Source organism: Cucurbita pepo, chromosome LG12 (genome assembly GCF_002806865.2).
Source record: "Cucurbita pepo subsp. pepo cultivar mu-cu-16 chromosome LG12, ASM280686v2, whole genome shotgun sequence".
Taxonomy (NCBI): domain Eukaryota; kingdom Viridiplantae; phylum Streptophyta; class Magnoliopsida; order Cucurbitales; family Cucurbitaceae; genus Cucurbita; species Cucurbita pepo.
In genome coordinates, this window is record NC_036649.1 from 559,840 (window position 1) to 628,657 (window position 68,818).

General features: G+C 36.3%; 10 protein-coding genes and 1 long non-coding RNA gene across 12 annotated transcripts in view; 3 read left to right on the forward strand and 8 right to left on the reverse strand.

Annotated features, from left to right (window-relative positions):
- Positions 1-16, reverse strand: part of LOC111806379 (60S ribosomal protein L13a-4-like) — a 1,549-nt gene extending 1,533 nt beyond the window's left edge. The window contains exon 1 of the mRNA XM_023691670.1: positions 1-16. This exon is cut by the window's left edge and continues 327 nt beyond it. The gene's annotated coding sequence lies outside the window, so the exon portion shown is untranslated.
- Positions 17-1,715: 1,699 nt separating this feature from the next.
- LOC111806764 (26S proteasome non-ATPase regulatory subunit 1 homolog A) lies at positions 1,716-8,065 on the reverse strand. The gene is made up of 13 exons (XM_023692211.1): positions 7,658-8,065; positions 6,243-6,312; positions 6,008-6,113; positions 5,634-5,745; positions 5,392-5,560; positions 4,809-5,278; positions 4,559-4,694; positions 4,212-4,460; positions 3,901-4,121; positions 3,551-3,809; positions 3,212-3,444; positions 2,617-3,136; positions 1,716-2,466 (listed from the first exon to the last, which is right to left on the reverse strand). The coding sequence occupies exons 1-13, from the start codon at positions 7,798-7,800 to the stop codon at positions 2,146-2,148; spliced, it is 3,009 nt and encodes a 1,002-aa protein (XP_023547979.1). The 5' UTR covers positions 7,801-8,065; the 3' UTR covers positions 1,716-2,145.
- Positions 8,066-9,535: 1,470 nt separating this feature from the next.
- On the forward strand, positions 9,536-12,159 carry LOC111806640 (cytochrome b5-like). Its single transcript, XM_023692016.1, has 3 exons — positions 9,536-9,685; positions 11,606-11,672; positions 11,758-12,159. The coding sequence occupies exons 1-3, from the start codon at positions 9,599-9,601 to the stop codon at positions 12,006-12,008; spliced, it is 405 nt and encodes a 134-aa protein (XP_023547784.1). The 5' UTR covers positions 9,536-9,598; the 3' UTR covers positions 12,009-12,159.
- LOC111806641 lies at positions 12,013-14,125 on the reverse strand. Its single transcript, XR_002816850.1, has 3 exons — positions 14,085-14,125; positions 13,800-13,842; positions 12,013-12,100 (listed from the first exon to the last, which is right to left on the reverse strand). It is a non-coding gene; the product is annotated as an uncharacterized LOC111806641 (long non-coding RNA).
- Positions 14,126-14,806: 681 nt separating this feature from the next.
- On the reverse strand, positions 14,807-17,428 carry LOC111807577 (cyclin-dependent kinase inhibitor 5). The gene is made up of 3 exons (XM_023693358.1): positions 16,679-17,428; positions 15,457-15,663; positions 14,807-15,366 (listed from the first exon to the last, which is right to left on the reverse strand). The coding sequence occupies exons 1-3, from the start codon at positions 17,191-17,193 to the stop codon at positions 15,297-15,299; spliced, it is 792 nt and encodes a 263-aa protein (XP_023549126.1). The 5' UTR covers positions 17,194-17,428; the 3' UTR covers positions 14,807-15,296.
- Positions 17,429-26,149: 8,721 nt separating this feature from the next.
- Positions 26,150-34,529, reverse strand: LOC111807218 (non-lysosomal glucosylceramidase-like). 2 transcript variants are annotated; one of them, XM_023692835.1, is made up of 18 exons: positions 33,807-34,529; positions 33,561-33,671; positions 33,397-33,453; positions 33,164-33,240; positions 32,966-33,065; positions 32,703-32,776; positions 32,388-32,488; positions 32,040-32,143; positions 31,447-31,500; positions 31,312-31,367; positions 31,192-31,230; positions 30,617-30,758; positions 30,292-30,476; positions 29,797-29,864; positions 29,573-29,645; positions 29,012-29,073; positions 27,620-28,916; positions 26,150-26,753 (listed from the first exon to the last, which is right to left on the reverse strand). In XM_023692835.1, exons 1-18 carry the CDS (start codon positions 33,885-33,887, stop codon positions 26,492-26,494), a joined length of 2,943 nt encoding a protein of 980 aa, XP_023548603.1. In that variant the 5' UTR covers positions 33,888-34,529; the 3' UTR covers positions 26,150-26,491. The 2 variants fall into 2 exon arrangements, with proteins under 2 accessions (XP_023548603.1, XP_023548604.1); XM_023692836.1 differs by lacking the exon at positions 33,807-34,529 and having other exon boundaries at positions 33,007-33,065; positions 33,561-33,595.
- A 1,247-nt stretch (positions 34,530-35,776) lies between these two features.
- On the forward strand, positions 35,777-38,015 carry LOC111806972 (vesicle-associated membrane protein 722-like). The gene is made up of 5 exons (XM_023692527.1): positions 35,777-36,205; positions 36,979-37,120; positions 37,191-37,311; positions 37,400-37,462; positions 37,866-38,015. Exons 1-5 carry the CDS (start codon positions 36,016-36,018, stop codon positions 38,013-38,015), a joined length of 666 nt encoding a protein of 221 aa, XP_023548295.1. The 5' UTR covers positions 35,777-36,015.
- Positions 38,016-39,047: 1,032 nt separating this feature from the next.
- Positions 39,048-40,651, reverse strand: LOC111806631 (chalcone synthase J-like). Its single transcript, XM_023692008.1, has 2 exons — positions 40,401-40,651; positions 39,048-40,131 (listed from the first exon to the last, which is right to left on the reverse strand). The coding sequence occupies exons 1-2, from the start codon at positions 40,576-40,578 to the stop codon at positions 39,140-39,142; spliced, it is 1,170 nt and encodes a 389-aa protein (XP_023547776.1). The 5' UTR covers positions 40,579-40,651; the 3' UTR covers positions 39,048-39,139.
- A 339-nt stretch (positions 40,652-40,990) lies between these two features.
- LOC111807516 (3-ketoacyl-CoA thiolase 2, peroxisomal-like) lies at positions 40,991-44,838 on the reverse strand. The gene is made up of 14 exons (XM_023693263.1): positions 44,674-44,838; positions 44,256-44,332; positions 43,869-43,953; positions 43,605-43,731; positions 43,422-43,520; positions 43,237-43,304; positions 43,005-43,112; positions 42,849-42,926; positions 42,611-42,743; positions 42,431-42,527; positions 42,008-42,131; positions 41,819-41,927; positions 41,361-41,444; positions 40,991-41,271 (listed from the first exon to the last, which is right to left on the reverse strand). Exons 1-14 carry the CDS (start codon positions 44,758-44,760, stop codon positions 41,162-41,164), a joined length of 1,386 nt encoding a protein of 461 aa, XP_023549031.1. The 5' UTR covers positions 44,761-44,838; the 3' UTR covers positions 40,991-41,161.
- A 6,273-nt stretch (positions 44,839-51,111) lies between these two features.
- Positions 51,112-52,900, reverse strand: LOC111807437 (9-cis-epoxycarotenoid dioxygenase NCED6, chloroplastic). Its single transcript, XM_023693170.1, has one exon. It carries the CDS (start codon positions 52,875-52,877, stop codon positions 51,168-51,170), a length of 1,710 nt encoding a protein of 569 aa, XP_023548938.1. The 5' UTR covers positions 52,878-52,900; the 3' UTR covers positions 51,112-51,167.
- Positions 52,901-59,812: 6,912 nt separating this feature from the next.
- LOC111807826 (probable pectate lyase 1) lies at positions 59,813-63,985 on the forward strand. Its single transcript, XM_023693707.1, has 5 exons — positions 59,813-60,044; positions 61,284-61,367; positions 61,740-62,382; positions 62,458-62,700; positions 63,193-63,985. Exons 1-5 carry the CDS (start codon positions 59,941-59,943, stop codon positions 63,412-63,414), a joined length of 1,296 nt encoding a protein of 431 aa, XP_023549475.1. The 5' UTR covers positions 59,813-59,940; the 3' UTR covers positions 63,415-63,985.
- The last annotated feature ends 4,833 nt before the right edge of the window (positions 63,986-68,818 follow it).

Consider the following 68,818-nt stretch of genomic DNA (forward strand, 5'->3'; position numbering starts at 1 on the left):
AATGCTTGGGGTTGTTAGGGTTTTTCAATTAATATGTGAGGGATGCATGAATCTCATTGGGTCACTCATTTTGAGCCTACTTTTCGTGGGCCTCTCATTTTGGGCCTACTTTTTCAAGGGTCCCTCATTTCGGGCGTACTTATATGGGCCTCCAATTTTTGACCTACTTTTCAAAGGCCTCTGGTTGTGGGCGTACTTTTCGTGGGCCTCTCATTATGGGCGTACTTTTCCTGGGCCTCTCATTTTCGGCCTACTTTTAATGGGCCTCACATTTTAAGCCTAATTTTCATGGGTTTCTCATTTTGGGCCTACTTTTCATGGGCCTTTCGTATTGGGCCAATTCTTCATGGGCCTTCCATTTTGAGGCTACTCTTCATGGGCCTTTCATTTTGGGCTACTTTCGTGGGTCTCATTCGGACGTACCTTTACGGGCCTCCAATTTCTGGGCCTACTTTTCATGGGCCTCGGATTGTGGGCCTACTTTTCATGGGCCTCGCATTTTGGGCCTACTTTTCGTGGGCCTCTCATTTTGGGCCTACTTTTCATGGGTATCGGATTGTGGCCTACTTTTCGTGGGCCTCTCATTTTAGGCCTAATTTCCATGGGCCTCTCATTCGTGCTTACTTTTGTTGGGCCAGTCATTTTGGGCCTACTGTTCGTGGGTCCACATTTGGGCCTGGTTTTCGTGGGCCTATAATTTTGGGCCTATTTTTTGTGGGCCTTTTGTTCCTGGGACTGCTTTTCGTGGGCCTCTTAATGTGGGCCTTGTTTCGTGGGCCTCTCATTTTGAGCCTGCTTTTTGTGGCCCCTCATTTTGGGCCTACTGTTCTCGGGCCTCTTTTTGGGCCTGCTTTTCGTGGGCCTGTTTTTCGAGGGCCTATCATTTTTGGGCCTCTCATTTAGGCCTACTGTTCGTGGGCCTCTCAGTTTGGGCCTCGTTTTCGTGGGCAAGTCATTTTGCGCTTAGTGTTGTGGGCCTCTTATTTCGGCTTACTTTTGGTGGGCCTTCTTTCGTGGGCTTCTCATTTTGGGCCAACTGTTCGTGGGTGCCTCATTTTGGGCCAACTGTCCGTGGGGCCCTCATTTTGGGCCTGGTTTTCATGGGCCTCTGGGTTTGGGCCTACTTTTCGTGAGCCTCAGGTTGGGCCTACTTTCGTGGGCCTCTCAATTTGGGCCTACTTTTTGTGAGCCTCTCTGTTTGGGCCTAGTTTTCGTGGGCCTATCATTTTGGGCTTACTTCATGTGCCTCTTATTTTGGGGCTACTTTCGTGGGCCTCTCATTTTGGGCCTACTTTTCGTGGGCCCCTCCCTTTCGGCCTTCTTTTCGTGGGCCTCGCAGTTTGGGCCTACTTTCGTGGGCCTCTCATTTTGGGCTTAATTTCATGTGCCTCTCATTTTGGTCGTACTTTTGTGGGCCTCTGAGTTTGGGCCTACTTTTAGTGGGCCTCTCATTTTGGGCTTAATTTCATGTGCCTCTCATTTTGGTCGTACTTTTGTGGGCCTCTGAGTTTGGGCCTACTTTTCGTGAACCTCTCAGTTTGGGCCTACTTTTCGTGGGCCTCTCATTTTGGGCCTGCTTTTTTATGGGTTTCTCGTTTTGGGCCTTCTTTGTCATGGGCCTCTCTTTGGGCTTTTTTGAACTCATTTTAATTTCTAGAATTTATAATATTTTTGTGTTTGTCACCAACTTTCAATTATCTAAAATTAACAAAAACTTTCAACAGGTCAATAACTTATATAACATAAAACCATCAATGGAAAGCGGATGGGGAGGGGGAAGAAGAGCAAACTAAACCGGAGGAGGAAAAGAAGTACCACTGAGCTTCCTCGGTCGCCGAAACGCTCGGCGACAAACGTCTCGACTACAAAAAGCATCACACTTTTAAGAATGGAGTGGCTTCAGGCTTCAGCTTTCCATACACAATTCCATTCCTATCTTCCTAGAAATTGAAACATTGATACAAGGAAAAGAAAGAAATCCAGTTCATACATCAGGAGTCCCCAAGATCGTCGGTAGCATGTCTGAGGTAATCTAACTCATAATAATATCTTGTACTTTACCTGTGCCTGGATTGCTCTGCAATGTCCTCTGGAGAAGATGACATGAGTACCAACCAAGTCATGAACAAATCAACAAGTGGATGATCACGAGGAGTATTCGAAAGGCTGGGGTGGTTGAGGCTCCTCGTCTACAGCCATGGCTGATCCCAAACCTTGCTGCCCGATTGCAGAGCCACTGGCAGGTGATGCTGTCGATGATGGTGTGTCCGTTAGAGAGAGAACCTCGGGTTCAGAAGGACGCAAGTCTCTCAGTAGAACGAAACCTGAAGGTGCCAACTTCACTGGTACATATCTGCTTTCCTCTAAAAATTTGATGAATTTTTCCTGAGCAGGAACCACTCTAGCTGGGTTGGTCAGAATTTCAAAAGACGGCTCTGGTTCTGTTTTCTTAGGCGGGTTGTCGACCTGCCACATAGTAAGCCAAAGAACACGTTACGCCGATCTGTCATAGTTCCTTAACAATAAAAACTTACGAAGATATGCAGAGTTATAAGCAAAGTGAACGTAATGCAACATAGACTCGAACTGATAACGGACCGAAACAATGAAATTTACCTGCATAGAGTCACCATCCTTCACAGCGGATGATTTCCCTTTAGCAGGATTAGAACCTGTGGATGAAGATTCAGCTGCAGATGACTTTTCAGCATTGTTCTTCTGTTCAGCTTCTTTCTTAGCCCTCGCTTTAGCCTTTGCTGAAGTCGACAAAACTGCGGTTGGAAGTTTTACAGCAGACGTAGCAGCGGGAACGGTGGTTGGTTTGGGATACTCGAATAGTGAAGGTTTTGCATGCGACAAGAATTCAAACTTCGGAACTTTCAAGTCGTAATTCAGTCCAATAAATGCCGTGGGCGAGAAGGATAAGCTGATAAAATAGATAAGGGGATACCAATACCAAAACTGGCTGAAAACAGCAAGACCGACAACTGCAGTCATTTTGTCGTGTTTGGTCTTGGACGACAATCTTATAGTAACATTCCTACCGCCAGCATCTAAAATTCCCGATGCCAAGATTGCTCCCATCTTGCTCATGGTGTCTTCATGCTTGTCCAAAATTATTTTCTCCAATTGTCGCCTAAATTAGAAATTTATTAGGTGAAAAAACTTCAGAGAATAGAGATGGAAGAATATAAAAGAAAAGAGATAATACCTGAATGCTCCGACACGGGAATCGCTGGCTTCACTAATCTGGACCATGACCATAGCCATTGCAATAAGTGCACCTTGCCGAACAAAATCAACGACATCTGATGTGAGGGGCTCCAGCAAGGATATAGCCTCACTCAGCCCAGTGCCTGCACACGATATGCCCACTGCAAGAGCAGCCCCGTATCGAACATGTGGGTTGTAAGATTCAGACAGCAAGGAGACAATTCGAGGCGTCTGTGATTTATAAACAACATGAGATCAAATTTTCAAATATAAGAGATGAAAGAAGGAGACTGTTAAGGTGGGGTAACTCGTTCTTATGAATTGATATGCCACTAACCTGCTCAGGCTCCGAGTAGAGGACAAACCCCAGGGCAAGAACAGCTGTTCTCCTAACATCATCACTCACATCGGATACAGCAAAATGAAGCAACTGACGTATTGCCTTGTTGTTTGCTGTACCTCGGTATGCCAATGCTAATGCGTACATACCACCATAACGAATTATAGGATCTTGATCTCGAGTCATCTGCTCGATTAAGGTATCAGCTTCTTCTTCTCTTCCATAAACGGTGAGGGCTATCCCCAACGATAGGCCACTGAATAAGAGTATAAAAATTAAGAAAACAACATAATAGATGTATAGAACACTTCATCAAGTTCTAATCCAGAGAACAAAACGCTAATTACCGGATGATCTTTTCATGCTGTGTCTCATGCGCATAGGCAAGCATCTCGCTAGCCTTCTCACTCGCTGTACCAACCATAAGTAAGCCCATACTGATGCCAGCAGCTTCACCAGCAACAGCACTGTCTGTGTATAGCACAGTCTTGATGTCATCATAAATCTCTTCATCAGCAGTCCCGAGGGTTGCCAAACCAAGACCCAAGCAAGCACCATGTTGTATAACCTGAATCCATCAAAATAACCAAAATTGATCTATACTCCCCAAACATCAAGTCATCGACTACCAGTACAGGAAATTTAAAAGAATGTGTACCTCTACATTAGTACTTCGTAGGCTATCTCGAAGAAACTGTTTTATGCCTTCACCATGGTTGGCATGAATAAGACCTAGAGCATAAAGGGCACCGCCCTCCGAGTAAGGACTGCCACCACCACCAGACCCACCTTGTGGCAAGTATGGTGCCATAAGAGATCTTCCCTGCTGCAAATGCCCTCTGTGAATAACACCAAGCCCTGCTGTAGCACTAAACTTAGCCCAGTTGGTTGCCCTGCTCAACCAGTCCTAGATAAATAAAAGAAGAGCAAGACATCATAAATGTCAACGAACAATAAATTAATTACAAAATGAAGGAAAATGTTGCAGTCCGAGATCAGGCTCACCAAGTTCTCACGGAGAAATGTATCGACAGTGGTTCCAGCATGCATGATTGCATTAGCATAAATTGTAGCACTATGGCAGACACTATTTCTCATCTCTACAGATTGCTTTATTGTCTTCAGAATGAGAAGATCCGATCTATCGACAATTAAGGTAAAATAAAAAAAAATAAAAATAAAAAAAGTTACAATCTCTGTATACTTAAAACCGGGAACGACAATGTAAGAAAGGCTTAAGAAGAAAATTTCTTACTTGTTGTGACTGTATAAGAACTGTAGGGTCAAGTGTATTGATGTTTCTCCTGATAGAATTCCCTTGATTTTTGTATACCTCTCAGCATACGCTGCCTCCTTTGGATCTGCTTGTTGTACATTCAGATTGGGGGCAGAACTTTCATCGGTCATTTGAGCATCCACAGGAGCAGGAGAACTCTCACTTTGAGCAGACTCATTTGAACTGGGCTGTGCTGCTGCTGGAGGTTCAGGCTTGGGATTTGGGAGCCGATCCCTCACATTTAATAAAAAAGCCTGGTGCTCGTTCTCTATGAGATCAAAGGCAATTTGAAACGCCAGAAGAGTGTCGTCCTTGTTTTCGGATTGAAGAAGCTTTTCCAATATGCTTGCAACACCTTCAGGTTCATCCAAGAACATAAGACACTGACAAATGCTCAAATAATCTGGAGAGGGCAGCTTCTGATATACTTTGACAAGAAGACGAAGAACCTACAGGATTAATGAAACAAGAAAGATGAGAATCAACCCTCAACATTCTCATCCAAGAAAACAATGTAATACTTTTAAGGCTGGCAAATGAGCAAGTTGATTAAATCACTCACCTCGTGTCTATATTCTCTAAGGTTAACAAATGAGTGTGAAACGTTTATGCAGTAGGATAGAGTTCCTTGAACATTATCACTTTTCGTGATTGCTTCCTCTAATTTGTCCAATCTTCGGCACTCAATCGCAATTCCCATAGCTTGTTGGTATTTCCCATCCGTGATACACCTAAATGAACACAATGAGTAACTAATGGGTAGTAAAGAGTGGCATCATGCTAGAGACAGAGAGACCCACATACTTATTAAGCATTCTCTCCACGATTGCCTCCAGCCTTGGGTCAACATTCGTCCCTGCTGCATTTGACTCTGCTGCCTTAGACTTAAGACTAGCATATTCATCGATAGCTTTAGCTGAGATTTCAAATAAAGAAACATCAATATCAAATTATCGAGTCTCACTTTATCTAAGCATCCTAAGATCCCTCTATTAATGTCAAATGTCTCTTGTACAATCATAAGTTATTAACAAAACCAGAAAATATCATTATTCGACATGCTTAAGATTCATCTTCAGCCACAAACAGAAAATTTGAAGAAAATCTATATATATGAGTTTAATAATAACTTTTACAGACTAATATCTATAATTGATGAAGATAGTGATTATTCTTACCTAGAAGGGTATGAATATAATCAGAATCCTCAGAAACATCGAAGAGCGAACCAGCTCCAAGTGCATAAGATAGGGAGTCATTAAGTTCACCCAAGTAATAGAAGACCTGTGAGTTAAACGTGGGTAATTGGTTATCAATGAATGGAAAACAAAACAATTTATAGGAAGTGAAGAAAGTAAAGAGAAACAAACAATCTGTATCCAAGAGAAACCGAAAGAGAAAGGCCATGTTTACCTTTGATACAAGTAACGCTGCTAGTTGTCTCTGATGCTGATCGAATTCTTCATCTTCATACAAGCTTTCACTGAAAAGAAGTGAAACATATATTACATATAGAGCAACAATATGCACTATCATATCAATGATATCACCACCCACAACACAAGTCATAGAGCATACTTCTACGATATCCAACGCCAACAAGTAATTTATCCCCTTATTTTGTTACAACACAGGCCCATATACTTTTTTTCCTTTTTATAAGTAAGAACCGAGCTTCCATCGAGGAAATGAAAGAAAAATACGAAAAACAAGCCCAACATAAAGGAACCTAAACCCTAATCACAAAATTACAAATAAATGACACCAATCCAACAGAATTACACCAAGCTCATAACTGCACAAAAGTTGTTGATTGACGCCCATAAGAAACGTTACCTAAGAACCTTCCAAACATCCTCACACAATCTCTCCACCTCTTCCCAGATCCGTTTACATCATATTTGACTGCTGGTCATAAATCACAGTTGGATGAACCACCCACTTGTTAAAAAATGATTTAACAATAAGTCAGCATTAAACAACACCCCTTGTAATCAATCATGAATAATGAAACACTCATGAGCTATGAGTTATCCCCGTCACTTTTCCATATAACTTGTACAGTTCACCCTCTATGGCTCTACCCATGAATTAGCTTCCCAGGTTTGTACCGAGAGCAAGAGAACAGAACTTGCTCACGCTTTCCAAGCCGGAGTGATTCCTTACAACAGGGTTGAGTTTAGATTTGACTGTTTGCAGCATGGGAGCAGATTACCCCGAATGCTAACCTAGTCACCTTAACTAAGAACTCCTGTATATATGAATGATCCATGGAGGATGTAAACGACCAGGCCCATAAAAACCCAACAACAACTGGAATATCATAACTCAAACACCATCTATTTTACCAAGAAACCTCGATAAATTTCGGGTTCGCAATGTTGTCAAAAGAAAAATTAACTAAACTAGCAACCTACATTAGAAGGCACGGTTGTTTATTACTAATCCAAATTCCAGAATCAGAGTGCAGGTCGACATAAAGCATGATTCAACTTAACTTCAACCCAATGTCTACCCAGCAGTCGCTAATTTTACAAATGTCAACTTGAATTTATCCAAAATAACACTTCGGCAGTCCAGACTCCAATTTCTCAGACCCAACCAAAGAAAGTGTCAAAACATCAAGTAACACCCGCTAGAATTTGTTAGTTTAGACATTATCCACGACGAATCCACACCGAAAAGAAATAATCCATTTCTCCCTCGTATATTAACAGCCCCATAACCCAAGAAAACTAAAAAGAACAATATCCAAGTAAAGAATCGAAGAACTCAACAAATTAAAACGCAAACTTTCATCAAGAAAAAAGGAGAAACCAAATACATACATGACAGGGACGCTAGTTGAGATCTCGGGCCAAAAGTTGTCGACCAAATTGTTGAGATTCGATAGAGCGTGAAGCTTGAGCAAAGGATGGGTCTCATTAAGCATCGCCAAAAGCCCACCAGCCGAGCTCACCAAGGTCGCCATAGCTTTGACGATTCGAACACTGAAACGGAGCTCGGATCTGTGGGAAACAGAGAAATGAATCCAAAAATCAAAACTAGGGTTTTACAAACCCTATTGGGGGAAGCAAGATTCTTGGAACAGAGAGCGAGGAAGGAGATGAGAAAAAAGAAGGAATTGAGTGAGAATTGGGGGATTCGCTACTGAAATGGTTTGCTTTTTTGTTTCGATTCCATCGATCTACCAAAACCTGACTTAGCCAACAAGTCAGTTCCTTTTCCTCACTATCTAAAATTTGGATTAAAATGTAAACTTACAGAGTCTTTCATTTTCATAAACTTCAAGAATTTCAAATTAACCTTTGATTCCTTATTAAAAAAAATTAGGGTTAAAATTAAAAAAAATCATTTAATTGTGCTTTTTTCAGAAATTTTAATATTATTCTTGACGTTTTTTTTCTTGAACCGAATCTCATTTAGAATTTCAAAGAAAATTTGAGATATAAAAAAGTGTGACCGTGATATGGAACACTGTGGCGTTCTAATTTTTTGTTCTAAATCACCACTATACATTTTCAAGTCCTGATTCTCGATCAAATTTTTAAATAATTTATACGATGCTCGTATTCGCCATGTAAAAGACCTTTTATGATCACGTTAACGTATATGTATAACAGTTATTGACAAACGAATATTTTTTGTTTTAAAAATTACTTGCTAGTTTTATCTCGAAGATTAAAAAATGTCTGGTTGGTCTCAAAATTATATTTTTCGTGTGTAAATCAAAAGTTTAAGAGTTTATCAAATACAAAATTAGAAGTTTGGAATGAGTTCGCTTCTTCTCGATGCCACCAATATAGTTTCAATAGCTAAAAAAAACATACCTTTTTATGTTTTTTTAGGACCTCAGTTGATAGCATATAGAAGAGGTTTAACTAGAAAGTTGAGTAAAGCGGGCTACTGTACATATGGAACAGCCCAAACTCACCGCCAACAGATATTGTCTTCTTTGAGCTTTTCCTGATGGGCTTCAACTCTTTTAACACGTATATGTTAGAGACAGGTTTCCACAACCTTATAAAGAATCTACCCCTTTGGGGACCAGCGTCCTCGCTCGCATGATGTTCGCCTCCCTTCGGGGTTCAGCCTCTTTGCTGGCACATCATCCCGTGTCTGACTTTGATATCATTGTAACCGTTAAAGTCCACTACTACTAGATATTGTCATATTTGAATTCTCCCTTCCAGGCTCTCCCTCAAAATTTTAAAACTCATATGTTAAGCAGAGGTTTCCATAATCTTATAAGAAAAAATGTTTTGTTCCCTTCTCCAACATAGGTGAGATCTCACAAGAAAGGCTTTTGAACAGCTAGATACCATTACGAGCACAATATAAATGAATGTTATTCCGTGTCTCGACACCCTCTTTTTGAGTGATCCTTTCTTTCGGTCGAGCCTCAAATGGATCCCTTTTTCGAGACTCGACGCAAGGGCTGTCCTTCTTCTCCCACAACGTTACAAATGGGCGAGAATTGCATACTCAAATTTAAAAATTTTCTTAGCTTAAAAGTTGGAACATTTCTCCATCATTTCTGAATCATTCAATCCAAGTGTCGGCTATTTTGGACACGAATCAAGAAATCACTGCTGACCAATAACTCACCCACCACCAAATTTCAATTCAATTCAATTCAATGCTTCCCCTTCCCCTACATTCACGCATTTACTCGCACCCCATCTCTATTTCTGCCCCGTCCGCCCGCCCTTGTTGCTGCAGCCTCCTTTTTCTTCACATTCAGCCTTGTTTGCCTGGAAGATCGGCAAATGGGTGGCCACGGAAAGGTCTTCACATTGGCTGAAGTCTCTCAGCACAATACCCGCCAGGACTGTTGGTTGATCATCAATGGCAAGGTTTTTCTTCAATACCCTTTTCTTTGTTTTTGGATGCCTGGAGGAGTTTGATTCTGTGCTTGTTCTGTTTTTGTTTGCTCTTGAAATCTCACATGCATTGTGGACAGACCCATTCTTCTCCATAGTTGAATCAATATGTTGGTTGGGTTTTCGCTTTCGAGCTTTGGTTTTAAAATATATTTAGGAGAGGTTTCCACGCACTTATAAAGAATGTTTTGTCTTCCTCCCCAACCGATGCGGGATCTCACAATCCACCCCCTTTGTGGCACTCGTTTCCTCTCTCGAATCAGCGTGGGATCTCATGATCCACCCCCTTCGTGGTCCAGCGTCCTCGTTGGTACACCGCCCCATGTCTACCTCCTTTAGGTCTCACCCTCCTTGCTAGCACACTGCCCTGCATACTCTTATAAAGAATGCTTAGTTCTCCTTCCTAACTGATGTGAGATTTCACAATCCACACCTGTCCAGCATCCTCGTTGGCACTCATTCCTCTCTTCAATCGATGTGGGATCTCACGATCCACCCCCCGTGGCCCAACATCCTTTCTGGCACCGCCTAATGTCCATCTGCTTCAGGGCTAACCCTCCTCGTTGACATACCACCTGGTGTCTAGTTCTGATATTATTTGTAACCGCCCAAGCGGGAGAGGTTTACACACCCTTATAAAGAATGTTTAGTTTTCCTCCCCAACCAACGTGGGATCTCACAATCCACCCCCTTCAAGGTCCAGCATCCTTGTTGGCACTCATTCCTCTCTTTAATCGATGTGGGATCTCATGATCCACCCCCCTCGTGGCCCAACATCCGTGCTGACACACCGCTCAGTGTCCACCACCCCCTTCGCTAACACACCCCCTTCGCTAACACACCCCCTGGTGTTTGGTTCTGATACCATTTTAACAGCCCAAGCGGGAGAGGTTTCTACACCCTTACAAAGAATGCTTCGTTCTCCTCCTCAACTGATGTGGCCTTCTTCAGGGCCCAGCGTCCTCGCTGACACTCATTTCTCTATGTGGGATCTCACACTAATGACAATTAAGATTCCCTCCTAATCACTTTCATCCTCACCAAGGTTTAGACGATCGATTCTTTAGTTGAGCGTTTCTCGTTATAGAAATTGCTAGACACTGAGTAGTAAGGCTTTAGAAGATTGGTTCTTTAGCTTTGTGGTTCTCATGGTAAAAATTTCCTGAATAAGGCTCAAATGCCTCAATCACTTGGTTTGTTCAAGTTGGAAAGCATGAGTTTGTGTAATATGTGTCAATAGGTTATGGAAGGAAATGATTGGATTCATTCGTGTATGCTTGGTTTATGGGCTTGTGTTCTGTAAAACTTTACATACAGTGGATTTAAAGCTTGTGAATGTACCTTGGATCACGCAGCCCATGGATTCATTCACGTTTAGTGTTTTGACTCATTTAATTTTAGTGTGTGCAAATGCTCTTGTTCACTAAGGGTGCTCTTATGCATACCTTGTGAGAATAGAACCTAATGGGTGTCTGCCAGATCCCACATCGGTTGAAAAGGGTAACAAAACATTCCTTAAGTGTGAAAATCTCTCCCTAACCGACGCATTTTAAAACTTTGAAGGATAGTCCAAATACGACAATATCAGCTAGCGATGAGCTTGAGCTGTTATAGTATAAGGAAAGCCTAAAGAGGACAATATCTACGGGCGGTGGACTTGGGCTGTTACAAAAACTTAACCGATAAAAAATCAGGTGTCCGATCAATGGTGAACACACCATTGCTATGTTGTATGATGGGTTGATGTCAGTCGCTGCAGCCCTTATTTAGATCTTGTTCATTCTTGATTATACTGCTCCTATATGATAATTTTGTTAGACCCCAAATGTGAATACTCATTCCAGGAGAGGCCATTTGAGATTATCATCTTGACCATTTTGATTATCCTAACAGGTTTACAATGTAACCGAGTTCTTGGAAGACCATCCCGGTGGCGACGAGGTGTTGTTGTCTGGCACAGGTTTCGGCATATAGCTTTAGTTCTTTACAATGCACGTCGAGTATCGATGCACCATTTACGTATAACGAGTTTTTCATTGCAACAGGTAAGGATGCAACAGATGATTTCGAAGATGTGGGTCATAGTGAGAGTGCAAGAGAAACAATGAACAAATACTATGTTGGAGACATCGACATCTCGACAATCCCTGAACGTTTGACATACACAGCTTCCAAGCAGCCTCACGACATTCAGGATAAGACGACCGAGTTCATCGTCAAGCTTCTCCAGTTCCTGGTCCCTCTCGCAATCTTGGGTCTGGCAGTCGGTATCCGCTTTTATAGCAAATCAACCTGAGTTTCTTGTTCTGATATTCGGTGGTCGATGGTTGATGGTCGATGTCGAGTCTTATGGTCAATTACAAACTGCTGCATTGTGCTTGTGAAACTCTGATTAAAGAAAAGTGTTCTAATCATGAAGCTGGTGGCTTTAATCAGTATTTTACTAACAAAATCTCTTATCTTTTCCTCTAACAATCATTTAACACATGACTAAACTAATCCCCAATGATTAACAGCACAAACATGGGGAAGATATTAAAATAATGATGTGACGGTTTTACCCTCTCAAAAGGAAATTAACTAAAGTGTATTGTGTCCACCCCATCACTTTTGTCTTACTTTTAAGTAATTAACCAATTGAAGCGCAAATTCATAGACAAACTTTAGGTAACTTAATCATTACAAAGTTAAATGAATGGGAAGGACTAAAATGAAAATATGGAAGAAATGAAGGACGAAAATGCAAGGAAGGAAGACTAAAATGGTAAAGTTTAGAAAGTAAAAGGTAAAAAGTTAAGAGTGAATCACAAATTACAAAGCAAATGGCTCGAAGTTCGAGAGGGAAGAGTTGAAAGGACTGAAGTTGCAATAAATGAATAGTAAGTACCTTTGATGTCATCATTGGGTGAAGTGATTTCAAAGCCTTAATCCATTTCTATAATCATCTCTATCTACCAACCAAGTTTTTATTAATTATTATTTTAGGGATACCATTCTTTTAAGCTCACTTAAAGAGAGTAAGGATAAAATTCAGTGTGATTCTATAACAGTCCAAGCTTATCGCTAATCGATATTGTCCTCTTGAAACTTTCTCTTTTAGGCTTCTTCCCTTCAAGGTTTTTAAAACGTATATTTAGAGAGAGGTTTCACACACTTATAAAACATGTTTCATTCCCCTCTCCAACCGAGGTGTGATCTCACAATCCATCCCCTTTGGGACCTAGCGTCCTCGCTGGCACTCGTTCCTCTATCCAATTGATACAGGATCTCACAATCCACCTCCCTTCAGGGCTCAGTGTCCTCACTGGCCCGGTGTATGGCTCTAATACCATTTAGAACATCTCAAGCTCACTGCAAACGAATATTGTCCTATTTGGACTTTTTCTTTCGGACTTTCCTTCCAAATTTTTAAAACGTGTATGCTAGAGAGAAGTTTACACACTAAGATCGAAAGAAAGAACAAAAACCTTGAAAATCACAGCACAAAGATGTAACATCATATCATTAAAAGGGAGAAAAATGGGAGGAAAAGGTAGAGAGATCTTCCTAATATTTTGTAACCTAAAAAGTGTTATCAGAGATGAATGAAGAGGGAGTAATCATCAAAGTAGAGACTGAAATAAAGGGCCACCTGTGAGATATGCAGCTCTCAAACACATGCAAACTCTTATCTCTATCTCTCTCTCTCTCATGTGAAAGTTAAGAGAATGAGGTGCAAATCCTTGTGCCTTGCTTTTTCAGCTATAATACTTGAGATTTGCAGATAGCAGGAATCATCACCATGAAAGCAACACACAAGTCAGACAGAAAAAGAAGACTACAAAACCCCAAAAAAGACACCATTCTGTGCTCTCTATCTCACAGGACAAACTTTGCAGTTTACAGTTATGTACAATCTATACAGTGACTTGTCAGCCTCTCCAAATTTACACAAACCCCATTTCATTTTTCAACCCAACAACCCTCACCTGGCTATTTTGTTTCATTCATTTTGGTCTATGAACTATTATAAACGCAAGATTTATCTAAGATGCATAAGAGAAGTTACTAAAATGAAACTTCTGAGTTAGTTTAGTAAATTGCGTACCTAGTTAAGCTCGCAATTACTTCGCCCTTTGACTCATCCTCTCCTGCAAACATGAGATTTTAGCATTGCATAGGAGAAAGCAAATAAAAGGTAAGTCATAAATTTACTCGAGAGTGGGACTCATGCAGGAGGTGAAAAAGCTACTTAGTCTATCATTTAATGACACCTCCATGAATGCTCTGTTTGAATTCAGCATTCTAATCTTTAGGGTAAAGACTTCTCTAAACAGATGTATTATTCCACACTTTTATAAAGAATGTGTCAGGTAGGGAGAGGTTTTCATACCTTTATCAGCAATACTTTGTTCTTCTCTCCAACCGATATAGGATCTCACAATTCACCCTCTTGTGGGCCCAACGTCTTCGCTGACACACTGTCCAATGTCTGACTCCGATACCATTTGTAACAGCTAGAAGATCAGCCCAAAGAAGACAATATCTGTTAGCGGTAGGCTTAAGCTGTTATAAATGATATCACAGCCATACACCGAGTACTCAGAAATTGTCTTGAAGAAAAGTTCGAAAGAAAAAATCTAAATAAGACAATATCTACTAAAAATAGGCTTATAAAATCACACACGGGAGCCAGAATCTTCTGGTGGATTTTACTTTTTTAAAGAGCATCTTGGAGATATACTTTTTTTTTACTCTTAAGCTGGCCCTGATTGATTGAGGTGTTAATCCCTGTCTCCTAATCTTTCTATCTCTCTCCTTATGAATTCCTACTTGTCTGTCACCACCACCACCGACCAAGCGGCAGCAAATCACATTTAACAAGTGCCACCATACACGCTAATAAACTAATGGTGGACACAAGATTCCGCTCACCGTTCATCATAAAGCTTTTCCACTACCACCCACCTCAAACAACCAATCACCAACCATCTATCTCAGCCAAATAATACTTTAATCTCTCATCATTCAACGGCATCACAAGCGGCACATGGTTTATCATCACAATGCCTAATTTTGCAGCAATATACAGATAATACAAACGACAGTAGAGAATGATGAAGAGAGACAACGGGTTAGCTTTTATTACAAGTATAGACAAAGAGGAGTGGAGGAGAGTGCAGTACACTACACAGTGGGGAAGATAAAAGAAAAATATCCTAAGTAAATTTATCTGTACCACAGAGTTTCCTAGCTGCCTAAACTATCTACTAACCCTACAACTAAACTACAGACCCTCTTACCTTCCCCTCTCAGTAACATGGCTAGACAATGGACTCTAATGGGTATTTAGTGTGTAAATCATAACCTCTGTTATGTTACAGAACATTAGTCTACACTTCTATGGAGTTTCATTTTTTGGGGGGGTTTTGAGAGGGGTCTTACGACTCCTTTACAAGTTAACAAGGATGATGGAAAAAGGAAATACCACCATCACCCTTTGAAGTTAGACTAATTCCTTCCTGCTACTTTTGAAAACCCGAACCCGAGATATACTGAAAATAAGCAGGAAAGAAGTCCTGATGGAACGACACGCTATAATCTTCTATGGTTGCAACTTCTCCCATTCGTAGCGGCCTGGAAGCGGCGTATCATTCACGGGATCGAAGTTGTACCTGCAAACATCATAGCATCGAGACTGTTACTAGTGCGAACAAAGGTCCTTTTACAGCTTTGGAAGAAATGTAGTACATGTTATAACATACTTCTCAATGAAGTGTCGCTGCTGCTTTTCTTCAGCAAGAGCAAAAAACTCGTCCATTTCACTAGCTGTCGGTATGTGTCGATTAGATGAGTACAGATTTCTACGGTTAGTTTCGATCATGCTGGACGTTGGCCTGGTTGTAGAACTGGGTGTTCTGATGATATCAGGATTCCTTATCAAACTTGAAGGAGTAGATTCCCTAGTACTCCTGGTACAATCCAAAGCATCCTCCGTTAGACATAGCAAACTGAGAAACAATGTAGTAATCATATGACACAAACGTTGAGAAACACCGAGCTGCTTTCAAGTGGATATTACCTACCTCAAGTAACATTTCAGTAACTGAATACCCTTTTTACCTCCATTTAACATTTGAAGAACATAATTACCATTCAAATTTTCAATAATCATGGTAACAAAAAAACAGAAGGAAAAAAAATTCGTTAAGATGGTCTATCCATGGTAAGTAAACATTGCGACTGTGCCTCCAGTTCCAACCAAGGAAAAGAGGAAAAGGGTAAAAAAAAAAAAAAGTCATTTCAAAATCCTTCTCTTCCAGAACAAGACAAACAGAAAAAATTACAAGCAAATACATGGGCGAAAAAGCAGAGTAAACAAAAGAACAAACACATGATATACAAACAAGAAAATGATAGTCTTGAATGACCATTTCAACTGGGGAAGAGAATCCCAGGACAATGTGCTAGAGAAAAGTTAAAAAAAATAACCACTAAAAGTCATCTGCGTAATAAAATAGCTCTCTATAGGAAAGGTAGTCTAACAGGAGCATAAAAAAGTATTGAACATATAAACAAGGTGCGCATAAAAGTTTGACAAAAACCATCCATGAAATTTTCAATTAATAAAAAAAGAAGAGTGATAGCGGAAACATTATATCTGGATGCTAAATTTCAAGTTTGATTCCAAAATACAAAGTTAATGAAGAGAAAAAACGAGGGCCACAGACAGAAAATTCAACACCAGAAGATGAACAACAACAAATTGAAGCTTAATTTCGAACTTAACGCATTCATAGCCAACAATATCATGGAAATGAAAATTTCAGACTAAAACCTCTTGCATGTTTTTCACCAGACACCGCTAACTCTGTAAATGGACAATTTCAGTCTCCAAAATGTCGAAAATCTTAGGTATGGAAATCATGAAGAATAACAAAATTCAGCCAATGTTAATTAAAAATGGGGAAACAGAAGAAATCCCACCTCTCTCTGCTCTCAAAATCCAAATTATTTTCACCAAACGAGGCCTCTTCAATTACCAAATCAATATTCTCATTCTTACTTCCACTCGCATGAGTTTCATCAAATTTCCCGACGGATTCCTCTGCCGCCGCCGCCGCCTCCTCCTCCGCCGTGTGATCCCCCTCTTCATTAACACGGCCAAGCGAGACCGACTTTTCCGGCATGGCCGGCCTCAAACTAGAACTGACCCTAGGGCTAGGGTTTCTCGTGCAGCCCTCTTTAGGGCTTTGCTTCTGCCTCTTCGATTCATGGCCAGAAAATACAACCGGTGGCTTCTCAAGCCTACGGCTCCTAAGCTGAAGATAAGAACCAGAAGCAACCGGAGACGGTGACGGCGACGGCGACGGCGTCGGAGATTGTTGGAGACGACGCAAGGCTAGAGTCTTAGCCCTAGTCAAAACCCCAAGAGAGGACTGTGAAACCTCCATGACTGCAACTTCGCCTAATGACTTGGTTTTCCTCATGTACTTCCCCATTAATTCCACCTAACGCAAGCTTTCATGAAGTTAGCGAACCAGACACAGACCGAAGGAAATGGCCCCAACACAGAAGGGATTGAAGAAGAAAGTTGCAGAGCCCAAGAAGGGAAAATGGAGGAAGAAGAAGAAGCAGAGATCGGGGGAGCTTCGTTGTTGAGTTTAGAGAGAGAAAGAAGAGAGAGAGAGAGAGAGAGAGAGAGAGAGAGCGAAGAGATTCAGGGGAAGAGGGAGAAAGGTATATGTAATGTTAAAAGATAGAGCCCCTGGTTGAAGAAGAAAAGGTAGGGTTGGAGGATTCCAGCCCCCAGGTCCACCGTACTTTCAATTTCTCTTTATCTCGTCATTTTCCTCTGCATTTTCTCCTTCAAAATATCGCGATATCTTCACGACTAAATAGTTTTTTAAAATAATTTTTTCTTTTCTAATTTCTCTCGATTTTTTTATTTGCATCTTTCCCCAAAGTATTATCACATTTTAAATAGTTATACAGTTTTTATGTTATTAAATAATAAATAATAATTGGTTAAAATTTTAAATATTCATATTTCCACTTATTATTATAACAAAAAAAATTAAAATTTTAAAATGAATAATTTTATTTTCTATTTTAAGTGACTTTTTATGTACTCTAAGTTATCAATTAAAAAATATTAGAAATTAAGAATTAAAAAAAGAATGTTTGAACACTACGGCTAAATTAAACACCATAATTAGTAATTAAAATGTACAATAATGGAAGAAACTAATATATATAAAAAGAAATATATAATAATGGACTAAAATAATCCATGTAAAATAGAGGGAGCGCAAAATTTCGTGAGAAAATGAGATTTTAAAGAGATTTTGGGGGAGAAAATAGAGACAAGTCATTGGATTCCCTTTGTCAGCCTCATCATCGACCTCAAAGTTTAAAGGTCGGCACACGCTTAGTCCAAGCTCGAATAGTCCATTTCATTTATTCATTAGATTGGATATAGATCACCATTTTAAAAATCACTTTCGTCTAAGGATTGGGTCATAAGCTTGTTATTTAAGGTTGGATTGGCTCTATTCAACCTAAATAGTTAGTGGGGTACACGGGTGCAATCGGGATAAAAATTTTACGCGTTTAAAAGGGATAGTACAAATTATCGAGTCATTTGAACATCTCTATAATATAGTACTGCAAACCCGTTCAACTTGGGCTTGAACCTAAATTGGCTATGCACTTTTTAGAGCCAAACTCATCTAATAATGAAGCGACCACAAGGAAAGTGCATTTTTTTTTTCTACATTTTTTTTTCGTTTAATTAATTATTATTTTCTTACTAAGACGCCAAGCTTGAAAATCACACTAAAAAAACCTGTACGATACGACGTGTCGGCCTACTATTTCAAGACGTCGTCGTTTGTGATACTTAAACTGCTTCTTTTGGCAGTTGATTGAATGGGAAAGTCATTTAATTTTCTGGTAGAGCCTTACGTCACCTAAATTTATGGCTCCCATTTTCCTTTTTTTTTTTTTTTCTTTTTCTTTATTAAACTTTAATTCATTGTTTGTGGAATTTGTAGTTTATGCTATAATTCATTGTTTAGGTTGTGAACCCGATCTTAAAACGGTTGGGTTGGGTTAAGTTGTGAACTCTACTAGAGTTACTCGATTTACTAACTCAACCAACTCGATATTTGGGTTGGTCCAAAAGATTTTCCGAACCATTCTCGACTCGAAATGAGCAAAAACCCGTATCTCGTATCTCGAGTATAACCTAACCTTCATCTAAGTTTCGAGTGCACTTTTTGTTATTTTAGAGACATAAACGTGTGTCTCAAATTTGGAAGTCATTAAAAGCTCTTCAAACCCACACACTAGCATTGTCTTATGTTTGGCAAACTTTGTATATGGTGCCTTAGAATTAAATTCTCTATCCTTCTAAAAGCTTAGCCCATTCCCATGTTTGGCCACTTTATTCCTTAATAGCTTCACAATGAAAGTGGGGGAAATTGTAACCAAAATTATGAAACTTTTGATGTCTCTTCACCCTACAACAAAAACACATGATTGGAATTCGGGTTCGAACAATAATTTAACTTTTTAAGGCAAATATTGAAACAACGACCTACCTAACTTTCAAATTTGTAAATAAAACGAGCATAAAAATTTGACGTATTCTTCTACCGTGCTTAAATGACCACGTCGTTAGGAAAAATCAATGACACAACATTCCAGCTTGATCTACCCGGATCACTTAGCTCAAACTATAAAAGTTAGGCTGGGTTGAATTTTTTTTTTTCAGGTTTAGGTTAAGTTTAATTTTTGAAAAGTTGAAAATTTTAGGTCGTGGGTTTACATTTTTTGAGTTGGGTTAACTCGATCGGCTCGAAAATAGGTTATAATCTAACCCAACCCTACTTTTAATATTATTATAAAAATTAAAAATATTTTAAATTTGTAACGAATGTGATGTATATTTGAATTTTATAAGATTTTAGCTATAAACATAAATTTTTATATAACTAAAAAAAGAAGAACGTGAAAACCACGCGCGATAAAATAGAGAAATCAGCGAACGTCAAACGAACCGTTTTGTTTGTTCGCCACGCGCCCTGAAAAGCAAGTTAATCCATGACGAGGTGGGGCCCAATGAAAACCACAAAGAGAGGGAATTTCTTTATTTTGACTTGTGACGTAATTGATACTTTTCTTTCCAACTTTATCCCCACCCTTTTTATTATTTACTCGATTATAATAATTACTTGCAACTTACAACTCATTTGCAAAAGGTAAAAGTTGTAAAAATTATGGTTATTATTTTATAATTATTTTTTTTAATATTAATAAATTGAATCATTTTTAAAATAATTTTGACGGGATAGACAATAAATAAGAGTATCTATTTAAAGTTTTTTATGATAGAAAGGGACGAGTATTAAAATTTGATTATTTATATTAACGTTGAGAGCTCGTCAAAAGCTGCTTTTATAAAGGTTTTTTTTCTCCTTGAACTCAAAGAATTAAAATAAACTAAAAGGAAATATCATGTTTGTATGTCACGAGATATATAAACTTTTACTTCTACGAGCCTGATATTGTGAGTAACTCTGGACATAAGTAAAAAAATTAGCTACACAAAGCTCGGGGGTTAGAATTTTCCCATTGGTCGGAATAATTATTAGTTCAAACTGTATTGAGAAATATTGTTAAAGTCCAAGCCCACCGTTAAAGGATATTGTCTTCTTTGATGAGTTTCTTCTTAATGTTTTAAAACACAGAGAAGTTTTCACACAATTTACAAGGAATGTTTCGTTTCTCTTTCCAATCGAGGTAAGATCTCACAATCCACCCACTCTTGGGTTCCAACGTTCTCGCTGACATCGTATTTTAAAATCATAAGGCTGATAGCAATACGTAATAAGTCAAAACAGACAATATTTACTAGCGGTGGATGTGAATTTTTACCGATATCAAAATAGTTTAATTTTAAGTATTTTCATTTCCATAATTAATTTTGTTTACAAAAAGAAGGGATCAAACGCGTCGATAATCACGCCTAAATATATTAATTTTTGGAAGCGTAGAAAACAAAACAGCGGCATTAAATGCAGACGTGGACCAATGATAATAGTTCCCGCTCTTTCTGAAGGATTCCTTTGTCTTCACCAGGCTTACCACGCGCTTTCCCAAGGACTCTCAAATTAAGTGCGTGAACCTCACGCAACCCCATTACACGACAAGCCGTAACCTTTGACTTCCGACCTAAATTCTTGACCGTTGGGCTGGCCCGAGGTTGAATACTTAATCGGACCGCCAATTCTTTTTTTTTTTTTAATAATTAATTTAGTCATTGTTTTTTAAGTTGGAACTTAAAAGTAATATATTTAAGATTGATAAATAGTTAATTTTTAATAATATTATTAATTAAATTCTAAATATTTTTTATTCTAATAGGAGTTTTAACAAAACAAAATAAAATAAAAACAATGTAACAATTTACAATTTAGTCTCTATATTATTCCTTTTTTTTTTTTTTTTTATAAACCCTAAATCTTAATCTTAAATTATAAAATTGAAATATTTTTAACATTCATAAAAAAAATAGTTGATTTAAAAATTATAAAATTGTTTTCTAGACTTATTAGATATAACAAACTAAAATAAAATAAAATAATGTAACAATTTATAATTTAGTTATCATATTATTAAATTTTAAATAATATATCTTTTATTTGACTATCGATAATATAAAAAATTAATATTTAATTTAATTAGACGAATCAAATAAATGGAGAGTGAGATTCACGCGCAAGGAAGGCGAGTGAACATGGAATGAAAGGAAAACAGAGGGAATCCGAGGCGCGCGCCAACGTCTGTAAAAAGTGGCGTCAAATCGGCGCCACCGCACGTGAGTAATCACGTGCATTTATTTAATCTTTCACCAATCCCAAATATTTACCAAACGTCAGCATAAATTATTCCTTTCTTTTAATATCTCATTTTTCAAACCAAAGGGAAAAAGAAAGGGTTAAATTATACCAAATTTGTCAAACGTTATATACAATATTTTATATAATTTATATTCAAAGATTTTTAAAACTTTCCTTTTAAATTTTTTTAAAATAAATAAAAAAATATAATAACTATCTTTTACGAAAACAAAAAGTAAAACCACGAGATCTTATGCTCAAAATGGACAATATTATATCATTGTAGAGACTCATGATTCTTAACATTATATCAGAGTCATGCTCTTAACTTAACTATATCAATAGAATGCTCAAGTATCTAACAGATAAGTTGTGAGCCTCGAAGGTGCAAACAAAAAGAGTATTTTGTTCAAGGGCTCTCGAGAAAGAGTTGAGTATTGATTAAGGGGAGACGGTTCGAGGGCTCTAGAGAAAGAGACCTCAGGGAGGCGGCTTTATGGTAGATTATGGAGGGTCGTAGTTTCTAACCTATCCGTTGGACTAAGCCCACAAATGTTACATAAGGGCCATGAGACTGGGCCGTGAATTGGGCCAATTCAGAAATACATTCTTTTTTAATATTTTAGGAATTACATTTTCTCGCGTGACACGTTAAAAAAAAATTAATTTCTTTTAAAATTTTAGGAAAATTTTGAAATTAAAAAAAAAATAGTAAATCTCCACACAAAAGGCTCATAATACTAAATTTAATATTATATAAACATAAATCAAACGAATTATATATAGAAATATTTCATAATAATTAATAATTAATCCTCGATTAATATCACCCTTTTTCATTTTTATTTCGATCTTACTTGTTGGACGTGGGATTTGGGCCACTCGGAACTTCATGCATAGATGCTTCAAACTGTGGTCTAGGGAAGGCTTGTTCTGCCATGGCCTTAGACGAAGGAGGACCAGGCGGATTACCTGTTGAAGCCATGGAGCTTGGCGCAATCGAGAATTGATAAGGAACGACGAGGAGAAGAAGAATGAGGAGGAAGAGGAAGAAGCAAGCTTGAGACTTGGTTGAAGTAGTTAAGGATGTCGAGAAATAATGATCTTCAAATTTTGCCATGAAAAGGGAGCGAAAAGACGATGATGACGATAGCGACAATGATGATCAGCAACGACGACACCCCCTGGAAGCCGAGCGAGAGGTCAATATCCATGAAAGGGTTCGAGGAAGAAGAAGAGAAATAAGAGTTGGAAGTGATTGTGAGGGTAAGATGTGGTTTATAAGAAGGGAAAGGACTGTTTATGAGAACAGTGAGAGTGTTAATGGCATTGGGAAGATGGAATTATTGGCTACTTTGTTTTGTCATCTGTCTATGAAAGGGTACCACTGCCAAAGAGACATACACTAGTTGAGAGCGGTGAGACTTTTACCATTTTTTTTTATCGTTCCCGGTTAAGATTTAGATCAAGATTTGAAAGTTGAAATCAATATCGGATCATTCCAACATTTTCTTGTCTCTAAATTTTAACACGAGACCCTTTTAGAATGTTTTGTCATCACTTAAAATATGAATATTAAAAAAAAATCGATAACTTAAAAAATCAATTCAACTTGACTCAACACGAGCTCCTTTCAAAATATGTTGTTATCGTATTAAAAAATTCGATCAATCCAACCGGTATGGTTTAGGTTGGGTCATAAATTTATTAGAGTTTATACGGTAAATTGAACTAATTTGAATTTATTGTTAATTTTAAAATATATAATAATAAATTTTAAAAAAACCTATTTAAATGGAGTTGTAAATATTAATTAATGTTTGAAATAAATAAATGTTTTACGACCTCAAACTTTACTTTTATTAAAAATAAAATTTGAATAAATGACTCGAATAACTTTAAAAATTTAATTTAATCATAATTTTGGTTCGATTCATTTGATTAAAAAATTTACAACTGGAACAATTAGGTTGGGTCTAAAAATATCACCGGCGACTAAAGGAGACAAAGTAAATAGATCTCTGACCTCTTTTAAATTGGTACAAATTAAATGGTCTATTATATATAAATTAAAAGTTGTCGGGCAAAAAAATGTAATAGAAAATTAAAATTTGAGAATATTAAAGCAATTTTGACCTATTTAAAATTTCATATAATACTTTCAAAAACTAAATATACACCAACAATAATATTTATTAAATAAATATATAAAATTTAAAATTTAAAAATAAATAAAATAAATAAAATGAAACAGTTTTAATGTGAATCAGCTGCTTTTTATAATGTTTTTTTTCTTTTTTTTTTTTTCAAACAATTGTTTAATAGATTCTTCTTTCCCCACATGATCTGGTTTTTTGTCGGTCTATTTGTCTAGACGTGTATTAATTTAATTAATTATTTTATTTATCAATCTCATATTTTTAAATAATTTTCTATATGTATTAAAAATAATTTATAAGGGGAGGAAAAAAAAAAGTCAAGGGTAGAAAAAACTATATTAACAACCAAAAAGTTTTATCATTATATTTACTGTTTATTTTCTCTCTCACACATCTTCCAATGAAATTATTGTACTTTCTTTTACTTTATTTATTTATTTATTTAGGGTTTAATATTTATGTTCTTTAATAATTTTTTTGTAAACAATTTTTTTAAAAATTTAGGATCCCGAGCTAAATTTGTGCTTCCGAGCTTGCATATTCTTCAGCCCGACACTTGATGAATAGACGTTTGTATAAAATGTTCGAAGCCACATATGATAGGTGGCTAAATAACGAGTTATTATAGTTCATCTATAGTTACTACATATACTTGTTAAATGAACACGACTCTCCACAATGGTATGATATTGTCTATTTTGAGCATAAACTTTCATAGCTTTGCTTTGGGCTTCCCAAAAGGCCTCGTACTACTAGAGATAGTATTCATTTATTATAAACTTATGATCATTCCCTAAATTAGTCGATTGAGATTTTCATCCAACAATTTCCACATCTTATAATGATGTGTTTGCCTCTCCAATCGATGTGAGACCTCACAATTACAACTTTTGAAAGTGTCGGAATTTTTTAAATATAATTTATTCTAAAAATTAATTAAAGGGTAAGTAGGGTTTTTTATATTTCATTTTATTTTTATTTTTATTTTTTTGAATTAAAGTAAGAAAAACAAAGCTCCAAGCATCAATCAAATCCTCAATCAGTGCTTTTTGGTTTCTGATGAGGTCGTGAAAATGGTCGTGAAAATGGTCGTGAAAATGGAGGAACTTTGTCTCTCAGATCCTATCCATGGAGTCCCCACCTCCCCTCTTACAAAATCTCTTCCTTTCCTCACCTTACCTATAATTGTCTTTTCACTAAAAATTTAGACATTTTTATCGAACCAAATCATAGCAACTAAATCGAAACTATATATATATATATATATATATATAATGAAATATGAAACGATGAATTAAAGCGGTTTGTATGAACATTTAAAGTTGAAATAGATTTAGCGTAACGTAACAAAAAACAAATAATTAAGATTTGATTGCAAAAGGAGACATAGAAAACTAAGGTAGAAATATCAAATATGATATCTTTGATAGAGATGTAAAGGTTCTTTCCTCAAGTCCATTTGGAGAAGGATAAGAGAGATAAGATATAAAGACATGCTTTTTGACAAACTTGCACCATATACTTACCCTCAATAATTATAGATCACGTATAAGATTTTTCATTAAGATTTGAAAACTGGAATCTTGAATCGGTACCTGGTGACCTTGATGTTTTCTTACGACACGACCATGTTACCTACTTGTCTTCAAGTAAGTCTATGAGTGAAGACTACTCCCACGAGCCAACCCGAGTCATTTCAACATAATTTGTCCATATTCACATGCTTTTTGGAAAAATTTCTAAAATATCACCCGACATAAAATTGCTTCAAGCTAGACACATTTCTCTTAGGCTAAAAGGGGCTGATTTTTATTTTCTTGAAGAAATAAAAAGATTGAAAATGATGATATGAACAAAGAAAGGAAAGGATATATAGTAAACAAAAATGGGAACATAAACCGATTAAAGAAAAATGTACGATAAAAGATACAGAAGGATGTGCAGAAGTGTATTCTTTTTCATTCATGTTTTTCTCCCTTTTCAAATCCTCGAGAACCATTTTCTATCTACTTTCTCTATTCATACTAATTTAAATTTTTAATTTCATAAATCTGTCTCGAAAACTTCATAAAGAAAGATAATCATATGTTATGTTTACCTGTAATTTCCAACAAGAATGAAATAAATGTAACAACTCATGTCCAGAATTCAGAATTCAGATTCGGCACAGGTGTACTCGACATTTTCCTATATCCCATGCGACATATTGCCTTTACTTTTTATAAATATTTTAAAATTGTACTAAGAATACAAATCATTCAGAGACAAATTCAAACTTGACACAAGTGTGTTGATCTAAATTTTCATAATAGGTCACCATCATAGTGTTTCAAGTCAATTTTCATATGAAATTCTAAAAGATTTCTATCTTAAGAGTAGTTTTGAGACCTGTATGAAAGGTCGAAGGTAATATTGCAATTTCTTAATTGTATCAAGAAGTTCTTGAAACAACGGGACCAATAATCTAGGAGGGATATTAAGAAAAACCTATTATTATGATGACACAAGATTATGTATATAAACATTTTAAGAAGCGTGCGAGAGAATAAGCTTATCTAGGCTCTGACCCACCCCCATGTGTTATCTCCACCATTACTTACCCAAATCTAAAAACATGCTTTCTCCAAACCTACCCTCAGTATTTTACTCTAACAACTGTAAGAGAGATTGAGGCAGCACATGACATCATCGCTTTTAAGGTCTAATTTAAAAAAAAAAAAAGAAAAAAAAAAGCATTAGAATGCACAATTTAAAGCAGAATCGCCAAAACACTTAGCTTTTGTAGCCATTCTTCTGACACCGGTTTCATGGAGAAAAAACTTCGTGCTGGACGCCGAGACGTGGATTCTGTCCATTACGTTGATTTTCGGGGCCTCGAGTATTGACTTAGGCAGTGATAATGCCCATTGCATTCCCCAGATAGACAGTGGTCTCATATATACGAGGGATCTGAAGTTCCCATCCATGGACCATGCCTCTGGAGTCTGGAACCAGTACCTGTAAGAGGTAGAGAAGGAAATCAGATAAAATGATGTGAATTTGGTAGACGAATAATGGAGAGATATCATATTATGATAAGAAATTGTTGTTAGGAACCACGAATCTCCATAATGATATGATATTGTCCACTTTGAGCATAAGTCTCGTGGCTTTGTTTTTTGTTGTCTCAAAAGACCTCATACTAATGAAGATGTATTTCTTACTTATAAATCTATGATTAACTCCCTAATTAGTCGACGTGGGACTCCTCTCCCAACAATCCTCAACAATCCTCCCCTCGAACAAAGTACATCATAGAGTCTCTTTTGAGGCCTATGGAGCCCTCGAACAACCTCCCATTAATCGAGGCTTGACTCCTTCTCTGGAGCTCTCGAACAAAGTACACATTTTTGTTCGACACTTGAGTCACTTTTGACTACACCTTCAAGACTCACAACTTCTTGATTCGACATTTGAGGATTCTATTGACATGGCTAAGTTAAGAACATAACTTTGATACCATGTTAGGAATCACGAATCTCCACAATGGTATGATATTGTCCACTTTGTGCATAAGCTCTCATGACTTTGTTTTTTGTTTACCCAAAAAGCCTCGTACCAATGGAGATGTATTCCTTAATTATAAACCCATGATCAACCCTTAATTAGCCGACGTGAGACTCCTCTCCCAACGATCCTCTGCAGCCATGTGGCAGCTTGCAAAGTAGATATAAAATCCTTTATAATTTACGAAGAAGATTGTTCCAATGAAGTAGAAACAGGGCGGCACAAATAGTAAGAGCAATGTGAAATGCAACCGACTTGGATAAAAGGGAGAGGAAATTGATAAAAGTAGCAAATGATTAGGGTAGGTTTTTACATACCCAAATCCCTCTTCTGACCACCCAGCAAGGAAAATACCCTCAGCAGTTTTAAATGCTTCCTCCTCCATACCGGCAAGGATCATTGTAGCTGCAACAGCATAGGTAACACCAGTCCATATTTCACGAGATTGCATGCAGGTCTCATCCACCTTTCCATTAGGGTGCATCCCATTTACAGCGCCCATCCTACCTCCTCTAATTTTCATCACGTTGAAGTCGTAGATTTTTCTAAGAGCACTTTTGATTTTGAAGTCGTCAAACAGAGGTGGCAAACCAGAGGATGCTGTATACCATTGCCCTGCTAGTTGATCAGCTTGTATTGAATTACTATTACTACTTGAACCACTGTCATAGTTAAAATAAGAACCATTCCACAGTTTCGCTTCCAAAACTGGTTTGGCTTTTAGAAATTTACTCTTGCATGTTTCAGCAAAATCCCGGTCGCCCAGCTCGTGAGCCATTGCTGATGCAGCTTGTAAAGCAGCAACCCACAAACAGCCACAGTATGCACTAATACCATGAACAGTCCAAGTATCATAGGTCTGGTCTGGAAATCCATCGTTCTCAATAACACCATCACCATCTCTATCAAATTGTTCCAGGTATTCTATTGCAGCACGAACAGAGGGCCAAACATCAACTCCAAACGACATGTCCCGGGTTGCAGCAAAATCTCTATAAACCTGAAGCACGAACTTTGAGTTCAAATCCTTCCACCTGCTCGTATCGTGGATATTATAAGCGTTCATTTCATTCCAAGGATCATGTGTTCCAAGGTCATGTGGAACTGCACCCCTGACTTTACGAATTCCATATGTTCCATCAGCAAGAAACTTCACATTTCTTCCGTCCTCTGATAAGACTGCTTTGGCAAAGTCCCGTTGGATATTGAGTTCAATCTTGGGAAATAGCTCGAGAAGGGCAAAGGATGCATAAAAATGCACATCATATGTGCACCACATTACGTATTCTACTCCTTCCAAGTAAAGGAACCTACCGACATCTTCCTCAGTATTTCCCAGATCCAATACTTTGTATGTTTGATATGAGCGGTCAGTATAGCCCCTTTTCAATGGAACCATTAACTCCTCTTCACTTACATGGGAACTAGAAGTAGAATTTTCATCATCATCAAATTCAACGCCAGCAAAATCATTAAGCGTAGTGGTGGTCATAGTCCTGGAGACTTCTTCTCCCCTGCCACTAACTTTAGTTTCTGTAGATTTTATGGCATCATTGTTTATTCTAGCTAGTTCATCTTGATCATTTGGCCTCTTTTTATCCACTAAGCAAGAATCTGTAGGTACCATAGAAATAAAAGTTGTTATATAGTAAACGTAAGAAAGATAAATAGTTGTATTCAAAACCCACGAAGTTAATGTAGCTGAGTACCAATCCAGATTGTGCCACCAGCGACCAGAAAGTAAAGCTCGTTAAACAATGTGAACTTATACCTGCAAAAAATAGATGTTGCACACAAGGCATAGGAGTGAATCGCATCAAAAATGTGTTTCATGCCCTTAGAACACTAGGGGAAATACTAGACATACAGTATTAGTGAAAATAACAGAATTCTAAAAGAATTCATGGTTCCTAAAATGGTTTCTCCTTTTATCTCGTGCAATTAATGCCACACTTGATTAATTTTGGGCCACAAGGCTACTCCAGCATGAATGACCAATCAACACCATAAAATATTACTTTCAATGATCCAGACAAGTCAACTCAAAATCAATAGCAATCATAAGCCTTCAAAACAGACATTTTTTAGTAAATAACAAGCTTCATCTGTTCCAAGAATGACCTTACATCATTCCTCACATGTCTAACATGATTGAGTTCTTGAGGTTCAGGAAGCTCGTGTTGAAGGAATTCCTCCCTCAAGGAACCAGACATGAAGAAACAAACTCCACAAAAGATTCATGCAATTAACAATGTTGGAACAAATATTACCATTCAGGTAGCCTTTCATCCATGAGGATAGGCCTCTGCCATTTCTCAATCTCCTCTTCCCATCTTTCATAATCTGTTGATGATTAGAGGACATTAGAAATAAATTTTTTAAGTCATCCTGTTTAATTCATTGACTTTCAAGAGAATAACAGTGTGCAGGTCTCAAACAGAACATTGTTCTAAAGTTTGTCCAATTGAGAACAATATAAGTCAGAGATGCTAACTTGTAAGCGCATCATGGGCCAAAGTCTGAGCAGCCTTTTCAGAAGTCCCATAAAACTTTGTGTACCTCCTGAAACACACACAGCAAGATGAGACTTTATATTGTTCAACATTGACCGAACATATTTCCATGACACTTTTTTTTTCCTCGTGATAACATGTATATTTCATTCATTTATAAGAATAAATTATTGTCCCCAGACTATATACGTGAGTATATATAAGAGGTATAAAGGTGATAAAAAGAGTTCCATGGAATCAGCAAACAAAATATGCAAGATATAATTGCTGGTGATTCTTAACCAAAACAAAGATTCTATTTAATAATTAACTAAACACTTATATCTGAAAAGAAAGAATGAAGGTAAATACATATCTTCCTAATATAAGTATATATTTTTAGATCATATATCTTCCTCATGAATACGGACTTTAGTTTCTTTTTAGTTCACTCATCTCAACGAATGCTTGGTTTATGATAAAAAAAGTACAAGCACCTATGATATGAGAATCCCTTTAAGAACTTCACTTTTGGAGATGACCATGAAAGAGAAAATGTGATGGTGCATTTTCCATGAGGTTCCACCCATGCAGAGGCTGCAACTGCAGCACAAAGTGTCTCTCCAGGTGAGGAAGGCATGCTAGGTCCCGAACTGAAGTTGTCACGATCAAATTGCCCATCCTTTCAACAATAGAAGGTGTGTTCAATTATATTATATTTATAATGAAGGACCATGAGAACAGAATAAAAAGTTTGGAACAGAACTGAGCGCTACTTTTGCTCATTACCACACAAGATTGTGGATAGAATAAGTTTCTCACCTGCACCATTTTATCCCACATGTCCTTTGCTGTGATGCAACTTCCTTCAGAGAGTCCAAAGGATGGCAGAACTGTCACACTAACATTTTGCGTCTCACATGCAGCTATGGAAAAGGTAACTGGAGAATTCCCCTTTGCAGACCTGAAACAATTGCATAAACCTTCACTTTACAGGCCTATTATACTTTATAACAACAAGCATACAGACAGGGAACAGAAAGCAGCAACTAAGTTAAACGTTATAAGAAATTGGACAACTAGCACCCATACCACAATTCATCAGAACAAAATCTTGTCAGTTTCTAACACTATAGATGATAGTACAAAGTGAAGTTGTCTCAAGTCAACAATAATAGCTTTCCACAATCTTTATGAACAAAACTCACTGCCCCAGATGCCAACTTGATTTATATCAATCAACTTCTATTAAAAAAACTTAATTCAAATATAGTACACCACACCAACTCTCATTTTTCTTCCCCACCCCCTTCTGCATGTGTTCGAATACATGGGATCAATGAATCAAGATACTTGCAAACCAACCGCAAAATAGAGTATAGGGTTTCGTGACTTGCTTGTGATGTAGATTCACTCCAAATACTCCATCTTCGCCTCTACAAAAAGAAATGTATTCACATTAAGCGGGATGAAAGAAAGAAAGAAAGGGATTAAAAATTCGTTGACTTTGGACTCACATAAATGGCTCATTCACATGATAGCCAGATAAATGTGAGACTCCTCCTATTGAATTCTGCATATATAAGATAATTGTCGATCATCTATGGAAGCATAGGAAATAGCATTACTTTAGTGACAGAAAAAAACCTTACCGCCCAAGTAAAAAGAAGACTCACTTTCGCCCTTTCCCGTCCAGTATTTACCAACTAAAGGAATAAACACATGAATGAATATTAAGGAGAAGGAACTACCAGGTAAATTTAATTGTCAAAAAAATTAACCACCATAATTTAGAAGCAAAGCCTAATAACGTAATGCAGAAGTGCAAAACAAAGTAACATAGAAACTACAATAATATAGAGAGAAACCTCATTTCTTACTTCTAAAATCAAAGAACTAGACAGAAGAAATTGTTCAATAACTGTTTCGTGCTACATAGAACTACAAACAAAAAATTTCCAAATGTGAGTAATAAACAAAATTATAGTAATCAAGTCAATATCAGTTGTCTTTAGTATGTGCCTCATACGAATGCAGCATTTATTAGTGGGATCACGGTAATATCAATTCCAAAGGCCAGTTTGCACAAACAACACTCAAATGCAACACTTATGTTGAGCTTTCTTTCTCATACAAAAGGTTCTTAGCAATCTTGGTGCTCAACGAACTAAAAGTAATTTTCATCTATGACTAGAAGCATAACTTGTTGAAAGAGCAGCATGAGATTGGTAATAAGAGAACATACTGTGTATACAAAAACAGCAGTGGGAAGACTGCTATCTCGATAATTATGTGGTATAAATGGTGATATTTGCCTACACGAAACTTTAAGTTCTGGATCTGGCTCACCTGAAAAACAATGTGCCATTAACCAGAGATAAATTAGAAAGGGCAGAGAAGCATAGCTAAGCGGAAAAAAAAAAAAAAAAAGTAAGNCTGAATTGTTATAAGATTTTTGACGTTAGAGACTAAATTTTTATAAAATTCAAGGTACATCATTACAAACTTTAAGAACTAAATTGTTACTTCTATGAAAATTCAAGGACCAAAAGTGTTTTTTAACAATATATATATATACAAAATAGAATGATACCGTCATATACAGTCCATGCCCTAGGGAACAAAGCATGATATGTGGAATGTTGACCATCAAGATTCCATCCCCACGATGATATCCCCGGGTCTCCAACCTTCCTACAATGGGGAATAATGTTCAGAATCTGCCGAACTTCGGACAAAAATTTGGTTAGAACTAGAAACGAGTGTTTCAATGATTTCCTAACACAAATCCGAAATGATAATACTAATCAAAAGAGAACACAAGGCTTGTCCACTTGTGTTATCAAAGCCAAGCATTTTACACAAGTGGATTTTCAAAAAATGAGCCTTCATAAGCTGATAGCCTCACCCTAAGCCTTCGTGTTGACCAGGAGCCAAGACGGATGCATATTTCTTACTTCCTCCTTCTCTAGAGATAAATATCTGCATAAACATGAGAACGTATTAACCACACTGAAAATAATTACACGTTTTAACCAGAAATACAATGCAGGAAAAACTATATACAGGAATATTCCCATTCTTGGATTTCTTTTCATATGTTTCCTTAAATACAACTTCATACATCTTTAACGATTATCCTAGAATATAGTTTAAAGGGCAGGGCTTTACAGAAAATTGATTGGCCATGACAGGAGAAGCTTCACATGTACCAGGAATAATTTGCCATTGCCTGAACTCGCCTCTAAAACCTCTGGATATACTGCCACTTCTGTATAACAATTTAAAAAATTCCCCAGAGATTAAGATTGTATTATGAACATTGAACAAAGAACTATCACGTATCATGCCTAAAGATCCAAAACATACCCCATTCCTCCAAGTGGAACCCCATGAGATGCCGACGGTTTGCAATCTTCTCTGGTGAATGGATCAATCGGTGCTTTCTGCACAGACCAAATTTTGTTCTTGGTTCCAAAGTCTTACACTAATCCCCAACAGGAAGGGGAATTAAAAATATATGTTCACAATTACTATAAAATTTTAAGGTTAGTCATCCAGAAATGTCGAAAGAAGCTGTTTCTTAAGATATAAGAAATTACCCTTCCTTGAGATGCCTCTTCCCTTACGTAGGACCACAAGCGAATACCTAGTCGAACCTATAGCAGTAAGATTGCATATTACACAGACCATAAAAGAAGATATTGACGAGACATGGTATCTCTCGCCAAGCGGAAAAACAAAATGTCGAGTGTACATCACTTACCATTTTAATTGCTTCGGAAAATGTGATACTAAATTCTTTAAGGATATTCGCATGGCCATTCAATTTTCTTCTCCAGGCTTGTTCGGGTGGTAAAGCACTGTCAGAATCCAACTGCAAGAGAAGAAGAACAGATATGAAAACATTGAGAAATCATCTATGAGTTCTATCAAATTTTCACGATGATGTCAAGGAAATGATGCAGAGAAAGAACATTTTCACAATATCAAAGAAAACCAATAAGCTTACCAGCTGCAAAGTCGACTTGCTGATATACTCTTCCAGTGGCCACGAGTTCTTTCTAGAGTGAAACAAATTTCCACTAATCATGTTTTAAAATGCAAATCAATTGTTGATGATGAGGGGTGAAACAGCCAAAAACAAACACAGGTTGAAATACAAAACGCCGAAGCTAGCGTAAACGCAATCCTCCTGAAATCAAATCGTTCTTCCAAGCCAATTGAAGCCACAGAGCTACCTTCAGCTCCAATCAAGGGCAAGATAAACGACGAGTACCAGCTACCAAGCTCCACACCTCCAAATCCTAAACCAAAATATCCAAGGACTATGTCCGATCCAGTACAAACACAAACAAGAAACAACACGCCGTTCAACCAACCGAAATGAATTCCAGTCCACTTTACCAACTAAGTAGGGCCGAACCAATCACGAGTCGCATCAAATTAATCTTTCAAAAAAGAAAATCCAAAAAACTAAAAAAGAGTTAAGAATACAGAAGGCCTCGATTGATTGGCCGGAGAGCTAGATACAAAGGAGCAGCGTGGCACGACGCCGGCGAGCAACCTGTCAATTGGCTTACATCACCGGCTGCATGATCGCGAAGTGGTTAACAATCCGGTTGAGAATTGGAATATGAATGGAGTAGCTCTTTTTGATTCTCCAACTCTCAAATACTTTGCCGCGCTTGCTTCTCCTGGTTTCATTCATTCATTTATTTATTGGAGAAGACGACGAAAAAAAAAAAAAATAAAAATAAAATAAAAAATAAAACAGGAAAATTATAAGTCGGCATCGGCCAGTTGTTTTCTTGGTTTTTATTCTCGTATTTGTTCGCTTTTATTTATTTATTTATTTAAATAGTTGAATTTTGAAACAAAATTAATATACTTTTAAATCAGTAGCCAACTAAGTTTAATTAAAATTATAAAGATTCTAAATTTCAAATTAAATTGTTTTTGTTAAATAAGAATATTCTCTTGCTCCTAGCAAGAACGTTCGGCCACCAAGGGAGTGGATTGTGAGATTTCACGTTGGTTGGGAGGGAAACAAAACATTTCTTATAAACGTGTGAAAACCTCCCTACTAGACGCGTTTTAAAACGTTCAAAAAAAAAAACTAACTAACAGTGGGCTTAGGCTATTACACACACTTTTTTTTTTTTTTTTTTTTTTTTTTTNCTTTGTGTCATCGTCACCCTAAGTTTAGTGGAAATATTCACCGTCACTCTTTTATAGGCAAGCTTATTGTGCACGATAGGTCGTTAACTTGTGATTGTCTTCATCATTGGTATCTAGATGTCCCTGATGCATGTATTTGTAATGGTAGAGTTGAGTCTCGATACTATTTATATCAAAATTATTCTCATTGAAATTGGCTAAATTTATTATTTCAGTGCAAGCAAACACCGTACAACGGGTAAAGTGGCATGGTGTGTTGCCAGCTACATATTGACGATCTTCATGTACATGATACTATTTTGCACGCGTTTAGTGACTTGTAAAGTTGTCAAGTTCAACGTGTTCATCTATTGTTCTATTTGACTTTCGATTTTTTGAATCTTGTATTTTTTCTATTTTTTTTACCATTTGAATACATTCGTCAAAAAAATTATTATTATAAAAAGATGGAAATACAACACTTCCCTTTAAAGATTTTATTCTTATTATTTTTTTATTAGAAATTGTATAATTTAATTATTTTTATTGTCGGGATGTAACTAAAAAAAATGTACTAAAGTAGAAACTCTTGTAGTTAGAAGATTTTTCCGTCCACATCCCTACCTCCGATTTAAACTTTATTCCTATACATTTTTCGTTTATTTTTGCGGGAATCAGATTCTTTATGAAAATATATATATATATATATATTTATTTATTTATTTATGAAGAGTTATACGAAATCCTGTAATAAATAATAAAATAATTTGGGATGAAGATTTTTAGAAGGTTCGCTTAAAAGGAAGGGCGAGGAAAAGATGAGGGCAGGCAACATGGACTAGGTCACCTTCAAATTCAAATTTGTAAATTTCCGTATAAAAACGGACTCCGTAAAAGAACGCGCCAAATCAAAAATATTATTCAACGCCTCGTTCAGCCATCGACTCCATTCTCCGCTTGGGTTTCCTTTCTTCTTCAACTGCTCCTTCATTTCTCTCCCCATTTCCGCCCAACGCGAAAGCCATAAACAATCTCGAATAACTTGTATTGGTTCCTGAATCATGGCGCAGAAGTCCTTGATTTACAGTTTCGTTGCTCGAGGAACGGTGATTCTCGCTGAGTACTCGGATTTCTCCGGTAATTTCACTAACATCGCTTTTCAGTGCCTCCACAGACTTCCTGCTTCTGACAACAGGTTCACTTACACCTGCGATGGCCATACCTTCAATTACCTTCTCAACAATGGATTCAGTATGTTTCCAAGCTTTCTCATAATTTCTGCTTTAGATTCTCTTATTTCAATCTCTTTCTACTGTATGTCGTATTTGTTTGACCTATTTATATGATATTGGCTGCATTTGAGGATTAAGCGGTTAATCTTATGACGATTACGTTCTTCATATGATTAATAGTAAAGAAAAAACCGAGTCCACTGATAATTACCTCTGTTTATTGCCATGATCGTAATGAATACAGAGGACTCTATTTACAGAGCTTAATGTATAAAAACCAACCTATAGTGAGCACAATTCTTTGTTACAAATTAACTCCTCATAATATGTAGGAAGTTTCTGATGTAGAACTTGTTTAATTTTTAATTTTAGTTTCAGAACAGGACTTTCTTCATATCTAGGAAGACAAACCGATGATTTCGTTTTATTCTTTATTGAAATGTATTCGTTTTGGTCATGTACAAGAAGATATCACCATTTTGTTAATCAACCGATGATTTCGTTTTATTCTTTATGGAAATTGTTCGTTAGAAGATGTCACCAATTTGGCTAGATCCTGTTCAATGTCTCTTTGTATTGTTAAACGCCTTATCAGCTACAGTTGGTTTGGTTAGTTTAAGCATATGGTTTCGATGTTGTTGTTGCCCCTAGTGCAGTTGCAGTTGAGGTTTTGTAGTTCTATCCTTATAGTGTTTCTTTTTGTATTATGTTTAATAAAACTTGTTAGTTACAATTGTTCTACATTTACACTGAATAGGTTTTAATGTTAGCGTTTATTGTTTGGTGCTACAGCCTATTGTGTAGTAGCAGTTGAGGCTGCAGGAAGACATGTTCCAATGGCGTTCCTTGAGCGAATAAAGGAAGACTTCAACAAAAGATATGGTGGAGGAAAAGCTACAGTTGCTGTTGCCAAGAGCCTGAACAAGGAATTCGGGTAACACATTGTTACTTGCTTATTTCAAATTGAAAGTTACGTGATGACTTGCTGAACAATAATGTTGCAGACCCAAAATGAAGGATCATATGCAATATTGTGTCGATCATCCTGAAGAAAGCAATAAGCTCATGCAAGTGCAGGCTCAGGTTTCTGAAGTAAAAGGTGTAATGATAGAGAATATCGACAAGGTAAAAGGAGTGATTGATTCTGATCAGTTTAGGCATTGCATTTTTATATGATACTAGTTTTTAGTGTATTGCTTCATTTGTTATACAGATTATGGAACGAGGTACCAAGGTCGAGGAATTGGTAGATAAAACCGAGAATCTTTGTTCACAGGTTAGTCTCTTCAAAATTTTACACATGGTTGACGTTAAATGAAATGCGAATGTACATTTGGCCGTGGTTCTAAATATCAAATAGTTTAATTCTAGTATTTGGTTCTTTTAGAAGGCGTAATGGCAGAAGTCAGTCTATACAAAGTTACCCTTTCAAAATCATTTTGTTTTTAATTTTGAACTTTTTAAAATTAAATTTATTAATATTGTTTTTGTTAGAATTGATGAAAGCTATGGTAAACAATGGAGACAAAAATAAAAAGAGTTTTAGAAAATCGTGGACTAAAAATAAAATCGTTATCAAATGAAGAATAATATTTATGTTAATTGAGGTGTAAATAAAGTAGTCACATTTGTAAACTTGTCTCTCATAATAACACATTGTTTGATGTCTTGTTTTGTAGGCTCATGATTTCAAGAGGCATGGAACTCAATTAAAGAAGAAGATGTGGTACCAAAACATGAAGATAAAATTGGTTGTGTTCGCTATAATCATTATCTTGATTTTGATAATCGTTTTATCTGTTTGTCGTGGTTTTAACTGCGGAGCCTGATGAGAACATTTGTAGTTAAGCTCTATTCAAAATTATTATTCTAAATGTCATGAACTAAACTCCTACTCTTCGGGCTCATCCGGCTCATCTTTTCACGTGCATTACATAGTTGCTTCCAATTGATGAATGATTTCGTATTTTTGGATTTAAGAATAGGTATTGTATTAATAGAATTTTATAAGTAGATGAGGATTAATAATTTATTATAAGTAAAATTTTAACTTTAATATTGATTTTAAATTTTAGAATTTAGTCCCTAATTTATGAAGTTTATAATTTTGGTGAATGGGTTTAAATGGTAGATTATGGCTCGAAAGATCTCCTCCCCCAACCGATTTTCTCTTCTAGAGTTTCTTTCTCAAACAGCACGAGAAAGAAGGAAAAAGAAGGCCAAATGCTTATGTTGCTATTGAAATGAACGGCAAGGAACAGTCGATTACTTCACCAAATAAAATACCCACCAAAAATATGACAAAAGAGAGGACCATTTCTCTTGTTTTCAGCCTTTCACCACACCAATAATGAGTGCTTCTTCTGTAAACCAAAAGCAAAACCCACTCGTACTATAGGCATTATCGTGACCTATGCTTCGAGTTGTTTTATGTCCTAAATAATCGCGAACACTCCAAAAATCTAACGTTACTCTTCATAAACAAGAGTTTGAATCAAGAGTTTGAACCAAGGTAATTGTTAGTTTATAATCATTAGCAAATAATTGGAGCTTTTTATATGGGTCCTAATGTAATGGGGCATAACATGTTGCTAAAAGTTGAGATTTGGGGTCAAGTTTGGTCGTAATCTTAAACTCTTAGGTGGATTGATAATTTAACCTAGTATAGAATTACAAAAGACTTATTTTAAATTTTGAAACATGTAAAATAAAATACTAAATAACTGCGAAGCGAGATAACATAGTGTCACAGTCTTATACTCGTGTTTTATTTATTTATTTTGTCCACATTTTTCTTTTCAAAAAATAGTTTTAGGGCAAGGTAATTGATCATAATTCAGATAAAATACCACAAAAAAAAATATTATGAAATTAGTAATTTATAATAAAACTCGAAGTCCTGAACTCACATGGCAATAGCCCATTTAATTATACGGGCCCATGAATTGGGCCTCTAAATAGCCACACTACGAAGGGCTACAGTTTCAACAGTAAGCCCAGGCCCAAACCCAAACAACACGCCCCATTCAAGTCCCTCGCCAGTGGTCTTGAGCCCATTTTGGCTCGACTTTTTCCTCATCTCATCCAAAATAAAAAACACGCACGCGCTCGACATGTTTCCGTACTCCCTAAGCACGTGCCTCGACGAACGCAACTTATCGGGCCCAAGGCCCAACTCCATCTCAATCTGGTCCAAAATGGCCGGCCCACCAGGATGCACAATCCAGAAAATCGAGTTCCAATTAGAAAGGCCCAAAGGCCCAAAGGCCTCAAGAAGAATCCTCCGAATGTTTTTGGACACAAGCCCAGGAACATCCTTGAGAAGGTGAAATGTAAGCCCAACTTCGCGTAAATGCCCATCAATGGCCCCATCGCTATCGGGCAAAATAGTTTGGGCCGCAGAGATTATTTCGAATATGGGCCTCTCAAGCCCAGGTACTGGATCCGAGCCCACAATGATCGCAGCGGCTCCATCGCCGAACAGGGCTTGGCCCACGAGACCGTCGAGGTGGGAATCGCTCGGCCCACGGAAGGTAACGGCGGTGATCTCGGAGCAGACGGCGAGGACACGGGCGGCGCGATTGTTTTCGGCGAGGTCTTTGACGAGGCGGAGGACGGTGGCGCCGGCGAAGCAGCCCTGTTGGTAGATCATGAAGCGCTTGACGGAGGGGCGGAGACCGAGGAGCTTGGTGAGACGGTAGTCGGCGCCGGGCATGTCGATGCCGCTGCTGGTGCAGAAGATCAAGTGGGTGATGTCGGCGGTGGGGCGGCCCCATTCCCTGATGGCGTTGACGGCGGCTTGTTTTCCGAGCTTTGGAACTTCGACCACCGCAATGTCTTGTCGGGAGTCCAGAGACGGTGCTTCGTGTGCACAGATTTTTGGGTTTTGTTTTAGAAGCTCTTCTGTTAACAGCATGTGTCGCTTCCGGATTGTCGACTTTTCACCTAATTATTATTATTATTTTAAAATATTCAACATATTTTAAATTTAGTTATTTCTAATTTTTATTGAAATTAATTGCATTATAATTTTTAGGCAAGAAAATAAACATAATTGTAATTAAATTAGTGACTAATTCGACACTAAATTTTCGGTTTAATCTAAAATATGTCTTTATATTAAAGTAAAACACTCTCAATAAGCTTGAAGAAATTATTTATTTCAAATTTTTTTGAAATAATTATAAAAAATGAGAGGAGGACAGTATGCTTACAAATGCGCTTGAATTTGTGTTTGAGCTCAGTTTTATGCTCGTTGTTGGTTATACGAAAATAGTAATCAGGATAAGTAGTTTGTTGAACCCAGTTCGACGGAACTGCGGTTCCTATAGCCATTACAGTTGCAGCTCCTTCCGCTCTTTGATCCTTTAAGATCTTGTCTATGGTTGTCATCTTCTTTACTGCTTTCACCGCCGCTACCCAACTCCGATGGAAGCTCGGCGACGAGTAGTCTTTTGGGGAGAAGGAGATTGGGCGTGGGATTTATACTTGTAATGGGAAGCTTTTGGTGCATTGCCAGTGGCTTTTACAATGTCTACTAGGTTTGTTATTGTATGGTTGGTAAGGGGAGCCAAATGGGCCATTTATATCCACATTTCTAAGTTGTGTAAAAGGTGTGACCTATAAATATGATGATTATATGGCACACATAAGACTTGTATGACTCTTTTTTATATGGAAAGAAAAGATCATATAAATTAAGTATATTCTTTAATTTAAATATTAAAATTAAAATCTCAAAATTAACTAATTTATTTTTTAAATATATATATATATATATATATATATATTGGAAAAAAGAAAAGAGCTTAAATTTAAGCTAGAACACATATATGTCCCTCCATCGGTAAAGATGACCATACATTCCATAAGGTTCTTCAAGAACAAGAAAAAAATTATTACCATCTTAAGTAATTATTGGAACAAATAAGAACGTTTAGATGTGTATCATAGTGTAGCACATGGCAGTCTTTCTCTATAGAGCATCCTTGGACATTAGATTGTGGTTGTTGACCTTCCGAGCATTGCATAGCTCGTCGGCTGCATCGCCCCTTTCAAAAACAGCTGCTGCGCCCATTCCCGTCCCTGCGTTTGAGTTAGTTGATACGATATCTTGTCAACCTTAGAAAGCCGAACCAATGATTGTATTTAAACACAAAAACATGTCAAAGTACCTATGCACATTGAAATAACTCCAAAACGACAGTCTTTGCCACGGCGCTTCATCTCGTGCAACAGAGTAGCGACAGAGCGAGCACCTGTACAAATAAACCAACTAAATTGGCAATGACAAAGACGAAACTGAAGCTATCTATCGAGACATCCCGAAGTATAGTTAGTCACCACAGTTGTTGAATTTATGCATGTTTGGTCAATTGCATAATGTTCAGGTTTGAATCCAGATGAAAGGCAATAAAAGAAAAGACATGCTGCTAGAGTAGGCGGGGAGGCGAGACTAGTTATCAGGTCAAAGAGACGCCTGCCACGTAAGCAGGCTCCCCAAAGATGAAATATGATGCTAAGTACTAATTCACTCAGTAGGATATACATACATACATACATTCTCCGCTACACGAAACGTACTTACTGTTTGCAAATCGTTCTATAAATTCCTTGGCCATTAAAGAGTTACCTGTTGCACCCAATGGATGCCCAATGGCCATTGCACCTCCATTAACGTTAACCTTCTCTGGATCAAGTTCCAACTTATTACGGCAGTACACAAATTGAGATGCAAATGCCTGCACAGCAGTTCATTAAAAAGGTTGATGAGTATTCAACTGTTTAAAATCCAAAAAAAATCCTTTTAACGATAAAATACCTCGTTTATTTCGAAAAGGTCGATATCATCAAGCTCAAGACCAGCAGCCTTCACTGCAGCTGGGATAGCAACAGCTGGACCAACGCCCATGATAGCTGGATCCACACCAACAGCAGCAAAAGTCCTAAATTGGTAAAGGAGTGAAACTTTATGAGCATGGTAAGAGTTCTTTAGAATGCAAGGACCTCTTGTAAAAGTAAATGCAACTTTACATCCAACAATTTGAATTGAGAAGTACAAGTCTATCTTGGAACAAAAGCAAGGAAGATCAACATGTAAATGTGCCACTTATGTAAAGGGGAACCGGACACCTAGAATGCATAGACTCCAAGGGTACGATGCGAGAAATAAAAAACTCCCTACACAGCCCGAAAGAGGATAACGCAAAGACAACATATTTTGATTTCCAAAAGACGTCCATACCTAAAGACACCAAGAATGGGTAGTCCCTTCTTTGTTGCGACGCTTCTCTTCATGAGAAGTACAGCCCCAGCACCATCACTCACTTGACTAGCATTGCCTACAGTAGTCCAGGCAACAAAATATCAATTTAACTCACTGACATATTATTTATATTGATATCTGATAGAAGTAGAACAATACCTGCAGTGGTGCTTCCGTCTTTCTTAAATACAGGCTTCAGCTTTGCTAGATCTGCCAATGAGGCATTGGGCCGAATTCCATCATCAACAGAGATTGTAACAGATTTCTCTTCACCAGTCTTAGGATCAACGAGCTGTTTGAATTGAACAATTACCAGGCTCAAAAAGATAAATCAAATGCTTCCCTCTATGTGCATGCGTGTAAAATGGTACCAAAGCCAGAATAATGTTAGAAATACCTTGGTGTTCACTGGGATAATCTCATCTTTAAACCTACCAGAAGCAGTAGCAGCAGCAGCCTTTCTATGAGACTCAACCTAAGCACACAAAGAAGAAAATTATTAGAGAAAGCCATTAAAGAACACTAAAAACAGAATTTAGAACTTCCCACTTACTGCAGCCTGATCTTGTTGCTCTCTAGTGACACCAAAACGATGAGCAACATTTTCAGAGGTTATGCCCATGGGAAGCAGGCAATTTTGAGCTTGTTCAAACATCTTTGCCTAGCATGTTTGAAGAGAATTTTAGCCACCATAATGTACAAATAAAGAGTAGTTTCAAAGACAGCTTAATGATTCCAAAAGCATAAAAAATTTGGAGTGTAGGCAAATAAGAGTCTGTATTTACTCTTGGATTGACTGATCCTTCCCATGTCATTGGATTGGCAGTCATAGACTCCAAGCCAGCACCAATTCCTGGAAAAATAATTGCATAATTGTTAAGTTATTGATGTCCTATATAAAAAGATTAAACGATTTAAACGGGAAGGACAATTGCTACTTAGTGGCAACAAAAGTATATTAATTTCTTACCGATATCATAAAACCCTGCTCTAATAGCAGCAGCTACATCTGCAACAGCCTGCAACCCAGATGAGCATTGCCTATTGACAGTTCTCACTGGCACGATTTCTGCATCACAAAAACACATACCCGTCAACAGATGAAAATCCAAATATCAGATGCTTGTAAGCAATAATAGACAAGATGAATTACCAGGAAAACCAGCATAAAATGCAGCCATCCTGCATTCACTCGCTCTTTGGGACCCTGGTGCCAAAACACTGCCAACAACAATGTCCCCAACTTCACTTGGGTTGAGATTGGTTTTCTCAATCAAAGCCTATATAAAACCATCATAGGATAAGTAATATAAACTAAAAGTGAAAGAAGAAAATTACTCTCTAGGAAGAAAAACAAGTTGTATTTATTTTTGAGACAGTAAATCAGTCCACAAACTTCGAAGACCAAGAAACAAACCTTCAAAACAGGCGCAAGAAGATCATCAGGGTGGGTATCCTTGAAGCCACCACGTTTTGATTTGCAAAGTGCAGTTCGATATGCTCTATCAAAATTGAAAGAGCACAAATACAGATTCGAAATAAGTAGATATTTCAACTGTCTCATGGTCATCAGCTAAACGAACGATTTTTAAAACTCGGAAGGAAAAGATTGCAACGTTTTGCTTTTACAGGGCGCGATAATTTCTTTTATTTACAAAAGGGATAGAATTACTAATAATAAGACGATGAAAAGAAGCTTCACTTCTTAAAATAGCGATCCTAATATACAATAAGTAATCAAGATTGTTAAACTTTAATTTGCGAAAATCAATCAAGCAGCAAGAGGAGGGAAGCAGCCACTTACGCAACAATCACTACATCATCTTCAAAAACTGAAGTCCTCTGATATGCAGCACTATCCCCAGCTAAACATGCCGATGCCTAGTTTTATTACAGAAAAACTCCATTAAAATCGTAATCCAACCACACAGATCTGAGAATCAATGATTCTTAAAGATACATAGCAAGGACAATTCAAACCAAACAACAATTACACAGAATGAATATTCATATTCACCTACAATTACATCATCCCACACCATCGCACTTAATTACCATACGTCGAATCAATCAAATTCTAAAACTAATTTACTTTCAAGTCATACAAATCCGAAAACAAAATTACCAAATCTAAATACCTATTACCAAATCGATCGATCAGAGAAAGAATTACAAAAAGCAAAACGAAGAAAAGGAATTGAGAAATTAAGAGTCAATCATACCGACAAAGAAGAATCATGAACAGGAACGGAAGAAGATGGACGGAGATGGTGCAGCAAAACCTTCTGCCTGTTGATTGCCTTCTCCATTTTCCTTCGCCTTTTTGCCTCTCCCGATCTTGATGAAGAAAAATCAAAGTTGATAATATCTATAATCCATTTCCTCTGCAACAGTCACTATATATAGAGACAGATTTTTATCTGTCTTTTATTATTATTTTTTTTCTTCTAATCAAATTCTTTTTTACAAAAACAAATAAACTTTAATTTAATAATATGATAAAACGAATTTTATTTCAAAAAAAATATATTATATGTATATTTAAAACAATTTCTCTGTCTCTTTTTTCTTTTTGAGAAAAATTTATGGTAATTTGTTAGAAAATAGATTAAATGACTTGAACAGATCGCAAGACGACGTCGTACACCGACCAGGACGGAGAATTATGAGCTCCTCTCATTCCCCACACTCCTCAAAGCGCGTGCATCTCACTTTTGTAGTTTTTTTTCTAAGTAAGTTATAAATATTAAATCAAATAGTTTTTTTAATTTATATTTAATAAGTCTTTAAATTAAATTTATTCTCTTATTTTTTATTTTTCAAATTTATTGGATACAATTAAAATTTTAACATCATAGATATAAAATTTAATTTTTTGTTTAAAATATTTATAATTTTTTTTAATTATATTAGAGACTAATTAAACATAAAATTAAAATTAAAAGTTAAATTAAATTACAAGATATAATAGCCTATAATTTAAGAAATTATATTCTAGCTTGGGTTGCAATTATACCAAAATTGTATTAAATTTTATACAATTATACCCGAATTATTTACACACTTATAAAGGCAATATTTAATTATGACAAGTGTTTTTTTTTTTCTTTAATTATAAATCTTAAAAGAAAAATCAAAATAAATATTAAATTATAAAAAGTGCAAACTTTATGGCAAAATTGGTAACCTAAGTTTGTATAATTATTATTTAGACTCTATTTTCTCGGGTAGGGTGGAATGTTTTTCTACATGTGGTTCACACACGTGGGAATAAACCCACTGGCTCGTTAATCTACCCACATGTTTGAATATAGGTGTGAAATTCCATTTCGATTGGAGAGAGGAACGAGTGTCAGGGGGACACTATGCTCGAAGGAAGTGGATTGTGAGATCTCACATTGGTTGAAGAGGGGAACAAACTATTTTTTATAAGAGTGTGGAAACATCTCCCTAGCCGACACGTTTTAAAAACCTTGAGAGGAAGTCTGAAGGAAAAGCTCAAATAAGACAATATCTAATCGTGGTGGCTTGGACCATTACAATAGGCTAATGCACGTTCAAGTTGCAAAAAAACTAATTGAAAATAAAGGAACATCAATAATATCATTGTGCATGCATCTGCGTTAAAAATTATGGTAACTTAAATTCTTTATGTGACGTATATACATATTCAATTTGATGCTCATAAAACCCGTCATAAATAGTATTAAATATGGTCAATTATTTAAAATAGTAGCTATACTAATATTTTGTAGTCTTAATTATGTCATAAATCAATTTTAAAACGAGATAATCCAGTCAACTAAAGTCAAATCGAGCCGAGGAATCCGACCAAATATCTTTTTTCCTGCAGGACCGGGAGAATAATGAAACTCCTGAAGTTTAACGGTAAATTTTTTAAAAAAAATTAAAGATATTTTTTTAAATAAAATAGAAAAATGGAAAGTATATTCTATAATTCACCCTAAAATAAATAATTTAATAAATAGTCTTCCAACCATAATTCTAAATCATCTTGGTCAAAGCAACTCATCCTGTTAGAGTGTGAATGTGTGAAATACACGCGAGTAATGGAGCGCGTGTCGGCAGATAAGAATGACACATGTAGATGCGTGCACGGATTGGGGATATTATTAATTTTAGTTTCTTATTTATTTATTTTTATTTTTATTAGTTTATTTGGTATTTTAGCCTTTAACGATAGGTATTACTGGTCATTGAGCACGTGAATTTGGACGGTATGCTAGCGAGTACACTAAGCCCCGAAGGGTGAACATTAGGCGGTGTATCAGCAATGACATTGGGCTCTGAAGTGAGTGGATCGTGAGATCCCATATCGATAGAAGAGAGAAACGAGTGTCAGCGAGGTCGCTGAGCTCCAAAGGAAGGTGGATTGTGAGATCTCACATCAATTGGAGAGGGGAACGAGTTCTAACGTCAACGATGGACCCTAAAATGGGTGGATTGTGAGATCATACATCAATTGAAGAGGGGAACGAATTCTTTATAAGAGGGTAAAAATCTTTCCTTGTTAGATACGTTTTAAAAACCTTAGAGAGAAGTCTAAAAGAATAACTACTAGTAAAGCATTTTTTATAATACCTGCAACCGGGGAGATTGGAGCGTTCTATATATATATATATATATATATATATTTTTTTTTTTGGTGGATAGTTACATGTTTTTTTTTTTTTTTGTAACATCTGTGAAATATTTTATGATGTTTTTGTCCAATTCTAGAAGCCTTTCAGCCACTATGATTATAAAGCCCACGTGTCTTAAATATATATCATTTGACTTTTTTTAGTGGTCTTTCTCCTATGAATAATTATTTATAAAAAGACTATATGGAAATAATTTATCTTTTATTTTTTAATGTATAAATATATTATCCTCAACTTTAATAATGGATTATTAATAATTTATTTTTAAATCTAATTAAAGCAAAATTCACTTTATAATTAATAAATTGTATATTTTGATTTTGAAATAATATAAACTTAATTATTAATTACAAAAGTAATAACATCGTGCTGAATATGCCATAGTTGAGTCCAATCAAACATGTCTTTTGAGTTGAACCTACACACAATTCAAACAGCAATATTAGATAATAAAAAATAAAAAAAAAAACTGTTAATAACGATCAAGATCGAAAACAAAAGTCAAAAGTCAATGACTCGAAATTTCGAACTCTAACGTAAAATTGTCCTTATCCACAAAAACATGATTCGAGCAACAATATTAGATAGACGAAGTTGTGAACAACCATTGAGATTGAGAACAAAGGTTAATTACTTGAAATACCGAACCCTGATGTAAAATTGTCCTTATTCACAAAGATACGACTCGAGGAACAATATTAGATAAATGAAGTTGTGAACAACGATCGAGAGTGAAAGAAAAAGCTAATTGCTTGAAAGTCCAAACCCTAACGTAAAATTGACCTTATTTACAAAGATACATAGCTCGAGCTACAATATTAGATAAAAGATGTTGTGAACAACCAACCATCAAGATTGACAACACAAAGGTCATTACTCGAAAGTCCAAACCCTAACGTAAACCTGTCCGTATTCACAAAGACACGCAACTCAAACAACAAAGATCATTACTCGAAAGTCCAAACCCTAACGTAAACCTGTCCGTATTCACTAAGACACACAACTCAAACAACAAACATCATTACTCGAAAGTCCGAACCCTAACGTAGACCTGCCCGTATTCACAAAGATCATTACTCAAAAGTCCAAACCCTAACGTAAACCTGTCCGTATTCACAAAGACACGCAACTCAAACAACAAAGATCATTACTCGAAAGTCCAAACCCTAACGTAAACCTGTCCGTATTCACTAAGACACACAACTCAAACAACAAAGATCATTACTCGAAATTCAAAACCCTAACGTAAACCTGTCCGTATTCACAAAGACACACAACTCAAACAACAAATTCATTACTCGAAAGTCCAAACCCTAACGTAAACCTGTCCATATTCACAAAGACACGCAACTCAAACAACAAAGATCATTACTCGAAAGTCCAAACCCTAACGTAAACCTGTCCGTATTCACAAAGACACACAACTCAAACAACAAACATCATTACTCGAAAGTCCGAACCCTAACGTAGACCTGCCCGTATTCACAAAGATCATTACTCAAAAGTCCAAACCCTAACGTAAACTTGTCCGTATTCACAAAGACACACAACTCAAACAACAAAGATCATTACTTGAAAGTTCAAACCCTAACGTAAACCTGTTTGTATTCACTAAGACACACAACTCAAACAACAAAGATCATTACTCGAAATTCAAAACCCTAACGTAAACCTGTCCGTATTCACAAAGACACACAACTCAAACAACAAATTCATTACTCGAAAGTCCAAACCCTAACGTAAACCTGTCCATATTCACAAAGACACGCAACTCAAACAACAAAGATCATTACTCGAAAGTCCAAACCCTAACGTAAACCTGTCCGTATTCACAAAGACACACAACTCAAACAACAAATTCATTACTCGAAAGTCCAAACCCTAACGTAAACCTGTCCATATTCACAAAGACACGCAACTCAAACAACAAAGATCATTACTCGAAAGTCCAAACCCTAACGTAAACCTGTCCGTATTCACAAAGACACACAACTCAAACAACAAATTCATTACTCGAAAGTCCAAACCCTGACGTAAAATTGTCCGTATTCACAAAGACACACAACTCGAGCAATAATACTAGATAAAAGACGTTGTGAACAACCAACGATCGAGATTGAAAAACAGTGGCGATTACTCGAGCGTAAAAGTAACTATTTACTTTTGAGGCATTTTGGATGTGCCCATCCATTGTCTCTTCAATCACTCAACAAGTGAACACTTGTTGAAAGCAAATAGAAAGTCACATGAAAAAAGCAAGCAAAAGATAAAAGAAAATGAGGGACACAAACGTTAATGCTCACCACACCACACAAACTCAAAAAACAATTGAGGTAAAATAATAGAACAACTAAGAAAAGAGGTCGACTTGTCCCATGTTGTTGTACAAAATGATGTCCCAAATTCCCATCATGTCTCCCCATTCCCAAAATGTAACAAAAAAAGAGGGAATAAATTAATATTATCTCACCATTATTGGTGGTTTTTTTGTATTTATTATGCCTATTCTTTTGCGAAATGCCTTTGCTTTTTCTTGTCTAAAGATCCTTTCTTTTATCTTGTGAAGTGCAACCCATTATTATTGGTCAAACAACTAACTTCGCCACGTAACTACACTCTACACGGTGAGACGGTGAGACTGTTATAATGTGACAGATATCGAGCTTTGACAATGTCTTTCGAACAATCTGAGTGTTTATCACTGTTGTTGGATGTATAAGACAATTACCCTCGAGTTTATGTCGGGACGGGAAAGTCGACTCCTAGTTCAATCTTTATCCCAACATAATTTCTCATTAATTTTTGTGGGAATCAGACCGAGTCGTCCTTTGTAGGTTAAATGGACATCTCTAGCTATTGGGTTTAGACCATATCTCCTGAACAACCTCTATGTTTATCACTATTGTTGGATGTATGAGACAAGTACACTGTAATAGCCCAAACCCACCGCTAGCAGATAGTGTCCCCTTTGTCCCGTTGTGTATCGTCGTTAGACTCAAGATTTTAAAACGCGTCTACTAGAGGGAGGTTTCTACACTCTTATAAGGAATATTTTGTTCTCCTCTCCAACCAACGTGGGTTCTTATTAGGGAACACATATAATTTGACAGACATCAAGCTTTGACATTGTCTCTCGAATGATCTGAATGTTTATCACTATTGTTGGATGTATGAGACAAGTACCCTCGAGTTTATGTCTAGTACAATACAACTGACATTGGTAGGGATGTTACAAGTGAGGCGAGACAAGGAAGCCAACTCCTAGTTCAATCTTTATCCCAACGTAATTTCCCATTAATTTTTGTGGGAATCAGAGCGAATCCCTCTTTGGTTAAATGAACATCTCTAACAATTGGGTTTGGACCATGTCCTTGAACAACCTCATTGTTTAACACTATTGTTGGATGTATGAGACAAGTACCTGGTAACAGCCCAAGTCTACTGCTAGCACATATTGTCTTCTTTGTCTATTACAGTTAGACACACGATTTTAAAACGCGTCTATTAGGGAGAGGTTTCCACACTCTTATCAAGAATATTTTGTTTTTCTTTCCACCCACGTGGAATCTCTCGTACCTTCAATAGTATCTAGGGGAAACACATAAACACATATCGTGGTGACGTTGGTGGTTGAATAATTTATATGAATATATTTATTTATGGAATATATGATATCATTAAATATTACTTTTTTTGAGAAGAAAAAGGAAAAGTTGTGTCATTGCTTACTTTACTACCTACAAAAGCACATTGATTTTTTTTATGAAATTATATTTTAATAAAATATCTGACCTTTGGCTTTGACATCAAATTTTATAACTTATGGAATTTAATATTTTATAAAATATCTGAAAAAGGTCGATTAAAACCCTAAAATGATTTTTATTTTAAACTTAATTAAAAGGAATATAACTTAATAAGTTATATCTACAATATATAATTATCCGAAAACCACTAATTATTACTATAAAAAAAAATAAAAAAAAAACAAAAAATATAATCTACAAATTAATTAATTTGCATAAAACAAGCAGAAAAAAAAAAAAAAAAATCTAGTTCGGAGCTTGACCCTTTAACTCTTCTTCACTGACAAACGTGCCGTGAAATCCGTAAGGAACCCTCGCCGGAAGTCTCACCGCCGCCACTTCCTTCATCTCTGCCGCCTTCACAACCACCAACTCCGATCTCTCCCGCTTCTCGTCTCTTACAAACCCTACAACATACCCTCCATCCTCATTCTCATCTTCGCCGGAATTACCATTTTCCGAAACGTAAAACGGTTCGCCGCCGTACCGACCGTCGCCATATAGAAACTTCTTAACTTTCCCAGTTTCTAAATCTACCTTCGCAATGCCGGAGCACTTCGGCCACGGTTCTGCTATCGCCATGTAAACGAATCGGGTCCTCCGCCCTACCAACTTCCGGTTCACCTGACCCGCTTCCAAATTCATACCCGACCCGAACACCCGACGGGTCGCCTTTCGGTTCCTCATGTCCATCCGGATTTCCGTCAGCTCAATGGTCAACGCCTGGTCCCGGTCGTTGAAAATAGAATCCGGTGGGTTCATACACGACCCGACAGCAACGACGGTTTTCTCGCCGTTAATGCCGGTTTCCTCCCACGCATTCCATAAATGGAAGCAGAAACAATCCGGCACGTCAATCCAAACAATTCCGGTCTCGTCGACTCCGGATTTTGGTAGGATTCCGAACCGGGAAGTTTTGTTCGGGTCGAACACAACGGGCGACCCGCCCCGAACCATTTCGGATAACTTGAAAACCACCTGATGATCTGGTATCACGACGTGGTTTTCCGTTATGGCGAAATCGTGGATCATCGTCGGGTCACGGAGGGTGATATCCACGTCACGAACTTTTTTCCCCAACCGGTCGAACCGTAAATATTTCAAATACGGTTTTTTAATCATGTTGTAACTCAAACCGTGAAGATCGCCTGAAATGGGGTCCACTTTAGGATGAGCGATCATTGGACAGCTAATCTGACTGTTAAAGCTAAACCGTCCGATCGTTTCGAGATCTCCGCCATCTCTGATTTTGACGTGATACGGTAGATCATCTTCGGATAAAGCTAATAATCGACCGTTGAAATAAACCAAACCGGCGTTGGCAACACCTGTCCCTTTCGAGCTGTCGATTAACCCAATCCCGGCCCGAGCTAAAAAGATTGCGAGCCTAGCCAGTCCTTGGTGACCATGAAGCTCGCCGATCGGCTTGGGGAAAACCGGTCGGCCCAAAGCGACTTCCTGCTCGAGCCGGCTTGTACGAGTGAACCGACAGCTGTAACTAGCTTCGTTACCTCCGTGAAATGTAACGGCGTGGATCATTCCATCACCGTCAAACAAGTGGTGCCCACCTATGGGTGCATGCATGGGATTAGCGCCGTTTCGTAAATAAACGCCACGTAAGCATGCAGGTAAATTTCCGATGATTTCAAGGTCGTGGCGAACGGGACACTCGGGAACCGGAGAGAAATTACCCGAAATCTGAACCGCCGGGTCAACCGTTTTCGGCAATTTATCAACGATCAGCGACGACTCAACAGCGTCCAGCAGCGACGCCGCCAAATTTTGAAATGGGTTGAGCCGACGCGGAAGCGGAGACAACACCACTTTGGGCGGCGGCGGCGACGGCGGCGGCGACGGCGGTGGCAGAGTGAGTAATTTTAGTTTCCTAATTGGAGGGGTTTCGACGGTGGAGGAGCTCCGGCAAAGTGGCAGCGGCGACTGTAAAGAGATTTGCATGACCGTAATTGTAAATTGGAAGAAACGGAAAAATATTGTGAGTTGAAATTGGATTCGAAGTCCGGATTTTATATAAGCACGGAAAATGGAGGTTGAAGGAGGCACGTGGAAGATTTGACACGTGGGAGCTGGAAATAGGGATGATAATTGGGGCAAAAAAATTTTAAAAATAAAATAAAATAAAATAAAGAGCAACGAATGAGCTAAAGTAAGTGTCAATGGTCAATTCATAATTTTTAATAATTTTTTTTATTTTTATTTTTAATTTTGAAAAGTTTTAATTTGAGAATTATTGGGTTTAGTTCATGTGTGTTTGGACATGAAGTGGGGTTGTTCTTGTCCTTGATCCCATGTGGAATTTATGGTAATTTTTAGGTTCAAAATGATTTAATAATATTCCCTAAAAGTAGCCCATTTTCCAATAAGGGTAAATCAATACGTCATATTATCTCTCGTTTATATGCCCAAATTGTACCGGATAAACTCTCACTAGTACTTCATGTGTTTCGACTCTAAATTTCTTGATTCAGAATATAGAAGTGACCTAAAAAAAGGTAGACTCTGATGCTTAAATTAAAGAATTGACTCGAGAATTGATGAAAACGAGTTGCGCCGAGTTTCATTTGGCCCTATTGTTGTTGGGTTTTTGGCGTATTTAGTAGGAAAGATTCCCTACAATTTGGTTGGTGTGGGTAATTGGGGTGAAATAAGGTGGGGAAAGAAAACAAGGATCAAGTACCAATATAATCGTAAGTTCGTTGTTTAGAGACCTTTCTCAAGGGAGGGGATGGCCACAACATTGGAAAATGAGTGTCTCAAAATAAACAAATAATGTTCCTAACTATAATATTCAAATTTTTAATATGTCAATTTTTAGACGATCCACGTCTCTATTTCAGTAGAGTCTTACACTGACATGTTTTGACCGTCTTTTTCGTTGTAGGTTAGAAAACGATGACATAAACATAGCGTAAGCGCCAAATTTGGACATTTCACGACCCTCCAAACAATGCCATTCCAAAGGAGAAGAGCATGTGGAGCTCTTTCGTTCCCGACCAAAAAAAATCCTATTTTGACACATAGACGTTTATTGATTTAAAATATTTGATCAACCCAATAATTATTTTTGAAAATTTAAAATTTTAAGAGTGAAGAGGGTTTTTCTTTTAATTAAATTAATTATTATTACGATTAATAAAGGTATATATATATAGATAAAAGAAATAGCACTTGCAAACTTTCCTTAGAGACCTATCCACGTGGGACTCCACGTGGGCAGAGAGGACAAGTTTGGGCAGCCATTTGACCCCTAACTTCTCGTCTATTGACTTTTTCCAGCTCCCGCAGGTGGGGGTCACGAGGGTTTGCAGTTTTTACATTTCAACACGTGGCCATAATACAAACCCACTTCACACGTGTCATTTTACCCACCCTCCCTCCCACGTGCACGTCCATACCCCCACATCCCCATTCCCTGACATTTTCTTTTTCTTAATTTTTTTTTTTAATTTACTTAAAAGTTTTTGTTCTTTTTCCCCCGTGGGCCCCACTACCCAACAAGCTTTGGTGTTGGTGTTCCTTGTCAGTTGTCCGTATTAACATTATCAAATTTCCGATTTTGGTGTTTTTATTACGTCATCATTTCGGACCACTAAATATCATTTCCTTTTTCCTTTTTCTTCCACCACGTGTCCTTTTTTTTCTTTTTTACAATTTTTTTAAATTAACAAATAATATTTAATTTTGTATTATATCTAAAGAAATACCGTAAACTTTTTAAAAAATAAAAAAAATATATATTTTTATTGTCTCCTTTTTTTATTAATTTATTTTTTTGTACAAAATAATAAATTATTTGTCATCGTGGGCTGTTTCTGACCGTAGGTTAGTTGGTTCATTGGGCCAGGACCCTGAAATGAATGGCCCAATCTTGAGTAATGGGCCTTTCGTGGGCTTTTTGTGGCTGGTTGTTGACTTATATTGGGCCACATGTAGTACGGCCCAAATAACCGTTTGGGAATGTCGGACTTACTTGACATTTGCAAGATTATTTAGAAGTTTTAATGTAAAGCATTAATACTATCTTTGAAATAAATAATTCCCCTCATTTTTTATTGAGAAAATTTCAAATAAACATTCAAATGTTCGGATGAAAGAACGTTCGTGGCGACAATGAGAATTGAGAGCTTCCGATAACAGCGACGGGTCGAAGAAGGAGAGACTAACATAATGCATAAAGCCATAAATCTCGACCATCATAGTTATTTTTATCGCACTTTTGTTAATACAGAAAGTGGACCCATCCCGAGCCTAACATAGTGGATAAAGCCATAAATCATTTTTGCATAACAAATCGCCCCATCATTGCATAACATGCCATCAAATGAAATTAAATGACGTAAAATTAATAAATTAAATATGGGTAACGCTCGAATAATTGAAAAAACTTTATATTATAGTGATTAATGATGTTCATGTGCATCATTAATTGGTCATTGACTATGGAAATGGACTAAAAATAAGGAGTTATCAATTGTAGCTGCATGAAGTTTCATTATGAAGTGAGCTGAATTTAATGAACACACACATTACCCTTTTACTTATAATAATTGCACTTTAAAATCTTAATTTTCAAGTAAATAAAGTTAGCTGTAGCTCAAAAGTCAATGCTCTCTTTCGTCGTTAATAATCACAATTTTGTCTCGGTTAAATTACATGTCTGGTTTGTATAGTTTGAGCAAAGTTTCAATTTAGTCCTTATAATTTTAAAATTTTCGATTTCAACCCCAATAACTTATAAATCTTCTGTTCTTCTCGAACCATCGTGGGTCAGCCTATCTAGCCAACTTATTCGTGTGGAAGAAGTTGGACCCTGAATTCTAAATCTGAGTTAGCTAATGGGTTAATACAGGTAGATTTACAGACAAGTTGTGAGATTTAGACGGATCGTAGAAGTCGGTTGAAATTATTCTTAAACTCATATTAAGATATGCGTTCGAGGATCATATTAAAATATAAATAAATAAATATGAGACGAAACGAAAGATATAATTAAAGAAGAATATTGAAATTAAAAAGACAAAAAAGAAGAATAATATTAATGAAAATATAAGAAATTTAGAGAGGGATTAGAAGGAATTAGCATAATATAAAAGGTTTAAAGTAAAAAATGAATAGTTTTGACTTTACTAAAATATATTAGTCAAACTTACCTATCAAGTAATTTAAAAAATTAACTTGAATATAATTTAATTAAAAAAAAAACATAAATTAAGGTATAAAAATTACTAATAAAAAAATTAATGATACGAATATTAAAATTCGAATTTTTTTTATTAAATTTTTTTTTGTTTATTATTAAGTAAACAATTTTTATAATGAAAAAAGTCGTAATAAACGGTGGCAGATTCCAATGTACAATATATATATATATATTATAAATTAATTTACTTTTATCACATGTTAATCACTAACATTAAAATAAAAAAAAAAAAAAAAAAATATTCTTTCCGTTAGATTAATTCCGTTGCTACAGTGGGACCCACTTATTGCCACGCTGTCATTCTCGGTAAGAAATCGTATAATTTGGATTTGAGTTAACGGCTTTGACAACGGCAAGAAAGTTCCGTCCCTTAAAAATAAATTTCTGCATTCTAAATATTTTTTTAAAAAATAAAATTGAAAATAATATGTTTTTAAATTAAGATGGTTTAATATGAATTTTAAAAAGCTTAAATTTATTCCATTTTATTATTATTATTATTATTTCAATGTTTCAAAAATACTCCTGAATTTTATGTGTTGAATGTTATCGGAATATTTTGTCCCCAAACAGCTTTATTATACTCTAATATTTTTATAGCTTTCATTGATTTGATTTTTTTTTTTTTTTTTTTTTTTTTTTNTTGAATGTTATCGGAATATTTTGTCCCCAACATTATCCATAATCGATCTCCAAGTTGCTTCTGCGTCAAGGCATTAATTTTTTTTTTTTTTTTTTTTTAATGACAGTTTTTCTGTAGGGCCCGCTTGATGAGGTAACCCACCAATAATAAGACGGTTAAAAGGAAAGAGAATGAAAAACGGAGGTAACAATCCCCTGTGGGTGTGTCACACGGTCAGCAGCGAATTCCGGACCGTCAGATTAGATGATTCTTGCATGATTTATTTTGGGAAGTGTAAGAAGTCAATGGGAAAATGTTGGGAGGTGGGGCCCAAGGAAATCAAACGGTCTCAGAAATGTAGAAGATGATGATGTTGGATGGACCTTATTGTAGAGGATGATGAGGGTAAAATTGTAAATACACTTGGGAGAGAGAAATATAGTTGGTTTAGGGTTTACGGGAGGCGTGAGAATTTTTGTTATGATGGGTGGCACTTGGCCGATGCATGGGTAACATTATCGTGCCCGCGAAAATAATAATAATAAAAAAAAACAAAAATTCCATTATATATATATATATATAATGGAATTTATTAGTATTATTTATTTAATTTTATTTAATAAAATTTTTACAAAATAAAAAATATGAGATCGAGGTTGATTTATCTCATTTGTAACCATTCAAGCCCACCCCTAACAAATATTACATGTTTTGTTCCCCTCTTCCATCGATGTAGGATCTCACTCCAACCCTCTTGAGAGCCTAACGTCTTCGCTGGTACACTGTCGGTGCACTCTGATATTATTTGTAACAAATCAACTCCACCATTAGCAAATATTATCCTCTTTATTCTAATGTATATCGTCACCAGCTTCACGATTTTGTTGATTGATTAACCGTAAAATGATATGAAAGTTAGATTGACAACTTATTTGAAAAAATATACCAATTCTATTTAAATATTTTTTCATACTGTTTTAAAATGATCGGAGACAAAATAAACACAATCGTTAGAGATTAAAACTTTATTCACGTTTGGAACCATATTGAAAATCGTATCAAAATTTTAATAATGTTCTTATTAAAATCTTATACTAATTTTTAAAAAATTAATATTGTTATCATCTTATCCACAACTACAAGTTTAATCAAACAAATCTGTGATTAATTAGCCATTGATCACTTATTAACAATGATTACTATTTCCAATTGTCAAAATCTATTATTTTAATTTTTAGTCACGAGAGAAATCATTATGCAAATTAAATTATCCATAATATAAGAACCATATATATATAATTAATGGGTTGTTAAAAAAACTTGAATTTATAGTTAAATTCTAAAAATAAAATTTTAAAATAAGATGCACGTGAGTGAAAAGAAAACATGTTGGAATGACTCGTGTTGGTTTGTGGAGATAATGTTCACTTTTGAAAGCGAGGGAATGCCGGGTTGACTATAATTTTACAGATTTGTATGAGATTTAGCATTATTTGAACTAATTAATTTTATATTTGTTATAGGCGTATTAAAAATAAAATTGAAAATTCACGGACTTACTAGATATTTTTAAATAAATAAATAAATAAAAGTTTATATGTTTAGATGTTATAATTTAGTGAATGATTAGGCTTAAAAAACACTCACCTTTTCCACTATCATAGCCAGAATTGAGGAATGAGAAATTTAAAATTTAATTTAATTTTAAGATGGAACCTAAAAAAAACAAAAAAAAAAGGGAAAAAGATAATTTAACAGGCTGTCACCTAATGCTCCACACCCACCAGGCTGATCCACCAAATCAAGAGCCGTGATTGGTGCCTGTGACTGTGATTCACACGCCCAAGCAACCACAAAAATTTAATTAAATAATTTAATCACTTTATTATATATATTTACTGACCGCGAAATCAGCTGAAAACCGTGACATCTGTCTCCGGCGACCGTATTCCGTACCTTCCATTCCACGTCTTCCCCTCCAGCTCCCGTCCGACGTGGCACCAGGTAAAAATAATCTCCATTTAATTTTAACTCTAAATTTTTAATTAAATTAAATTAATATCATATTAAAATTAAAATTTACATAAAATAAGTTTCACCCATATTAATAATTAATTAATTTCACTAATAATCATAAACTCGACTTCAAAAATTCATTTTTTAATTAATTTTCTCTAAAATTTTACAAAATTACGTATCCTTTATAATTATTTAATATATAAAATTTTATACAACAATTTTTGGAGCAAAATTTTATTAAAAGGTTATGTTTATAACATTTTTTTAATTTAAATAATTAAAAGTTAGTAAAAATTCATATAATGAGTCGTATATTTACTGTCGTGGTAAATAACGAGTAAGTTATTTTTTTTTTAACTAAGTTAAGCTCAATAGGGGATTGGCAAAGCGTCAAAGCCGTAAAAAGAATAGAAAAAAAAAAGTAAAAAAAGAAATTTGAATTCCAATTGGAAAAGACTGATTTATTCCTAAATTCTCAGTTGAAAAAAACATGGGAATGAGGAGGGAGGGTTAAATTAGTCTTTTCGCTAATTATTCTATCAATTTATTAAAAGTTTATTGATTTAATCTAAAAAAAAGTATATGTTTATTATATCTCTTAATTTTTATTACATTTATAAAATTCGCTTAAAAATAATAATATTTTTAAAAAACTTATTTTTATTTTTAAAATTTTGACAAGAAATAAATTATTCATAACGTAATATAAACCATTTATTGTGCAATTTTATTTAAAAAAAAAGTAAAATGTTTCCCCGGTTTTACTCGTTTTTATTGCATTTAAAATACGCTTTTATATACATAAAAAAAGAAAAAAAAATTTGTGAATTATAGAGGATAGACTAGAATAAAAGATAATTAATATATATATACATATATATATAACGTCAAGGTTTGTTGACGGCGTTAACGTCGGTTGAACGAATGTTGGGATTTGTTATCGTCTTCATATTTATCTACGTTATATTTTATTGCCGTTGGAGGTTTGTCTATAAAAGGTCCGTTTTGTCCAAAGCTTTCACTGACATCACCACTGCTCGTTTCCCTCTGTTCTTCTGCATCTTCTTCCTCTTCCGTACTCTCTTTCTATTTCTTCTTCCTCTTAATTTCTCTCGCTACTTCGCTCCTGAGTTTGGCCGAGAGAGAGAGAGGGATCAGTAATGGCGGCACTTAGTAAGTGGTCTTCTCTGTCTCTGTTTGCCCTTGCAATGGTGTTCTTCGTAACAATCGCTGTGATTCGCAAGGGAGAGACGTCTGAAGTTAGGTAAGCTTTTCGATTCTCCCTTACATCTGTTTCTCTTGCAATCTCAATGCGATGTGTTCGATTTGGTAACTGATTCTAGCGACATTGTGTGAAATTTCTGGTTGCGATTAGTAAATTCAAGATTCGTATAATGTGAATTACTTCCGATTTCGAGATTCTTGAATGTTGATTTAGTGTTTTTCATATGATTTTGGATCAATGTAGTAATGTAGAATTGAACGAGATGTAGAAACTTCGTTCCATTGCTTTAATGGTGTTCTTCAGTCTAGTACTTATTTAGGAAAAGAAATGAGGAATATAACAACAGAATCTCTGAATTTCGAAATGAACTGTAGCGGATTTGTTTCTTGTTCGTCTTTTCTGGATTTTACCGGACTGTGTTAGCGATAGAGTTTCAGAGCTCTAGTAACTCATCAATGGCGGCTTGGGTCATTGTTCCTTTCATTAACTCGAGTAACGAAAAAGAGGCGAAAATCTGTACCGAATAAAACGATTTCAGCCGTGCGTTTTACTCATCTTGCTATAATCACTGCCGTTGGATTCTCATCGGATCCGTGTGGGGGTGATAATCCAACTGTAGCTAACGATCTCAACCGTTGAGATCACGATCCTCGATCTGGACCGTTTGTTTCGTTAACAGTTATATTCCCCTTCGGATTCCTTCGCTGCAGTGAATAAAACACCACACACTGTTAGTTTATTTCCGTAATTACCCCAATAAAAATCCTTTTAATTTCCAAAATTGTTTGATAAAATTCCGGGGTATTTTAGTAATTTTATTCACAAGAATAAAAGGACAATTTCTTTTTTTTCCCGTTTTTCTTTTTCCCCCTCTATTGCCGACCAATCGTTTCGCTTCAATTCTCTATCTAAACAAAAGCGCTTTTTCAAACGGTTTTCTTTCCTGTGACAGAACGACAGTACGGGCAGGGTGCGTGAGATCTCTTCCGCACCCACCTTGAGCGGCGAGCCATTAACTCTTCATTTCATTTTTCATTCCTCACGCGCCCTCTGATATTCCACGCGCCGTTGCACTCAAAAACCTGTTGTGTTCACTAAATTAAGTTTAATCAATTTGATGAACATTGCCATCTATAGAAAATGATTTTTTTGATTTGGTTTTGTTTTTGGTAGAATTCAAATATTTTTAAATTACTATGATGGATTATTATGTTCAGAGAGAAGTATAAGATGAGATCTAAGTGGGTTTGTCACTCAATTGGGTGATTCTGTTTTCAGGGTGCAGAATGATGATATGGAGGAAGAACTCAACAATGAGCATGCTGTGGATAATCCTGACGAGATTGCTGCCTCTGTTGAGATGTATGTCTTTTTCTTTCATTCCTTTTTTGTTATCATTACATGTCTAATTCTTGCTTAAGTTGTTCATTATTAAAGAAATTAGTGTTGTGAAATCTGGGTGGAATTGGATATTGTTCTTTTATTAGTTGTGGCTCTCGTGGTGTAATCAAGTAGATCACATGCGTTTTTGTCTGTATCATAAATTCATACAAGGAATGTTTCTAGACGTTATAATGGAAAAAGTCTGTCTTGTTCTGTTTGGGTAGTATTCATTTTCTTGTGCCCGTTGGGGTTAAAAATTAGTATGTTCTTCTCGAGATTTGTACTTTTATCTTGTGTTTCACAAGAACTTGAAGGAGATTGTTCATTTGAAGGTCCTTTTTGATGTGGCAGGAGCATCCGTAATAGCACTGAAAGGAGGAAGTTGGGATACTTCTCTTGTGGAACAGGCAATCCCATTGATGACTGCTGGCGTTGTGACTCAAATTGGCACCGAAACCGTAAACGTCTAGCTGAATGTGGCATCGGGTTTGGTCGGAATGCTATTGGTGGTCGTGACGGTCGTTTCTATGTCGTTACTGATTCGAGTGACCATGATCCAGTGAACCCGAAGCCAGGGACTCTTCGTCATGCTGTGATTCAAGAGAAACCTCTTTGGATTGTGTTCAAAAGAGACATGGTGATTCAATTGAAACAAGAACTCATCATGAACAGTTTCAAAACCATTGATGCTCGAGGAGTCAATGTACATATTGCCAATGGCGCTTGCATCACAATCCAGTTTGTGACTAACATCATTATCCATGGTCTTCACATCCATGATTGCAAGCCCACAGGGAACGCCATGGTGAGAAGCTCTCCAACTCATTTTGGGTGGAGAACCATGGCTGATGGAGATGCCATTTCCATCTTTGGATCCAGCCATATATGGATTGACCACAATTCGCTCTCTAATTGTGCTGATGGACTTATTGATGCCATTATGGGCTCAACCGCTATCACAATCTCCAACAACCACTTCACTCACCACAATGAGGTATGCTTCTTTTATTGCATTTATTGTATGAACTTAACGTTTTAAATAGATTTATCTCATGAAATTTGGTAACAGGTGATGCTTCTAGGCCATAGTGATTCCTACACAAAGGACAAGCAAATGCAAGTCACCATTGCTTATAACCATTTTGGCAAGGGGCTCATTCAAAGAATGCCAAGGTGTAGGCATGGCTATTTCCATGTGGTGAACAATGACTACACTCATTGGGAGATGTATGCCATTGGTGGTAGTGCCAACCCCACCATCAATAGTCAAGGCAACAGATATGCAGCTCCATCCAACCCTTTTGCCAAAGAGGTATACTCCTTTCAATGTTCATTTTGTGAGATTCTACGGTGGGAGAGGAGAACGAAACATTCTTTGTAAGGGTGTAGAAACCTCTCTTTAGTATACGCGTTTTAAAATCTTGAGGGGAAGCCCAAAAAAGAAAACTTAAAGAGGACAATATCTACTTATGGTGGACTTGAATTGTTACATATGGTATTAGAGCCACATACCAAGTGGTGTGCCAGTGAGGACGTTAGATCCCAAGAGGGGGTGGATTGTGAGATTCCACATCAGTGGGAGAGGAGGAGATGTGAAAACCTCTCCTTAGTAGATGCGCTTTAAAACATTGAGGAGAATTCTAAAAGAGAAAGCTCAAATATAATAATATTTGCTAGCGGTAGGGGTTTGGACTGTTACAGATGGTATTAGAGCCAGACGAACGGTGGGCTTAGGCCGTTAGAAATTTAGATTATGGAATTCGTTATTGTAGTTCACAAATTAGTTCGATACAATCCAATACAGGTGACTAAGCGAGTCGAAACGCCGGAGAGCAAATGGAAAGGCTGGAATTGGAGATCAGAAGGAGATATGTTACTAAACGGTGCATATTTCACCCCATCCGGCGCCGGAGCTTCAGCAAGCTATGCCAGAGCCTCAAGCTTAGGAGCCAAATCTGCTTCCATGGTAGGCTCCATCACTTCTTCTGCAGGTTCTCTCCCTTGCCGCCGAGGCCATCCCTGCTAGAACTTGCCCTCTCCATCATTTTAACTTCAACCCCAAATGTTTAAAAGCCATAGAACATAAAAGCCTTAAACTCCATGATTACACATTCATTTTTTTTCCTTCAAACCCATCATTCCACCATTGTTGTCCATCTGTTGGTTCGCTCAACCTCGGCCTGCTTCAGCTGAAAAGAGAACGCCGCCGTGTTAGGTAGTGTAGGGGGCAGGTGCAGAAGCGTTGTTCTTCTTCCTCCTCCTCCTCCTCCTCCTCCTCCTCTGTTCTTTACCAACTTAACCCATCTTCCCATCTCTGTCAGTCATTCTGTGATGTCACCCTTTGTTTGTTGAGTCCATGAGAGAGAGAGAGAGAGACAGCTTAAAGAAGATCATAAAAGTTAGCAGTGATGTTATTATGTTTTTGTCAGTTTTCTTGGCCTTTTCTCTCCTTTACTTAGTGGGCAATGTTAAGTTTTGGTTACAGTTGGTTTGTTTATATACTCATTATTGTGCCCTCTCCATTTGTTTGTGATCTGCCAGCATTTTTATTATATAGCATGTGCTTTGTAGGGCCTAAACTGCCCCTTTTCCCCAAATTCTCATTCCCATATTATATTATGCTTTCTAAGTTTACACCCAATAAGATTATCAAACCTCATTATGATGAACATGAACCCTCACTTTTTAGAGATTCGTTTTAATTTTTTTTTAATTTCAAAAACCATAAAGTACTTTAAAACAATATCAGAATTTAAAAGAAAAAGAAAATGTTTTCTAAGGGTTGAAAGTTCAAATTTTTGTATAGTTACGACCAAAGTCTACTGTTAGTGTATATTGTCTGCTTTGGCTCGTTACGTACCGCCGTTAGCCTCATTGTTTAAAACATACCTACTGTTAACCTCACAATTTTAAAATGCGTCGGATAAGGAGAGGTTTCCACAAAGGTTATCGTTACCCTCTCTAGTTGATATGAGATCTCACAATCCGCTCCAACTCCTCTCCAACCACCCCTTAGGGTCCTAGGGTTCTCGATGTGGTCAGAATCCACCTCCTTAAGGGCCTAGCGTCCTCGTTGGCACACCGCTCCAACCAATGTGGGATCTCACAATCCACTCTTCTTGGGGGCCTACCGTTCTTGTTGGCACACTACTCCAACCGATGTGAGATCTTAGAATCTATTCGCTTGAGGGTCTAATGTTTTCGTTGACACACCGCTCTAACTGATGTGGGATCTCAAAATCCCACCTCTCTTTGGGGCCTAGCGTCCTTGTTGGCACATCGCTCCAATCAATGTGAGATCTCACAATCCATCCCCTTAAGGGCCTATTGTTCTCGTTGGCACACCATCTCACATCCACCTCCTTGGAGGCCCTAGCATCCTTGCTGGCACACCACTCCAATCGATGTGGGATCTCACAATCCACCCTCTTGGAACCTTAGCGTCTTTGTTGACACATCGCCCAGTGTCGGACTCCGATACCATTTGTAACAGCCCAAGCCCATCGCTAGCCGATATTTTCCACTTTTACCTGTTACATATCGTCAGCCTCACGATTTTAAAATCCATCAACTTTGTATTAAAAATAGAATTTTAGTGTTGTTTTCATAAATATTTTGAAATCGTGGATAAATGCTTTTTACAATATAATGTTATTGTATAATATTGAAATCACTAATAAGAAATTTATTTATTTTAAAAATGTGATTTATGACGTAGAGAGGAATTTGGAAAAAAAAAAAAAAAAAGAATACTTGTAGTAAAATTGTTATCTAAATATAAATTTATAAAATTTTATTTTTAAAAATATAAATTCCAAACAACCTCTTAAAAGCTGAAGAGAAAGCATTAAAGAGAGAAACAGAATGTCACGTGCTTGGTAATAGAAAGATAATGGTTTGGCACGTGACACGTGCTTTATTCAGAAGTTTTGTCTTCCCCTTTCCATCATTAATATGGATGAAAATAATACATTTTTTCTTTCAATAATTTTGATATTAATTAATATAATATAATAATTCTTCGTGTTTTTTTTTTCTTTTCAAAACTACTTATTCATAAAAATAATTAATTTAAAATATATAAATCACATGATTCTCGTTTTTTCCAAAATGTTGTTTTTAGGTATGGTCTGGTTCAGACAAGTATGATGTTAAATGGGCCAACCAACTGAAGCCCACTTCACCGGGCTACTTTCTTTTGGACATGAGCACATATTTGGGCTTGTAGGCCCAAAACCCATTTATAAACGTTGATCTAATAAAATATCCAATTTAAACATAGCTCAACCGATTTAAAATTTTGTTTGGAGTGTGATAAAATTTTGCCTCTAATTTTATATCTTGTGTTAGCAACCACGAGCTAGTTGTTGTTGTTGTTATTATTATTATTATTATTGGTTTTTTTCTCTTTAGACTTAAAAATAAATGTTTTATAAATAAATAAATATACAAATTAAAGAAAAAAAGAAAAAAAAAAAAGTGTGTGTAAAGAGCAAGAGGGTGAAGTTAGCAAGGGGAAGGGCCCTCCACCAAACTGCGCCGTTTTGACCTTTTTCTTTTTTGGCTTCTTCTTATAAATCAAATGGTTTAAAAAAATAAATAAAAATAAATTAGGTTTATAATATTATATATTTTAAGATTAGGGTTTTGTATTTTTTTTGCGTTTGAATCGATATTTTCATTATATCATAGAAAAATTACCGAAATGTAATAAAAATATTATTAACATAGACATAATATTAATAATAAGAAATTTAACGTATTTTTTAAAAATTATTTTTTATTAATTTAGGTAATCTTTTTTATTCTCGTGTGACGTATTATTATTATTATTTATTTTATATGAATTTTTAAAAAAATAAGTATGGAGATTGGCATTTCCAAATATTTATTTATTGATATAAATAAATAAATAATGCATACATCATATTCATAATTTCATATATTACCAACTCTTGTCCATAGCTCACTCTCTTTCTATTTGTTTTTATATTCACCTAATTATACCTTTATATTACATTTTTCTAATTCATCTTCGTTTATAATTTTTTAAAATATTTTTTAGTTCGTCAATCATATACATTTAAATCAATTGAACTATACTCATGTTGATAAAAAAAAAAAATTATATTACCACTAAAAATAGTAACGATAAAAATTCGAGTCTTGTGAATCAAGCTGAATATTTTATATTTAGGATGCATGTTGAGCTATGTTCGAGTTAAAAGAAATGAAATTTTATTAGTAAGAGTAAGTTTTTCTTAGAATTAACTCAATTATTTAGATTGAAAATTTTTCAACGGACTCAATCATTAAATACTTAGGTTAGGTTTGTTTAGATTGTTCGAGTTTCTGAACCGAAGTGAATCAATAAATTTGGGTTCGTTCAATTCAAGACAAATTAATTTTAGAGAAATCTATGAACTAACACAACCCATAAAAATTTCATTCATTTGAATCCAACCCAATTCAAATAAGTTGATAATTCAATCCAAACCGTACAGATTGAGTTGAACTGATCGATCTTTTTCGGAATCATAAGATTTTTTTTGAATACCCTAATTAAAAGAGTGTATGTGAGATCTTATATCAGTCCCTAACAGATGCATTTTAAAACCATAAAGTTGACTAGATATATAACGGGCCAAAGCGAACAATATATGCTAGCGATGGGCACGAGCTGTTACAAATGGTATTAGAGTTAAAACACCGAGCGGTATGCCAACGAGGACGCTGGGCTTTCAAGGGGGTGGATTGTGAGATCTCTGCACGATTAATAGTGTCGTAATGGTGTGTTTTTGTTAAAAATGATTCTCTTAGTCACGTGGTTAGCCTCAAAATGTGGGATGTGTTCTTGTTGTTGTCCAAAGCTACCATTACTACTCATAATTTATTAACAAAACCCTTTATTTTTTAGGCCATTTGCTTTTTCTTCTTTTGATATTGTTTAATATTTTTATCCCATATACATCAAATGATTCTTCCCTTCATCTCTATTGCCACCTCTACTCTTTCTTTATTTCCCGTCCACACTCGGAAGGATTTGAATTTGTTTCGTTCAAGAAATTTAATATATCTTCAACGATCCTTAGCTGATATCAATATTGCTCTACAATAATTGATATGAATTCTTTTCATTCAAGTCGAAGATGAACAAACACCTGGATTGACTGAAGTCCTTGGTGCATCCGACTAAGACATCTAACCCTAATGATCTCTCTAGCACATAGTTGGAGGGAATGTGTGGAAGCGTGTCTTTGATGCATGATTGAGAGAGTTCTCCAGAATGATCTTGAAAAATGATTGTCTTTAACCTAAAATCGAACAGGTCAAACACGAGGAACGACTATTGAGCCATAAGTTTTTCCGGTTGCAGAACCTTAAATTTTGGGTTGGTTGGGGTGGCAAACGGAGAAACGAAATAGAGTTCACAACCTAACTCAACTCGAGTTAAGTTGAGTTGGGTTGTCGGGTTTTTTTTTAATATTTTAAAAAACTTACTGATCCATAATATATGTTTCACGAATAGCTAAAATCTTACGAAATTCAAATATTAAATAAATAATCATATAATATTTTATATAAAGTAGAAAATTTAAAAAGTAGATATTAAATAAATAAAGAAAAAGAAGACCAAGACTTTATTATAATATAAATAATATAGATTCCTCCTAAAAGTCTCAATTCTTCTACGACTTCAATTGGATTAAATAAATAAATAAATAAATAAATAAATAAATAAAAACCCTTTAATGCATATGAAGCTTATCGAGTCCCAATGTTTATGATTATTATTATTTATTATTATTATTATATAATATAACTCTGCATTTTGTCTATTTTTAAATAACATTATCGAATATTAAAAATGTATTCCGACAAGGCTTAAATTTGTAAAACATAAATCGTACGTTTCTGTTGGTTTGTTTTAATTGAATTATTATTTATCACATATATAGAAATTATGGGTTTTCATTAAAATTAATGATAAAATTCAATTAAAAAAACAAAATTTTAATTTTTATAAATTATTTAATAGATATATGAGATCTCACATCCCTTGAAAGGGGAACGAAACATTCCTTATAAGAGTGTGGAAACTTCTCTCGTTAACATGTTTTAAAATCGTGAGACTGATAATAGTACGTAATGGGTAAAAATGGACAAAGACAGATACTGGGTGGTGTGCCAGCGACGACGCTCGCCTCCAAAGAGGTGGAATTGTGAGATCCCACGTTAGTTGGAAAGAGGGACGCAACATTCCTTATAAGAGCAGCCAACTTCTCCCTACCCAAGGTTATATACTGTGAGCCGTTGTTGTTACTATATTTCTTGCTTATATAACGTCTCTTTCAAAAAATCTCTCTCTACCCTCGTTTTCTAAAACCTTCTCTTAAACCGAGGCCAGAGGCTCGAGCATACGTCGTTTG

What these genes read in the sequence shown, in the direction of transcription:
- LOC111806764 (XM_023692211.1), bottom strand. Translation starts at nt 7,800, where the DNA reads ATGGCGACCTTGGTGAGCTCGGCTGGTGGGCTTTTGGCGATGCTTAAT. An exon ending in TTCTTATACAGTCACAACAA is followed by an intron (nt 4,695 to 4,808) that starts GTAAGAAATTTT and finishes AATTGTCGATAG; the next exon opens with ATCGGATCTTCTCATTCTGA. An exon ending in CAGCATGAAAAGATCATCCG is followed by an intron (nt 3,810 to 3,900) that starts GTAATTAGCGTT and finishes ACTCTTATTCAG; the next exon opens with TGGCCTATCGTTGGGGATAG.
- LOC111806640 (XM_023692016.1), top strand. Translation starts at nt 9,599, where the DNA reads ATGGGTGGCCACGGAAAGGTCTTCACATTGGCTGAAGTCTCTCAGCAC. An exon ending in GGTTGATCATCAATGGCAAG is followed by an intron (nt 9,686 to 11,605) that starts GTTTTTCTTCAA and finishes TTATCCTAACAG; the next exon opens with GTTTACAATGTAACCGAGTT. An exon ending in GGTGTTGTTGTCTGGCACAG is followed by an intron (nt 11,673 to 11,757) that starts GTTTCGGCATAT and finishes TCATTGCAACAG; the next exon opens with GTAAGGATGCAACAGATGAT.
- LOC111807577 (XM_023693358.1), bottom strand. Translation starts at nt 17,193, where the DNA reads ATGGGGAAGTACATGAGGAAAACCAAGTCATTAGGCGAAGTTGCAGTC. An exon ending in GATTTTGAGAGCAGAGAGAG is followed by an intron (nt 15,664 to 16,678) that starts GTGGGATTTCTT and finishes GGATTGTACCAG; the next exon opens with GAGTACTAGGGAATCTACTC. An exon ending in CAGCGACACTTCATTGAGAA is followed by an intron (nt 15,367 to 15,456) that starts GTATGTTATAAC and finishes TGATGTTTGCAG; the next exon opens with GTACAACTTCGATCCCGTGA.
- LOC111807218 (XM_023692835.1), bottom strand. Translation starts at nt 33,887, where the DNA reads ATGATTAGTGGAAATTTGTTTCACTCTAGAAAGAACTCGTGGCCACTG. An exon ending in AAGAGGCATCTCAAGGAAGG is followed by an intron (nt 33,241 to 33,396) that starts GTAATTTCTTAT and finishes TGGTCTGTGCAG; the next exon opens with AAAGCACCGATTGATCCATT. An exon ending in GATGAAAGGCTACCTGAATG is followed by an intron (nt 29,074 to 29,572) that starts GTAATATTTGTT and finishes TATTTTTTGCAG; the next exon opens with GTATAAGTTCACATTGTTTA.
- LOC111806972 (XM_023692527.1), top strand. Translation starts at nt 36,016, where the DNA reads ATGGCGCAGAAGTCCTTGATTTACAGTTTCGTTGCTCGAGGAACGGTG. An exon ending in AGCCTGAACAAGGAATTCGG is followed by an intron (nt 37,121 to 37,190) that starts GTAACACATTGT and finishes ATAATGTTGCAG; the next exon opens with ACCCAAAATGAAGGATCATA. An exon ending in TGATAGAGAATATCGACAAG is followed by an intron (nt 37,312 to 37,399) that starts GTAAAAGGAGTG and finishes TTTGTTATACAG; the next exon opens with ATTATGGAACGAGGTACCAA.
- LOC111806631 (XM_023692008.1), bottom strand. Translation starts at nt 40,578, where the DNA reads ATGACAACCATAGACAAGATCTTAAAGGATCAAAGAGCGGAAGGAGCT. An exon ending in ACACAAATTCAAGCGCATTT is followed by an intron (nt 40,132 to 40,400) that starts GTAAGCATACTG and finishes AATAATAATTAG; the next exon opens with GTGAAAAGTCGACAATCCGG.
- LOC111807516 (XM_023693263.1), bottom strand. Translation starts at nt 44,760, where the DNA reads ATGGAGAAGGCAATCAACAGGCAGAAGGTTTTGCTGCACCATCTCCGT. An exon ending in AGACGGAAGCACCACTGCAG is followed by an intron (nt 42,528 to 42,610) that starts GTATTGTTCTAC and finishes GGACTACTGTAG; the next exon opens with GCAATGCTAGTCAAGTGAGT. An exon ending in GCATCCATTGGGTGCAACAG is followed by an intron (nt 41,445 to 41,818) that starts GTAACTCTTTAA and finishes TTATTTGTACAG; the next exon opens with GTGCTCGCTCTGTCGCTACT.
- LOC111807437 (XM_023693170.1), bottom strand. Translation starts at nt 52,877, where the DNA reads ATGCAAATCTCTTTACAGTCGCCGCTGCCACTTTGCCGGAGCTCCTCC.
- LOC111807826 (XM_023693707.1), top strand. Translation starts at nt 59,941, where the DNA reads ATGGCGGCACTTAGTAAGTGGTCTTCTCTGTCTCTGTTTGCCCTTGCA. An exon ending in ATTGCTGCCTCTGTTGAGAT is followed by an intron (nt 61,368 to 61,739) that starts GTATGTCTTTTT and finishes TTGATGTGGCAG; the next exon opens with GAGCATCCGTAATAGCACTG. An exon ending in ACTTCACTCACCACAATGAG is followed by an intron (nt 62,383 to 62,457) that starts GTATGCTTCTTT and finishes ATTTGGTAACAG; the next exon opens with GTGATGCTTCTAGGCCATAG.